The sequence below is a fragment of the Carlito syrichta genome, unplaced genomic scaffold, assembly GCF_000164805.1.
Source record: "Carlito syrichta isolate Samal-C Ts95f unplaced genomic scaffold, Tarsius_syrichta-2.0.1 Scaffold289529, whole genome shotgun sequence".
NCBI classification, from domain to species: Eukaryota; Metazoa; Chordata; class Mammalia; order Primates; family Tarsiidae; genus Carlito; species Carlito syrichta.
In genome coordinates, this window is record NW_007233625.1 from 268,014 (window position 1) to 338,949 (window position 70,936).

The 70,936-nt window shown below is 48.9% G+C and overlaps 1 protein-coding gene and 1 pseudogene across 2 annotated transcripts; both read right to left on the reverse strand.

Annotated features, from left to right (window-relative positions):
- Nucleotides 1-24,749: 24,749 nt before the first annotated feature.
- Nucleotides 24,750-25,222, reverse strand: LOC103256453 (annotated as a pseudogene).
- A 20,761-nt stretch (nt 25,223-45,983) lies between these two features.
- CRABP1 (cellular retinoic acid binding protein 1) lies at nt 45,984-53,746 on the reverse strand. 2 transcript variants are annotated; one of them, XM_008054317.1, is made up of 4 exons: nt 53,570-53,746; nt 52,893-53,071; nt 50,790-50,903; nt 45,984-46,278 (listed from the first exon to the last, which is right to left on the reverse strand). In XM_008054317.1, the coding sequence occupies exons 1-4, from the start codon at nt 53,637-53,639 to the stop codon at nt 46,228-46,230; spliced, it is 414 nt and encodes a 137-aa protein (XP_008052508.1). In that variant the 5' UTR covers nt 53,640-53,746; the 3' UTR covers nt 45,984-46,227. The 2 variants fall into 2 exon arrangements, 1 of the variants encoding a protein (XP_008052508.1); XR_002481754.1 differs by having other exon boundaries at nt 45,989-46,278; nt 52,777-53,071; nt 53,570-53,720.
- Nucleotides 53,747-70,936: the final 17,190 nt, after the last annotated feature.

Sequence of the window (70,936 nt, forward strand, 5' to 3'; positions counted from 1 at the left end):
GGTCTCGAACCCGCGGGCTCAGGCAATCCACTCACCTCAGCCTCCCAAAGGCGCGGGATTACAGGCTGAGCCACCGAGCCTAGCTCTATCTCTATTTTTTAAAGAAAAAGCTTATTTTAAAAAAAGGGAGGAGGACAGAAAGGCGAATCTGGTAGAATCACAAGCACTAGGAAGCTGGCAGGGAGATGGGGAAGGAATGAATTCTTTCTGGTGTCACGAGGGTAAAACCATTCTTGTTTTACCTTAGAGCTACGACAGCACACTCTCCCTGGCATTCATCAATGCTGGTTTCCTTGGAAAGTACAAGAACCCTGGGTTCTGGGCAGCGATGACAGGTCTAGCCCCCTGCCTTAGCACCTTTGTCTTCTCAGGAGTGTCTCTATGGGTTTTGCACTTGCTCACAGCCTCGCTCGGCTGCTGCTTCTTAAATCATCTCTACCTCATGGAGGGCTGGGAGCCTGCCTGCAGCGCCGGGGCTCCAGCTGTCTCCCGAGGAATATGAATAGCACTCGTTGGGCCGTTTGTCTTGTTGCCTTTGCAATCTGCTTGCTGCACAATGTTGAGGTTGCGCACGTGTGCAGGCTCGGTGAAGCCATTATTTTCTCGGTGACATTCTCTGGGAGCCGTCTGGATTCAGGAAGAGCGGAGGACAGCCCTTGCCTACGTCTGGGACTGTGCGGCCTACTTCCTCACTGTCATCTGTGTCTGTTTGTCCCTGGTTTTAGACACAGACCCATTCACATTCAGACCAGAGAATCCCAGGCCACTGGCACTCAGGCGTGGGAACCCCCAGGGATCTCATTAAACCACAGACTCAATCGGTCTGGATCAGGCCTGAGATGCTGCATTTCTAACAAGCTCTCCGGTGATCTGATGGTGCTGGTCCATGGACAAACCACACGTTGAATAGCCAAGTGGCTCCTAAACTTCATCCTGCATCAGAATTACTGGCTTGTAGACCAAACACGGAATACCACATGTTCTCACTCATAAGCGGGCCCTGAACACTGGGCATGAGAACACAAAGGCGGAAACTGATGTGGACACTGGTAATGGGAGGGGGGAAGGTGAAGGGAAAAGGATCCCATAACCACCCACTGGGTACCCTGTCCACTACCAGGGGAAGATAGGGCTCGCTGGAAGCTCAAATTTCACCTACATGCAATTTACTGATGCAGGAAATTCTCACAGGCACCCCACAACACTAAAATGAAAACAAAACAACAGCAATAACAACACATTGCTGGGCTACACTCCTAGAATTTGGCTTGATCCTTTGCGTTTCTAAGAAGTTCTCGGGTGATACTAATGCTCCTGACCCAAGGACCACACTTTGGGAAGGATTGTTCCGGTTTCTCGATCTTTCTGTGACCTTTATTTATTCCTTGAGTTCTGTGACTTTTCCTTGAGGAGTTCTCCAGTTCTCACCACTTGCCACACGTCAGCGCTGCTGAGGACCCCTAGTCTGTCATACCTATACCTGGCAGTGCTCCAGCTTGGCCACTGACATCTTTGTGTTCCTCACAGCCTCTGATTTGAACTGATCGCTTTGACTTGCCTCGCGCTCTGCAAGCTGCCAACCTCTCCTGGTACTTTCGGCCTGAGCCCTAACAGGGCACCTCCAGCCTTGGTCTCTCTAGCACAGCTCTGCCAGCCCCAGATTCCCTGCCTGGCTGTCCTGAGCGAGTGGTTCACTCCTGTCTGCACCCTGTCCCACTGCCCTGCCACATTCCCCTTTTCCTGGCTCCTATAGGGGCATGAGGCAGCTGCCAGGGCCCTGGCATGTGAGGCCAGGCCCAAGGGAAGTTGAAATCATGGAGTTAATTAAATCAACATGGACACAAGGCCCCGGAATTCAGGGGTCTGCCCTCTCCCAGCCCCTCCAACAGAGTCTCACGGAGGCTGGAATGAGTTAGCTTGACCTTCTGGATTGATGCAGTTAACGAGATGGTTGTGTAATGCTTTGTTTAGTAGGACTGGTTTCTGGGCCCAGCCCAAGGCCAGGCTGGACTCTGGCAGCCTTCCATGACCCCAGCCCTGCCTGCTCCCTGGAGCCTCACCCTGGCCTGTGCCCTGGAGATACCCAGGGTTGGTATGTTGTTGCCAACTACCCTGTACTCCTCTGCTTCCCCTGAGGAACCCGGGGGCAATCCCTCTGACCTTTTCTTGCTAGGCCTGTCTCTGTGAAGCTTTCTGTCTCACAAACTGGCATTTCTTGTCTGGGGAGTCTGTGTCTGTAGTCAGAGCAGAAAAGAGCAAGCTATTAAAGACCTTGCCTGTGGTCATTAAATGACTGCCTGAGGGTCTAGTAGACACGCCTCTGTGACAAGAATCTTTAGCTTCAAAGATGCAGTCTTAACTCTTCCTTGCTATCATTCTCAGAGTATTTTCTCACCTTATGACAGCTGCTGCTTCAACTATTCCAAACTGTCTTCCCGGAGTCTAGCAGCCTGGAAGAGAAACAGCTGGGTACCAGACTGGCCTGAATTTGAATCACAATCCCATCACTTCCTGGCGGTGTGAGCTTGGACAAGTGACTTAACCTCTCTGAACCACAGTTGTCTCATCTGTAAAATAGGAAACACAGTCCCCTCCTCTACATCTCTTAGGCCAGGAGAGGGAATAAGTGAGAGGATGTGGTAAGGTCCTCAGCACAGTGACCAGTATACAGGGGTCTCGTTGGTTACCCCAACCCAATCCCAGCACCCACCAGGGGCTGGGCTTCAGGTGGCTCAACTCTCCCAGCAACAAGTGAGTGCTGGGTTTCCAGCCTGGCTTCCTGGCTCTGACTTGAGTGAGAATGGCAGGGTGGGCTAACGCCAGGGGCAGGGGACCAGAGACTAGGCCTGGCTGAGCCCCTCCCTGCCTGTGTGACCCCAGGCAACTCACTGTACCTCTCTGTGCCTTGTGGCTGCTCAATTGTGAAACCCAAGTTCCCTCTTGCTTCATGACTTTAAAATAGGTACTAATACAAGCAATACACATGTCTAGTTAGGGACAGTTTTTTCAGTGAAAAATAAATAAACAAACATGTCCTGGCTGGGTGTAGTGGCTCATGCCTGTAATCCCAGCACTTTGGGAGGCCGAGGCGAGAGGGTTGTCTGAGTCCAGGGGTTCGAGACCAGCCGGGGCAGTTTGGTGAGACCAAAAAATTAGCCAGGCATGGTGGCACACACCTGTGGTTCCAGTTACATAGAAGGCTAAGATGGAAGGATCTCCTGAGCCCAGCAGGTTGAGGCTGAGGTGGCCATGAACATGCCACTGTACTCCAACCTGGGCAACAAAGTGAGACTCCTATTCAAAAAAAGCCCCCAAAACATGTCCTGGCTGGTGGATGGAACTTGTAGGAGGATACGGAGTTGCTAGGGTGGGTTCTGGACTCTCCCCAATCTCCTCCGCTAGGTGAATGCTAAAAACCAAGATGATTCCTCAACCTGGGTCACCCTTCCGTACTCCTCACAGAATCCCTAAGGCTCCTAAGCTGTGCTGTTATGGAATCTGTGTTTTTCCTTTTTCTCAGCCAAGAGCTGCTCCCTGATGAGCTGGACATGTTGCGCCACATGTGGTAGAGCAGTGGAAGTTTCCAGAACCTGTAGGTGGTCCCTCCCCAGTGGGCTTGTAATCACTTCGCAGATTCCAGAGACTCATTATGTGAAATCCAAGCTGGGAGCTTCATCCCAGGTTTGCCTCTCCTATCTCGGCTGTCAGCAGGTGCTTGAATTGTTTAGAATTGTGTTGGAGGGAGATGGGACAGGAGGAGGGCAGGAAGCTCTGTTTGCAACCTGCCCCCGCCCCCATTAACTCCAGGTTGGCCCTGGAGGAGTCTCCTCTGACTCCTCACCTTTAGGAGTACCTGCTGTGGGCCCACCCGCCTTGTGGGCTCTGGGTGCAGGCATTTGACTTGGGCCTAACCTTCCCTTTGGGGAGCAGGAGCTGTGAGGTAAAGGGGGGACTCAATAGGGAACAACTATTTTCCAACTCGTTCCCAATATCAGAATTGAACTTGAAATGAGTCCAGATGTCTTATTGTACCGTTCCTTTCCGACTTCCTTCCATAAAGAGGGACCAAACACTTCCTAAAACCCAGGGTGGGTACTGTGGGGCGCTTCAAAGAACTATCACATCCTCATCCTGCCTTAAGGAGTGACAGTGTGGAGAGAGGGGGGCGATAGTCCTCTCTCCATTCGTTCTTTTATGTATTGGGTCCATCATCGGTCACTGAGTCCCTCCTTGCTCTCTCAGGTATACATGGATGTTTTTGGGGGGACAGGGAGGACTGAGGCTGAAGGGATTCTGTTTTCAGACTTTCACTCCCTTCTTGGGGGCTGCTGCAAACAGGCTATCAAGATAGGGGAATGTAGCCACTGCCCTGGCTTGAGTACTGCTCAAGTCCTAGTGCACAGAGCGCTGTCTACGAGGCAGACTCTGGTATATGTTTTTATCAGGCAGAGAAAGTAAACTGGAAGTTTACAGGAGGCAAGGTTCACTGCCAGCTAGGGGCACCCAAGAGGGCTTCCTGGAGAAGGCTATGAGCTGTGCCTGGAGGGATGAGGGTAGAATCCCTGTATTTGAAGATGGAAGGAGATAATTACAGGTACTGGCAATATGTGAGAAGACCCATGGAAAGGCTGGTAAAGCAGGATGTATTCAGGGAACAAGTTCATTAGAAATTAACCAGAGGAGGCTGGGCATAGTGGTTCACGCCTGTAATCCCAGCACCTTGGGAGGCCAAGGCAGGAGGATTGCTTTAGCCCAGGAGTTTAAGACCAACCTGGGCAACATTGCAAAACCTCGTCCCTACAAAAAAAATTTTAAAAAATTTGCTGGGTGTGGTGGTGCATGCTTGCATTCCCAGCTACTCGGGAGACTGAGGCAGGAGAATCGCTTGAGTTCAGGAATTTGAGGCTGCAGTGAGCCATGATCATGCCACTGCGCTCCAGCCTGGGTGAGAGAGTGAGACCCCCAATTCAAAAAAAGAAAAAAAGAAGGCCAGGCGCAGAGGTTTACACCCGTAATCCCAGCATTTTGGAAGGGTGAAGCAAGAGCATTTTCTGAGCCCAGGGGTTTGAGACCAGCCTGGGTAACTTGGAGAGACCTTGTCACTACAATAAAAATTAAAAAAAAAAAAAAAAGCCGGCTATGGTGACATGCACCTATAGTTCCAGCTACTTGGAAGGCTGAGGTGGAAGGAGTGCCTGAACCTAGCAGGTCAAGCCTGCAGTGGCCATGAGTATGCCACATTGCACTCCAACCTGGGCAACAGAGACTTCAACTAAAAAAAAAAAAAAGAAAGAAAGAAAGAAAAGAAAAGAAAAGAAAAAAAAGAAGAGATTACCCTCCTCTATTGAATAGCTGTGTGGTCTTGGCTAAGTCACATAACCTCTCTGGGCTTTATTGCTTTGTATATATGATGAGGACAAGACAGACAGCACCTATGAAGTCGCTTTTATTCCTTCTTTCCTTCATAAAGTCATGAATAAGACAAAGTCCCTGTCCTCATGGGATAGGGAAGAAGACAATAAACAATAAAGAGGACAGATGGTGCTAAATGCCTTGGAGAAAAATAAACTAGGGAACGGAGTGGAGAACGGGGAGGGGTGGCATAGCATTTAAAATGGGACATCAGGGAAGATCTCGCTGATAAAATGGCAATTGATCAACAACCCAAAGGAGGCGAGAAAGGCAGCTGTGTGGATATCTGGGGAAGAGCTATCTTCTGGACAGAGGGAACAGTGAGTGCAAGGCCCCAGATTGCACGCTTGATGTGTTCAGGGCCCAGCAAGGAGGAAAGCATGGCTGGGATGGAGAGGGGTAGATCTCCATGGAAACTGGCTCTAGAAGGACATATAAAGTTGGCCCTCTTCTTGTCAGGGTAAGTTTCATGGTGCAATCAGAAACGGCTTGATGGCTAGTTGACAGGAAGCACTCTCAATGCTAGCGTCAGCAGCTGGCAGAGTGCCCGAGGTGCCTGGTGCACCTGGGGGTAATGGTTGACTGTGCCATTTGCCTGACAGCAGGGATGCCAGGGAGTTCCCACCTCTGACCCAGAGGGCTTTGTAGCTCTCTTTGAAGCACGGTACTGGCCCCACGCTGCTGCTAACACCACTATTCTCACCACTGGACAGTAACCCTGTGCTGAAACTTCAGTAAGGTGATAGTACAGAGTGGGGAGAATGCATTGAACGCATTGCAACCTGCCCCCGCCCCCATTAACTCTGAATGCATTGCAACCTGCCCCCGCCCCCGTTAATGCTGGCCCTGGAGGAGTCTCCTCTGACACCCATGGCCTCACCCTCTGGGAGCACCTGCTGTGGGCCTGCCAGCCTTGTGGGCTCCAGGTGCAGGCATTTGACTTGGGCCTAACCTTTCCTTTGGGGAGCAGGGATTGTGAGGTAAAGGGAGGACTCAATAGGGAACAACTATTTTCCAACTTGTTCCCAATATCAGAATTGAACTTGAAATGAGTCCAGATGTCTTATTGTACCATTCCTTTCTGACTTCCTTCCATAAAGAGGGACCAAACACTTTTTTGGTGTCTTTTTTGGCATCTTTTTTTCAGATAGAGTCTTGCGATGTTGTCCAGACTGGAGAGCAGTCTCATGATCATGGCTTACTGCAACCTTAAACTCCTGGCCTCATGTGATCCTTCTGCCTCAGCCTCCCAGGTAGCTGGGATTACAGGTGTGTGCCACTACATCTGGCTAATGTTTTATTTATTTTTAAATAAAACATGTAGAGACTGGGTCTCACTATGCTGCCCAGGCTGCATTTGACATCTTTTTTTTTTTTTTTTGAGTTGGAGTCTCACTCTTGTCACCCAGGCTGGAGTGCAGCGGCAAGCTCACGGCCACCACAGCCTCGACCCGCTGGGCTTAGGTGGTACTTCTGCCTCAGCCTTTCAAGTAACTGGAACTACAGATGCATGCCACCACGCCTGACTAGAAAGGCACTCACGGGTGATATTTAGTTCAGTTGTAGATGAATGCAGATTGTGTGGACTAAGATTTGTGCCCATCATGATGCCCACTGGTCCCTGGCCAAGGGTCTTGGATTACTGGGCCGAGCCATTCTAAGCAGGTGAGGTTGGGGTACTTCTCACTGTCTCCAGTACAAGGCTCCCTCAACTGACAGCAGGCATCAGTCACCCACTCGTTCATCTGATTACACCAGCAGCTCTGCCCTCATCTGGAAAGAATGAAGCCAGGAAGTCACCACGGTTCCCTAATGCAAACCATTTGTGTAGTCGGAGAGCAACTGGATGTGATGTAATGTTCCAACGTCTCTCTCAAGAGGCCAGTGGCCAGTGTGGATGGGGCAGGGCATTCTGCAGAAAAGGGACATTTCTGGTCACATTGGATGTATTCTCCCATAACCATTCCTGACACCCTTGGGAAGCTGGGTCTGATCCCCTCATGGTTCCCTGCAGATGGACTGTGTGTGTGTGTAGGAGGTCAGTGTTTTAGAAATTCCAATTGGACACGTTTGACGCCGTCTGAATTTCTTACAGGTCATGGCCCAAATGCGGCAAAAGATCTGGTATACCAAAGAATATTGAAAGGAAATTTCCAGTTATTATCCTGCTTCAGTGAACTGTCAGTTTCTTGAGGTCAGAGGTGTTTACAATGGGTTTGACCTCTACGACCTGACACAGTGTGAGGCCCCTAGGAGGTAGATATACAGTTTTATCTCAGTTCTCTTCCCAGTTTCTCTTCCCTCTGTGTGTCTCCTGACTCTCTGCCATCTAGCCACACCAGTCCTCTGTCTGTCCCTCGTAGACTGCTAAGCACTTCCCTGCCACAGGCTCTTGGCACATGCTGTTCCCTAAGACCAGAATGGTCTTCCCTCTTTTCTTTACCTAGTTAACCTCTATCACATCTGACTTCTGAGCTCAGTCATCACATGCTCAGGGAAGTTGGTTGCCGTGACTAGGTCAGTTCCCCTTTACAAATTCTCATTACATTTTGTAACTCTGTTTTATCTGACACAGTTGTCATTTTACACTTTTCCTTTTCTTTAAAAAAAATTATACATTGAAATAGAGACAAAGTCTTGCTATGTTGCCCAGTCTGGTCTTGAATTCCTGGGCTCAAGCGATCTTCCCACCTCGACCTCCCAAAATGCTAGGATTACAGGCAGGAGCCACCACACCTGGTTGATTTTACACTTTTTCATGTGAATCTTTGATTGGTGTCTGTCTCCCTCTCCACACAGTCATCTTCATGAGGCACTGGCTAGGGATAGAATGATTACATCAACTGTATACCAAATGTTGAACAACCCTGAAAAATAGATATTATCCTCCTTTTACAGATCAGTAAACTGAGGCCTAGAGATGAAATGAGACTTGCTCAAAGACACACGGTGGTAAGGGCCAGAGGCAGGCTTTGATTCCAGTTTTTCCGACTTACCCTCCAGCATTCTTTCCACTTGTGTTGCCAGCTACATGTGTCCTGGTTGACTGCAGCATTAACCCGAGTATGTGGGATGGACAGTATCAGCCTTGCGTGTAAATTTATAGACAGAGGGGTTGTTGTTCTCATGTGAATTAGCAGAGTCTTTGCCCAAGACAGGAGGCTGCTGAGGTTCAGCTCCCGGCCAGCCACTCACTGCTGTAGCTGGGGGCAACATTTTCCCTGTGAGATAACAAGCCATCCCAGTCCTTGGGCTTCTCCCAGCCCTGCCGGGCCATGAACCCTGGGGGTGACGAAGCAGGCATTTCCTGGGCTCCCCAGTTATACGACTCTCTGTGATGTGATTTCTAGAGCTGGCCACATGCACACCAACTGCACTTCGGGAAGTTGCCCCAGGTCCTGGTTCACAGAATTGCCGGGAAAATGACAGCATTGGGTCCACATGAAAGGCATTCTTGGAAAACGTCTCTCCACCCACCCTCTCTCCCCAGCTGGAGAACCCCGTGCTGTGAATTGCTGAAGCGAGTGCTGGGATCAGTCGGAGAGGAGGGAGCTGGGTCTCGTTTCCTTATTGCTCCAATGTGTGCAGAATTAACTCCATTCTCTAGTAATTTCCCTTCTCCCCCCGCCCCTTTGTGGAATGAAGATGCTCGGGGAAGTGGAAGCAGCAGACGTGGGGCCTCAGGTTCCCTGGACTTTCCCCTGCAAAGCTCCCCTGTCACATTCCAGACCCCTTAACAAGGATGGGGTAGGGGGAAGGGACTGTGGGTCCGGGTTGTAAATGTTCCCCCTGCACTGAGTCTCCAGGAAATAGACAAGCAACAAAGAAGTGGTTGCTCCTTGTCTCTTGCACGTCCCAGAAATTATGGTCATGGTTGATATTATTTTTTAGTTGGAGCCTCACTCTATCCCCCAGACTGGAGGGTAGTGGCACCATCATGGCTCATCACAGCCTCAGCCTCCTGGGCTCAGGTAGTCCTTCTGCCTCAGCCTCCTGAGTAGCTGGAACTGCAGATGCTTTTCACCATGTCTGGCTAACTTCTTTATTTTTTGTAGAGAAGAGGTCTCGCTATGTTGCTCAGGCTGGTATTGAACTCCTAGACTCAAGCAATTCTCTTGCTTTGGCCTCCCAAAGCACTGGGAATACAGGCGTGAGCCACCATGCCCAGCCTTGTTTAATTTTAATTAATTTTAAGTTAAATAGCCACACGGGGCTGGTTAGTGACTGTCATATTGGACACTGCGGTGCTAGAGTTTTGCTACTGAAAGTGTGGTCCAGACTAGCGACATCAGCATCGCCTGAGAGCTTATTAGAACCAAGTTCCACCCCAGACCCTTAGACCCTTAGACTCATTTTAACAAGATCCCCAGGTGACTCCTATGCACATTAACATGTGAGAAGTGTTGTTCTGGCACACAGTCAGGAACAAAGGAGCAGAAGGTAAAAAATAATAACAACAAAAAAGAAGAAAAAAAGGTTTAGGGACAGAGAGAACAGCTATTGCCAAGCCTCTGTACCTTTCTCATAGAATGAATTCCCTCCGCAGTCATTTGGGGCACACTCATGCTTAGCTGGGGCACTGTTCTGACAGCTTTGACTCTGGGATTTTATCTAAAAGCAGCAATAGATTGAAATCAGCTAGAAGTACAATCAGAGCATCTTTATCACCACTGCAAAGTGTTCTATGAAGTCCAAATGACGATCACCCAGGCCATCTTGGGAGGCAAGTTCTGAGTGTCCCTCAAGGCCGCACTAGAATCTCTTTACTTGAGTTCTGCAAGCCAGGGCAGCATTCCAGAACTTCATTTTTAAATACATGTTAGTGTCTGGTGCGTGTAATGAAACACATGCTACAGACCGATGAAATTTAATGTTGAAGCTAAATAATAAAAGGTTTTATTTATGGGCAAATTTTACATCTCCCTATAGGGAGGTTAGTTAGCACGCAAGCCCTTTCCACATCTCCTGGGTCTGATGTGAAGCCAGCTTGTCTACCCTTGATGCCACAGGGGAAATATAGGGGGAAAGGAGGGGGGAATGGGGGAAGAGGAGGGTTTCTACTTACTAGCCTGTGGTATAGCATAGTGGAATGGCAATTTTACTGGGATTTTGAGTGTGAGGACAATGGAAGGTGTTAAACAGGATGTTCTTTCTGACCTCTGCCAAGTCTCACGTGAGTGATGTGGGAAAGATGGGGAGGATTGTGTTTGAGAACCTTTTTTTTTTTTTTGAGTTGGGTCTCATTCTGTCATCCAGACTGGAGTGCAGTGGCACGATCATAGCTCACCACAGCCTTGACCTCCTGGGGTCAGGTGATCCTTCTACCTTAGCCTCCCAAGTAGCTGGCACTACAGGTGCAGGCCACCAGGCCTGGCTAATCTTTGTTTTGATTTTTTGTAGAGACAAGATCTCAGTATGTTGCGCAAGCTGGTTTTCAACTTCTGGGTTCAACCAATCCTCCAGCTCCTCCACAAGTGCTGAGATTACAGGCATGAGTCACTGTGTCCGACTTTAGAACTTTTTCTTTCCTTCTTCCTTTCTTTCTTTTTTTTGACTCTAAAGAGGCCACAAGCCGGGCTCAGTGGCTCAGCCTGTAATCCTGCGCCTTTGGGAGGCTGAGGTGAGTGGATTGCCTGAGCCCGCGGGTTTGAGACCCGCCTGGGCAGCGAGACCTCATCTCTACAATAAATCAAAAAATCAGCCGGGCATGGTAGCACATGCCTGTAATTCCGGCTACTTGGAAGGCTGAGGCGGAAGGATCGTCAGAGCCCAGCAGGTGGAGGCTGCGGTGGCCGGGAGCGGCCACTGCACTCCAGTCTGGGCGACAGAGTGAGACTCCAACTCAAAAAAAAAAAAGAGACCACAGATAATTATGATTAAGTTTGAAAGGGTCCCCAATCCTTACAGACTTTACTCTTATAAGCTTGCTCTTTCATTTCAGGAGTCAGTCAACATTGATTGAGCTCCTACTGTGAACTAGCTACTATTTCAGGTGCAGGGATTAAAAGTATGAAACATAGCCAGGTGTGGTAGCGTGCGCCTGTAGTTCCATCTACTTGGAAGGCTGAGGTGGAAGGATCCCCGGAGCCCAGTAGGTCGAGGCTGCAGTGGCCAGGAGCGTGCCACTGCACTCCAGTCTGGGTGACAGAGTGAGAGGCTTCAACTCAAAGTAATAATAATAACAATAATTTTATATTAAGTATTGAAGTAATATTTTTATAATTGGGTTTTTTTTGGTTTGTTTTTGTTTGTTTTGTTTTGTTTTTGAGGTGGAGTCTCACTCTGTCGTCCAGACTGGCGTGCAGTGGCCGCTCCCAGCCACCGCAGCCTCGCCTGCTGGGCTCCGGCGATCCTTCCGTCTCAGCCTTCCAAGTAGCTGGAATTACAGGCACGCGCTACCACGCCCGGCTGATTTTTGGATTTATTGTAGAGATGAGGTCTTGCTGCCCTGGCAGGTCTCGAACCTGCGGGCTCAGGCAATCCACTCACCTCAGCCTCCCAAAGGCATGGGATTACAGGTTGAGCCACCGAGCTGGCCGAGAAAAAAAAGTTTTTCTAAAGAATCAGTGTTCCCAGTGGGGAGGACAGTGTGCTTTTCTTTTTTTTTGAGTTGGAATCTCACTCTGTCGCCCAGACTGGAGTGCAGTGGCCGCTCCCGGCCACCGCAGCCTTGACCTGCTGGGCTCTGGTGATCCTTCTGCCTCATCCTTCCAAGTAGCTGGAACTACAGGTGCGCGTTGCCACACCCAGCTAGTTTTTGATTTATTGTAGAGATGAGGTCTCGCCAAGTTGCCCAGGCGGGTCTCGAACCCGTGGGCTCAGGCAATCCACTCACCTCAGCCTCCCAAAGGCGCGGGATTACAGGCTGAGCCACCGAGCCCGGCTTATAATTGGGTTTATAAAATATTTTATTCAAATTAATGAGATTCCAACTCAAAAAAAAAAAGTAAAAGTATGAAACAAATCAGAGACCTTGTCCTCAAGGAGTTTGCATTCCAGTGGGGCATAAACATGTTTGCAAGTAATTTCAGGAACTAAGAAGGGCTTGACAGACCATAAAACTGGAGGTGAGGCCTGGCGGTAGCCAGAGGGGGCTTCTTAGAGGGAAGTCCTGAGAGGAGGCAGCAGGCAGCCACTGCGGGTCTGGGAGAAGGGCATGCTCAGGAGAAGGGCCTAAGAGCATGTGTCACCGAATCATAAGGACGGGGTGTGTGTGTGTGTGTTGGGGGGGGTGGTGGTGGTGGTGATGTGAGATGAGGTGGAAAAGCAGAGAGAGAAAGACCTTGTGCAGGGTCATTGTAAGGATTTATTCTGAGCAAAGTGGGAAACCACCGGGAAGACTTGTGTCTCAAGCAGGAGTCATATTGTCAAAGCTCACGCTGGCCGCCCTGTGGAGAAAGAACCGTGGCAATCCAGGGAAGAGGCTGTTGTATCCAGGTGAGAGGTGATGGGGAGTGGGAGGTGGGAAGGGGGAGTTGTGGAAGTGTCAGACCAGGCTGGATGGTGTAAGACGAGGCTGGATTTAGCGTATATCCTGAAACGGGGCTAAAGCGTTTTTCTGATGGATTGGATGTCTGCGTAAGTAACACAGAGACCTGCTAAAGTCCATCCATATTGCCACAGCCCCTAGAGAAGGGCATGGCAAAGGTTCAAGCGCTCCTGCACATTCCAGAACACATTACTGAGAGTCCTCGTGTCTTCTATGTACTCCCAGTAAGTAGCTTCAGGGAATCCTTGACTACCCTGCAGACTGCACCCAAAGATATAAATCCCTATTTACTCCCTTTCTTTTCTTTTCTTTCTTTCTTTTTTTTTTTTTTTTTTGAGTTGGAGTCTTACTCTGTCGCCCAGACTGGAGTGCAGTGGCACGCTCCCTGCCACCACACCCTCAACCTGCTGGGCTCCGGTGATCCTTCCACCTCAGCCTTCCGAGTAGCCGGAACTACAGGTGTGCACTACCATGCCCAGCTAATTTTTTGATTTATTGTAGAGATGAAGTCTCGCCAAGTTGCCCAGGTGGGTCTCGAACCCACAGGCTCAGGCAATTCACTCACCTCAGCCTCCCAAAGGCGCAGGATTACAGGCTGAGCCACCAAGCCAGCTTACTCCCTTTCTTAACAGTCATAGGTTTGAACAATATAGTGTCAAAGTAATCGTAATTCCTGTGATTTGTATAACTTTTGTCATGCAGGATGTCTTGGGCCTTGTAAACTTCTTAATGCTAAATGTCATTATCTAAATGTAAAATGCAACTGTAACTTGAGCTCTATACAATGCTCTGCTGGTCACATGGCTAATGTAGAGGTACTGATAACTCTGGACTATGAAAGTGGACTGCAAGGCCTGAAGGGTGGGCAGAAACATTCTAGAAAGACCTGGAGTCCAGCTCTGCTCCCTGGATTCAAATTCAGAAGTAAATTTCTTTCTACCAGTTCCCTGCCCCTTTGAATGTATTGATATCAAGGGAGAGCAGCCAAGTGTCACTTAGACCATAACACAAGGGGTGAGCTCAGTTGTCTGAGCAAATGGGTGAATGGTGATATCAAATGGGTGAACAGTTGCATCATCTGGAGACCAGCACTTCTATAAATTTGAGATGCCATTTAGATAACCAAATGGAATAACATTTAGGAATTTGGATGAGAGTTTGGAGCTCTTGGAAAAAGATGGAGGTGGAAGATTTTTGAAATGGGATTGTTGGCACATAGAAAGTACTTGAAGCTACAGGACTGGGAACAGAGAACACCTAGGGAGGGGTAAGAACCTGGGTCTGGACTCGCACTTCAGAGAACTGATGGGGAAGGAGGAGCCAGCAAAGGAGACTAGGGAATGACCAGAGGGGAGGAGGAGAAGCTGCTGGGAATGTGTGGCTCTGGACTGGTTTAGGTCACTGGAGACCTTGGGAAGGGGCTTTTCAGAGTCAGGGTAGAGATAAGAGCCCAATTAGAGGGGGTAGAGGTATTATATTTGGAAGAATACCAAAAAATGAGTAATAGCAATTGCCTCCAGAGAGGGAAACATTACTTTTCTTTTCTTTTTTGGAGTTGGATCATACTTTGTTGCCCAGGCTGGAGTGCAGTGGCATGATCATGGTTCACCGTAGTGTCAACCTCCTGGGCTCAGGCAACCCTTCTGCTTCAGAAGGATTGTCCCATTGCCAACAACTCTTCCAAGAACTAGCTGGTCTACTTCTACCAGCTGCTCTTCTGGATGCTCTCATTCTCTTTTTTTTTTTCAGTCAGGGTCTCTGTCACCACAGTCTCAACCTCCTGGGTTCAGGTGATCCTTCTGCCTCAGCCTCCCAAGTAGTTGGGACTACTGGCATGTGCCATCATGTCCAGCTAATTTTTATTTTTAGTAGAGACAGGGTCTCCTATGCTGTCCAGGCTGGTCTCAAGTTCTTGCACTCAAGCAATCCTCCTGTCTCAGCCTCCCAAAGTGCTGGGATTACAGGCGTGAGCCACCACGCATAGTGCCTTTCGTGAAGTTTTGCTGGGAAAAGGATCAGAGAAGTGGGTTGATGTGGGACAAAGGAAAGGTTTCTTAAAAGGATGTTTATATGTTGATGAGAGTGGTCCTGAAGAGAGGGGGAGATGGACGCTGGGGGAAGAAGAGGAGATGACTGCAGGAGTGAGATCCTTAAAAAGGCCCGAGTAAACTGACCTTAGGAGCGAGCACAGACAGCTCATCTCATGTAGCAGAAAGGAAGATAGGGCTGATAGGGCTGTAGGTTTAAATACAGTAGAAGAGGGGAATAGGCATGATGAGGTCATCAGTTAAAGGCGACATCAGTTATGGGAGAAGGTATTTGAGATTCAGGAAGAAAGGAGGTATGGAGTGGTCATTCTGGGGGCAGAAGAGTAGATTTCCTAGGGTCGTGTAATAGGATTGTTTGGCAGAATTCAGTACCTATTTGAATACCTATTTGAGACTCAGGGTCATAAACTTGAAGTGTAATTGTTGGGGGTGGGATGTCTCTCAGAAAAGAAGGTGGAGACACTTCTCTTCTAGTTCAGTCCCTGTGCATTGGACAGCTATCTCGATTCTTCTTTGGCTGAGAAGACTTTCAGCTGTGGTCCTTGGATACTCCTTGGATACTTTTCGGTGATGAGGGTCCATCAGGGAGTACGGTGGAATGGAGACACAAGAATGGAGCAAGGTTGGCTGCAGTGGTTCATACCTGTAATCCCGCCAGTTTGGGAGGCCAAGGCGAAAGGATTGCTTGAGCCCAGGAATTCGGGCCCAGCCTGCTGGACAACATAGCAAGACCTTGCCTATACGAAAAATTTTTAAAAAATTAGCCAGATATGGTGGTACATACCTACATTCCCAGAAATTTGGGAGACTGAAATGAAAGGATCATCTGAGCCCAGAAGGTCAAGGCTGTGGTGAGCCATGGTCGTGCCACTGCACTCCAGTTTAGATGACAGAGTGAGACACCAATTGAAAAAAAGAAAAAAAGAATGAGACACAACATTCAGAAGAGCAGCGAGTGGCAGTAGACCAGATAGTTCTTGGGAGAGTTGTTGGTGATGGGACAATTGGACGGTTGTCCATCATGGGATGGACAAGTGGATTTGGAGTGCGGCCTTGGATATTGCCACTAGGTTGGTGATGATGGCGTGTGGGCAGTGGGGTATGGGCAACGGGATGTTGGTATTGAGCTGTTGGAGTGTTTAAAGGGCCAGGGATTGTCATGAATGCTTAGAGCATGGGGCGGCCCTGAGGGACCCTAAGAAGGGCTGCCGCTGTGAAGTACAACTAAAATTGGGCAGTTGGAGAGATCTGTCAGAATGAAGATTAGCCAGATCTATAGAGAAGGAGAGACTCCTGGTTGCCTGGGCTAATTGTGGGAATAGAGATAGGACTGTAAATGGGCGTGAGAGGTCTTACGAGAGTGACCAAACTCTTCTGAAACTGGATTATTGTGCTAGTTGTAAAACTCAATGCATTTACTAAAAACATCATTGAGTCACACACTTGAAGTGGATACATTTTATGATTTATAAACTATACCTCAGTAAAGTTAGAAAAAAATGATGACAGCACCATGCCTAGCACATAGTAAACAATCTCTTTGCCAGTCAGGAGAGATGCCAAAAACCTGGGCACTTTTTTTTTTTTTTGCAATGAGCATGTATTACTCTTACAATCAGAAGAAAACAAAACAAGTTTTTAAGGGGTAGTGACTCTTTGAGTTCTGCCTCAGTCCTCTGTTTTTCTCATTCAAAATGGAGGACCCCTTCTTACCTATAGCTGCACTCCCAGCTGTCTGCAACTCAACTCCCCGCCCCTCTTCAAGTCCAGATAGCCAGCTGTCTGTGGGCCTCTCTTCCTGAGATCCTCTGTTCCAAATACCTCTCATCTGGTACAGTGACTTAGGCCTAAAATCTAGCACTTTGGGAGGCTGAAGTGGGAGGATCACTTGAGTCTAGGAGTCTGAGACCCCTCATCCCCAGGCCCTACCCCAACCTGCTCCTCTTCTTCTTCCCCACCTCAGTGACCAGTCCCACCATCCACCCTGTGCTCTAGCCAGCATCCTGGAGGCTTCCTGGACTCCCCTGGCCCCATCCGACCCAACACCAAGCCCTGGACTTCTACCTCACATGATCCCTCCCCCATCCCTACTGCCCCCTCTCCTGTTTCCTGTGTGAATCTCAGCCACCCCTGCCTTTATTCCTGACTCAGCTGACCTGTCCTCCACACTTCAGCTGGACCTACCATCCTCAAGTGTAAATATGGTCATCTGACACTCCTTAAATATCTCTGTCCTCATAGTCTGCAGGAAAAGCTCCAAATTCCACAGCACGGGCCATTCAAGGTTCCCTGTCTACCTCTCCACTTACTGCTCTCCAGGTTCTCCTGTGGGGGGAACGTCTTTGGGTCTGCAGTTACCTCTGCCTGGAATGCCTTTTCCCTCTTCTACTGGAAGACTACCCATTCTTCGTGGCTAGTTCTGTGAAGCCTTTCCTTGTCCATAGGAACAGAGGTATGGGTCTCTCCCCCATATTCCCACACCACTGTGGACCCCTGTCCCCGCCCCTGACTGCATGCCATCCTGAGGACAGGGCCCTGTGCAGCCTCAGTCCCTGGTACTGGCCCTGGCACAGAGTTGAGCACTCATTCCCTGAGCACCTGTGGCTAGACCTGCTCAGTGGCTCTGAAAAAGAGACATAGTGGGACCTAGAAGATGACCTTGGCTGGACCCTTGCAAGTAATAATCATGTCCTCTTGTTCTTGACGGTGAGCAGGGGCTCAGTAAACTCTCACTGAAGGGTAGAGGGATGCAGGCATGAATGAAATGAACTCTAGGAGAGACCCAGAGATTGTCTGGCCAACCACTCGTCCCATTTTCCCTGTGGCAGCGGCCCCAGCCTCTACAGTAAGTACCCTACATATGAATGAGTTTCGTTCTGAGAGCATGTTCATAAGTTTGATTTGTTCATAAGTCCAACAAAGTTAGCTTAGGTACCCAACTAACACAATCATAGTGTACCAGCTGCATCACCGCTGCTTTTATGCTTGCTTCTGGACATCCTGGGTTTGAAATAAAGATATTATACTACTGTACTATTTACCATCCCGTACAGTAAAGTACACAAAAGCACAACCACTTGTAGAGGATGCACACACATGACAATGTACACCAGACATGTGAACTAATTTATGTAATTGGAAATGCAAATGTACATTTGTATCTTTGAAAGCTTGCAACTTAAAGGTTCATATGTAGGGGACTTGCTGTATCCTTTCCTCAACCAACATATCCTCCGTGCCTTAACATTTCGCAAAGGAGAGAGTTAAGTCCCTCATGGGTCAGGACTTACCCAAGGTGAAAAAATGACTTCCTTCCCCCCAAAAAGTCTAAAACCTGGTTTCCTCCTTTCTATCTAAGATTGTGTCCTCTCTAAAATCTACAAAGGCAAAGAAAATTTCCAGGATCAGGTGGGCTCATTGTTAACACCCACACCCCATGCCCAGCACATACTGTGTCCCAGGCTTGGTATTGGGGGTTTTCGTCATCTCACACAATCCCGTGTTGAGCTGATAGGGAGGAACTATTATGACCCCCATTTTACAACTGAGAAAATAGAGACACAGATTGTTGAAGTTACATGGCAAGAAAGTGCTAGAGATAGGATTTGAACTCTGGTTTATGTGGTCCTAAGATAGCCGTTCTCAGATGCCAGGCCCCATACCAGGATGGTTTGGCAAGTAGTTCCTGAGGGGCAGGGCTGACAGAGCAGTATGTCCCACATCAGAGTGATGATCCTACAGGATGGTGGCCCCTCAGGGACCTGGCCCTGAGCCTCCAGCTCCTGGGGACAGAGTGAAGAACAGGTAGCACTTGGACGTCCAAGAGGAAAGGGCCTCCCTTCCCAGACGTCCCATTGCAACGCAGGCCCTTTCTCACTCCTGCCTCTGCTGGTCTCAAAACTGGGGATGAATTTCAAAGGGGTTAAACCCGAAGGGCTTCCATTTGAGTGAAGGAAAGATAGAACCCTAATGAGGAGTCAGGTCATACCCAGAGCTGTCTGTTCCCAAAAATCTTGTGGTGGGCATGGGCACCCTCCCTTCCATGTCCTGTGTTCCCGTCCTGTCCCTTCTCTACAAGCTAAATGTACTCACCTCTGTCCTCAAAACAGCAATCGTTAGGTCGGACGTGGTGGCTCATGCTTATAATCCCAGCACTTTGGGAGGCGGAGACAAAAAGATTCCAGGAGTTCAGGGGTTCGAGACCAGCCTGAGCAACATGGCAAGACCTCGTCTCTACAATAAACCAAAAAAAAAATGACTGGGCATGGTGGTGCATACCCATAGTTCCAGCTACTTGGAAGACTGAGGTGGAAGAATGGCCTGAATCCACCAGGTCAAGGCTGCGGTGACCTTGAGCAGCTATCCACTGCACTCCAGCCTGGGTGACAGAGTGAGAATCCAACTCAAAAAAAAAAAAAAAACCCAAAAAACAAACAGCGATCGTTGGTTTTCAACTGGATAAAGTCCAGATCCCTTAATTGACATTCAAGCTGCTCTGAGATCCCGGCTCTGACTGCTTGTCCTACCTTATGTCTCCTCTCATTAATCTCCCAAGCAAGTGCTTTGTATTGTTAAATTGGACTGCTTGCCAGTCCTCTGAACATGTCTGTGCTTTCCTGCCTCTGAGGCTTCTCCCATGCTGTTCCCTCTCCCTGGAGTGCTTCTCTGTTTTGTTTATTTTATTTTATTATTTTTTTGAGGTGGAGTCTCACTCTGTTACCCAGACTGGAGTGCAGTGGCACACTCATGGCCATCCCAGCTTCAACCTGCTGGGCTCTGGCAATCCTTCCGCCTCAGCCTTCCAAATAGCTGGAACCACAGGCATGTGCCACCATGCCAGGCTGATTTTTGGATTTATTGTGGAGACGGGGTCTCGCCATGTTGTTCAGGCTGGTCTTGAACCCCTGAGCTCAGGTAATCCTCTCACTTCTACCTCCCAAAGTGCTGGGATTACAGGCGTGAGCCACCGTGCCTGGATTATTTTATTAATTTTAATGAAATAGAGATGGGATCTCACTATGTTGCCTCAGGCTGGTCTCGAACTCCTGGACTCAAGGAATTCTCCCACTTCAACCTCCCAAAGTGCTGAGATGACAGGTGTGAGTCGTCGTGCCTGGAGTGCTTTCCATTCCCATAGACATCTTGCCATCCTTTGATGCCCAGGTTCACTGGTACCTCCTCCTTCCATAGGTGTTTTCCTCTGTCAGATCCCAGGTCAATTCCCTTTATACAGACCTTCGGGCCTTAACTTGCTTCCGAGTGTACCAATTGTCTGTGTACGTGCTCTTCCCCAGGATGCTGTATGTATGAGGGTTAGCAACAGTGTCCTATTCATCTTCATACCTCTCATAGGGTCATGCACTCAGCAAGTGCTCATTGAATGCATATTGGACTGACCAAGCCATGAATGGACTCCAATCAGTGGGAAGAATTTCTGGTCCTGGGCACTTGCATTTTAACAGAGACCACCACTTGCCCTAATGCAGAGAAGTCATTCAAAACTTAGAAATAAGGCAAAAGGAGTACTATGTGCCTTTAAAAATTCTTCTTAGAGTTTGTCTGACTTACTACTTGATTAGGGATTGTACAAACTGAAGCTAACTATAATAAGTCCCCTACATACAAACCTTCAAGCTGCAAATGTTCAAAGATGCAAACGTGTGTTCACATGTCCAATCGTGTAAATTAGTTCACATGTCTGGTATACATTGTCACATGCATACATCCTCTACAAGTGGTTGTGTTTTTGTGTACTTTACTGTTCAGTACTGTATAGAGTACAGTAGTAATATATCTTTATTTTAAGCCCAAGATGTCCAGAAGCAAGTATAAAAGCAGCAGTGATGTAGCTGGTACTGTATAGCCAATTGTGTTAGCTGGGTACCTAGGCTAACTTTGTTGGACTTAGGGACAAACTGGACTTAGAAACGTACTCTCGGAATGGAACTCGTTCCTATGTAGGGGTCTTGCTGTATAGAAAATCGTTCAATTGCAAATGATTTCTATACACTTCAAAAAGAAGAGTTTCGTTGCCCTGTAGGACATTAACCAGTTTTGTATCTTATTTAACAACCTTATTGCAGCATTCTTTCTTTCACTGACTATGTATACTTCAGTGTCTACTCTTGTGAACCAGCGTTGCCATCCTGCTGGATTTCTTTGTTCATAAGTTAAGCAAATCATTGTTTGTGTTGACTATATGCTTATTAAGAATTATGTATTTTAAGTTGTTGAAATTTATACTTCCACATAACCTTTGGAGCACATTAGAATCATCTGTGGGCACTTATAAGATACAGAGATTCAGGTTCCATTTCTGGTATTCTGATTCAGAAAGTTTTGAGTGAGGCCTTGAGGCCTTCTCTGTATAATACTCAAAGAGATTTCTAATTAATATTTAAAGTTAAGGATGTTCCTACTACAGGGAGACAGGCTTTATGGTAATACACTTACCACAAACCTGGCACATGGCAAGCATTCATTACATGATAGCCATTATTGCTGGGCACGGTGGCACATACCTGTAATCCCAGCTACTCTGGAGGCTGAGGTGGGAGGATCACTTGAGTCCAGGAGTTGGAATCAGTATTGCAATATGATTATGTTTGAAGTAATCACTGCACTCCAGCCTAGGTAACATGGTGAGACTCCATCTCTTAATAAAAAAAAAAAGTTAGCCATTGTTATTGTTAGCTCTGACAATGGAATTTGAGAAACAGAATAGAGATTTAGTATAGTGGCACTCTGGGAAATCATACCCGCTTCAAGCTGGGCCTTTTAGATGATGTGGTGCAATGGCATACAGTACCAGGCTTATCACTGTATTAGTTTCTTCTGGCTGCTATCACAAATAATCACCCACTTAGTGGCTTGAGACAAACACAGTTTTGTTCTCTCACAGTTCTGGAGTTCAGAAGTCTGCAAAAAGTCTTATGAGGCTAAAATCCAAGTATCAGTAGAGTTGTTTCTTCTGGAGACTCCAGGGCAGAATCTGTTTTCTGCCTCTTCCTGCTTCTGGTGACTGCCAGCATTCTTTGGCTCATGGTTGCATCACTGTAGTCTGCTTCTGTGATCATGTGGTCTCCTCCTACCATCCACTATGATATCCTGCCTCCTCCTCCCCTTTTTTCTGAGTCAGAATCTCACTCTATCTCCTAGACTGGAGTGCAGAGGCATGCTCAAGGCCACCACAGCCTCGACCTGCTGGGCTCAGACAGTCCTTCCTCAGATTTCCAAGTAGCTAGAACCACAGGTGTGTACCACTATGTCTGGCTAATTTTTTGATTTATTGTAGATACGCGGTCTCACCAAGTTGCCCTGGTTGGTCTTGATCCCCTGGACTCACAATCCTCTTGCCTCTATCTCCCAAGTGCTGGGATTACAGGCATTAGCCACCACACCCAGCCTGCCTCTCCCTTTTATAAGGACACTTGTAACTACGTTGGGTCCACCCAGATAATTCAGATCCTTAATGTAATCACATCTTTAGAGACTCTTTTGCCATATAAGGTAATAGTCGCATGTTCTGGAAATTAGAGCGGAACATTTTGAAAGACATTATTTCGTCTACTAGAGTCACCTTTGCCACAGCCTCTGGGATTCCAACCATCCTTTGCTGACAGTTGACCTTACCCTCACCCCACGTCCGTTGTACACATGGGGGACTCATGGTGTTCTCAGTGTAGGGGATCAGAGAAAGCAAGCAGAAATTTTGCAAACTTCTAAAGTGAGGGGGTTTTTTATGGAGTCACAGTCTCACTGTTGCCTAGATTGGAGTGAAGTGACACAACCATGGCTCACTGCAGCCTAGAACTCCTGGGCTCAAGTGATTCTCCCTCTTTAACCTTCTGATAGCTGGGACTACAGGTGCATGCCACCACGCCTGGCTAATTTTTTCAGGTTTTTCTGTAGAGACAAGGTTTTGCTATGTTGCTCAGGTTGGCCTCAAACAATCCTCCTGCCTCGGCCTCCCAAAGTGCTGGGGTTAGCGATGTAAGCCACCACACCTGGCCCCAAAACAAAGGTTTGTATACTGAAAACAGTAATATTGTTGGGATTCTATAAGTTGGGAGGGAGAACTTAGAGGCAGCTCTGGACTCTCTGGCTGTCTGTGGGGGATCCACAAAGTCCACAGGGACATCCCCTTGCTGTGTCATCAGGTCACCGTCACCTCTCTCCAGCAGCAGTCTCTCCTCGGGGCTGCAGCTTCATTTACTGTTGTATTAAGTTATTAGAAAGAAAAACATACCCTTCTACTTTTATTGTTTTTATAGACAATGGACACTAGTTAAGATTGTTACAGTTATGCCTCCGTGAAGTAATTATGATCTAAGAACTCCCCCAAAGCCTGTTAGAGGACAGATGGAGGGTTCATTTTCCTCCATCTGAATGTGGCCTGAGTTTGTGAGGGTAAGTAGGGACACTGTGTGCTCTATAAAAAGGCATGCCCTCCATAGCCCTGTGCCAGGGAGAATAGCTTGGCAAGTAGGGTAGGGCTGGATATCTGGCAAGCAGAATAGGACAGCCAGCCTGGGCAACATAGAGAGACTCCATCTCTTTTTTTTTTTTTTGAGTTGGAGTCTCACTGTGTCACCTAGACTGGAGTGCAGTGGTCACTGGAGTGCAGTGGCCACTCCTGGTCACTGCAGCCTCGACCTGCTGAGCTCTGGGGATCCTTCCACCTCAGCCTTCCAAGTAGCTGGAACTACAGGTACGCACTACCACGCCCGGCTAATTTTTGATTTATTGTAGAGATGAGGTCTCACCAAGTTGCCCATGCAGGTCTCGAACCTGTGGACTCAGGCAATCCACTCACCTCAGCCTCCCAAAGCACTGGAATTACAGGCTGAACCACTGAGCTCAGCCTGAGACTCCATCTCTTAAAAAAAAGTTAGCCATTGTTATTGTTAGCTCTGATAAAAGAATTTGAAATACAGAGTAGAGATTCAGTGTAGTGGCACTCTGGGAGTTCCTGAAATCATAGCAGCTTCAAGCTGGGCCTTATAGATGATGTGGTGCAATGGCATACAGTACCAGGCTTATCCCTGTGTTAATTTCCCTTAGTAGAATCTCTTGCACAGTGAACAACCTGCATATCTGAACATGGCAGCCCTCATATCCCAGCTGCATCCACATCCTCCCTTCTCTGTGTGAACTTGTTGACCAGGTCTCAGTGTTTCCAAACCCTCAAAGCATCCCACACATGCTCTCTCTCTCTCTCTTTCTCTCTCTCTCTCTCTTTTTTTTTTTTTTACAGATGAATACACTTCTTTTATTGAGGGTGACAATCCAAAACAAAAAGAAAAAAGACCAAACATATAAAAATCCAGGGTGCTAGAAATACAAATTCAATTCATTCAAATTCAAGCTCATTCTAGACCCTGTTCACAAACCCTAGTGAGGTGCATGTGACCACCAAGTCAGGGAGAAGGGAGCAGGAGTGACTCTGAGGCCAAGAGAAAGGGTAGGTAGGGGATCCCCTAGGTCTCCTGGTGATCACTCCTCCAAAGTGGTATCTCCATCTTCCCAATGCCTGTGAAGACATACCAGGCCCTGTCCTTCTGGCCCTAGCCCACCCCTGGCCAGGTCTTCAAAGGCCAGTCCCAAATGGTTCTACCCTCCCTTGCACCATCCTCACTTGTTCAGGCTTCTAGTCTTGCTCTCCTCCTCCTCCTCCTCCTCTTCTCTGTGATTAGTAGCAGATTAGGGTACTGTATAAGCCGCAGTGAGGCTAGGAGCCAGGGGAAGCAGGGTGGAGACAGGGTGAAGAGAGGAGAAGAGCTGTCCCAGGACCCCTCTCTTCATGGGATCCCAAACTGTGCAACCAGCTCCTCTTTTGCGTCCACACGGATCTGAGAGAGTGCACTGCAGGCGTAAGCAGCTATCCTGGAGACCTGCTGCAAGTCGGAGAAGGCAATGGGCTTGCTGGCCAGCACTTGGTGGCAGCTTCTTCCAATGGGTCGGGCTGCTGCTCAGCAGAGCCAGGTGGGTGCCGTACTGCCTTGCCTGGTCCATGTACTCATGCTGTTCCATGCCCTGAGAGTCTGCAGAAGACACATCGACGATGTTGCTGGCTGTCTTGGCGAGGATGGAGGAGAGCAGGGCCTGCTCATCTGTGCGAGCGGAAGGCAGGCTGTGGTAGTTGGGTTCAGCTCCATTGAGGGCTTTGGTTGGAGGGTTGCTAGGGTCCAGCAGCAGCTTCCGCTCCTCTCGGTCCTGGTCCGAGTCCTCGTTCTCGCTGCTGTAGCAGCACCCCATGGCCGGGGTCAGGCCGGGTGCTTGGGCTGCGCCGAGGAGGGACAGTGTCTGTCCCCCACATGTGCTTTCATTCACCCCCACACATGCTCTTATTCAGTCCTTACAATAACCTTGTGAGACGGGCCAAGTTGCTATGATTGTCCCATTTTAGAGATGAGAAAACAGAAGCTACAAGACATGAATCATTTGCTAATGTCACCTGGCCAGTAGTTGATGCGCACGTAAGTGTCCCTTTCTTGACATTGCTCAGAGCAAGGTGGCCCTGGGGTGGGGAACGGGGCATGCATTTCAGTGCACATCATTTTGTCACCTGCTGTCAGCAGCCCAGACTTTAGGAAGCGTCTCTTGCTTTCTTCTCTTCTTCTAATCCTGCCTCTGAGACACTCAGCAAACACCACATACCCTCAGTGTTTAACATCAGCAGCCACACTCCAGGCTTCAGGACAAAGTGCAATTGCTTATTCAAAGGACTGAGGGAGTTAACACACCCTGAATACATTTTATCGTGAGTTTAACTGGTGAGTCGGCCGACTGTGGGTGCAGACTGAGAGCTGTCCCACCAGGATGGGAGCCGGCTGGCATTTCATGAAGCATCAGGGTCGAAGGCAGAAGCTCAACCCCCACTGACAGGAGGGACAGGCAGTCTCACTGGAGGACTTGGAAAACAATTTGGTGCCTTGTTTCGGTGTAACTGGAAACCTGCTCTAATTGGGAGCCAGACTTGGCCAGGGCAGGCGTAGGTTCTGCTGTATTGCTCAGCGACGCCCTAGTCTCAGCCATCGCTGCCTGCTCTGACCCAAGGGCAGAGGTTAGAGAAGCCCCAGACACCCCACTCATCCTTTGTTTGAAAACCCTCTGCCTTCAGGCTGGCAATAGAGCCCACCTGGAGATTTGCGGTGAAAACAACCCCTCAACCAAGGAACCCACTAGAGCAGGGCACCATGGAACAGGGGTCCACAGATGCAATTCAGGGGTCTGTGGATTGGGATGGGTCACAATCAAAAAGGACATCTTGCTGGGCATGGTAGCCCACGCCTGTAACCCTAGCACATAGGGAGGCTGAGATGGGAGGATTGCTTGAGCCCAGGGGTTTGAGACCAACCTATGCAACACAGCGAGACCTCGTCTCTACAAAAAAATAAAATAAAATAATTAGCTGAGCATGGTGGTGTGCGCTTGTAGTCCTAGCTACTCGGGAGGCTGAGGCAGAAGGATTGCCTGAGCCCAGGGGGTCAAGGTTATGGTGAGCTGTAATGGTGTCACTGCACTCCAGCCTGGGTGACAGAGTGAGACATAGACTCAAAAAAAAAAAAAAGACTTCTTTATTTTCCCTACCTTCTAACTGAAACTCAGCATTCCTTTCATTATGAATGTAGGCAACAAACCCCAATATTTCTAGCAGCACTTGGGATTCTGTCCCAACAGAAATCACCAATATTTTCATTCTACATTACAATTGTTACAGGTGTTTTAAGATATGGTTTACTCTCCTTACTGCTTCAAAATTATGTAGTTATTAGACACATGGCTGGGTCTTACTTGATGGGTTAATTAAAAAGCATATATTACTATTTCACAATTCAAAAAATCTCTTGATAACCATATCTCAATATAATTGGATTCCTTGGTAATACTACATATTTTATTTTATTTTTATTTTTTGAGTTGGAGTCTCACTCTGTTGCACAGGCTCAATCAGCACGATCGGGGCTCACTGCAATCTCAACTTCCTGGGCTCAGGTGATCCTTCTGCCTCAGCCTCCCAAATAGCTGGGACTAGAGGTGTGTGCCACCAGGCCCGGCTAATCTTTTTATTTTTTGTAGACATGAAGTCTCACTATGGTGCCTAGGCTGGCCTTGAACTACTGGGCTCAAGCAATCCTCCCACCTTGGTCTCTTAAAGTGCTGGGATTATAGGTATGAGCCACTGTTCTCGGTTTGTATTTCACTTTATGTACTTAAAAACATTATTCTGAGAAGGGGGTCCATGGCACCAGGAAAGTAAAAATGTGAAGATCTCCTGCATCCAAAGTAACCTTCCCAAAAGGGAGGAGGCTACAGTCTTTATCACCTAGGAAGGGGATGTCTTGCTGAAAACACGAGTTCTAGGAACCTGTCACAGGGCAGGCTCTCTGGAAAGCAGACTTCGAGATGAAGTTTGGCGTTTGAAGGGTTTATCAGTTAGTGCTTCGGAGATCTACCCTCGTGGAAGGGTGGAGTAAGGAGTAGGACTGGGCATCAGAAGAAGACACAGTCTCCGCAGAGGTCTCAGCTGACCCACTATGTTCTCAAGATGGGATGACTCTTCAGAGTTGCTCTGAGTTGGGGGTGGGGGACCCATGCTGATCAGCTGTTAGATACAGTCATCCTGGAGAGAGAGTCTGATCTTGGGCAAAGCAGCTCTCTCTGAGTGAGGCACTTCTCAGACAGCAGCTGGGGGAGAAAGTCACTCATTCCTAGGCCGGGCACGGTGGCTCATGTCTGTAATCCCAGCACTTTGGGAGACAGAGGTGAGAGGATTGCCTGCCTGAGTCCATGGGTTCAATACCAGCCTGGGCAACTTGGTGAGATCTCATATTTACAATTAAAAACAAAACAAAACAAAAACAACTGGACATGGTGGCACATGCCTGTGGTTCCAGCTACTTGGAAGGCTGAGACAGAAGAATCAACTGAGCCTGCTGTGGCCGTGAGCTCACCACTATACCCCAGCCTGGGTGACAAAGTGAGACTCCGACTCCAAAAAAAGAAGAAAGTCACTCATTCTTGAAAGGGAGTCTGGATGGTGACTCAGAGCCCACTACAGGCTCCTACTACATACCTGCTACAGCTAAACCCCCAGATGGAGTCCAGCATCTGTCAACCTTTTAAGTTCCCCCATGACTCAGATGCTCTGCCTGGTTTAGAAGTCCTTGATCCTAAGTAGTCAGAGCTGCAGGAGGCTCTGAGGTCATGGAGTCCGAGGAACTTGTTCAAGGCTATTCAGCCGGTCAGTGGCAGAGCCAGGAAACTGCTGACCTTGCCTTGGCCATGGTCCCCCTCCATTTATAAATTTCATTCAACAAATATCTATTGAGAATCTTTCCCCACACTTGGCACTGGGGGAGCAAAAGACACACCATTCTTGTACTCAGGAAACCTACAGTCCTTCCTCCCACAATTCTCTCAGCTGGATCTGCTTATGCTCACACGTTGCTCACGGAACTGTGAGTTGGCAATATCTGTCAAAATTGAAAATATACCTACTCAGCATTTCCGCTTCTAGATATGTATCCTGCATATAGACTTCTATATGGGTGACGTGACATACGTACATGGATAGTCATCAAGAAATTATTTGTAGTAGCAAAAATCTGGACACAACCCAGATGGTCATCAATGGAGACTGGGTGAATAAACTATAGTACATACAAAGGAATCCTGTGCAGCCATTTAAAAAAACAAGAGTTGCTGGGCGTGGTGACTCATGTCTGTAATCCCAGTACTTTGGGAGGCAGAGGCCAGAGGATTGCCTGAGCCCAGGGGTTCGAGACCATCCTGGGAAACTTGGTGAGAACTCGCTTCTACAATAAGTCAAAAAATTAGCTGGACATAGTAGTATACACCTATAGTTCCAGCTACTCAGAAGGCTGAGGCAGAATGATCACCTGAGTATAACAGGTCGAGGCTAAGGTGGTTGTGAGTGTGCCACTGCACTCCTGCCTGGGCGACAGAGACTCTGACTCAAAAAGCAAAACAAAACAAAACAAAGTAAGCAAACAAACAGAAACAAGAGTCAGCTCTCAATTGATATAAAATAATAATTTTAAAAATCTTCCAAGGCATATTGGTAAACAACAACAACAACAACAAAAATGGAAGATAAAGAACCATGTAAAACATGCCACAATTTGAGTGGAAAAAAAAAGAGATATGTATGAATCCATTAAAGTTTTCAGCTAACCAAGAGCTTTAAAAAAGAGGGAATCAAGACTGGGAGTGGTGACTTACATCTGTAATCCCAGCGTTTTGGGAGGCCAAGGTGGTAGGATTGCTTGAGGCCAGGAGTTCAAGACCAGCCTAGGCAACATGGCAAGATCCCGCCTCTCCAAAGAAAACAAAAATTAGCCAGGAATGGTGGTGCTTCTAGTCTCAGCTATCCGGTAGGCTGAGGTGGGAGGATAACTTGAGCCCAGGGTTTCAAGGCTACAGTGAACCATGATTGCAGCACGGCTCTCCAGCCTGCTGACTCATAAAAAGGGGGCAGGGGAGGAATCAGTCAGTCCAAGTAGGAAAAAAAAACCACTCAAGGTTTATCAGACAGAGAATTTAATTCAGGAAATTGGTTAATCAAGGAATGTAAGACCTGAGAAGCTGGATAGACCCATCAGCTGACCCAGGACCTTGAGAAACAGAGGCCTGGAAGGGCTTGGTCTCCCAGGAGGAAGAGGATAAGGAGTGAATCTCAGGCTAGCATATGAATGACTCGCCTAATAAGTATATGCTTATAAAATACATAGACTATCCCCTGGAGGCCACTAAGGAATATGGTGCTTGTCTCTAGGAGTTGAGGACTGGGGAGGAGACCCAACTGATACTGGATACCCTTTGGTACTTTTACATTTTGTGCCATGAGCACATATTGCTTATCGGAAACAAGACACTTACCTGGCATTCATATTTAGTACACTGGTAAGCGCAGAGCTGTTATATTTTTTTCATTGGAAAACATTCTCCTGGAAACAAAATGCCAGCAACATCTCCCTAAACGACTCCTGTCATTACACCCTCAAAGACAGCACAGCATTTTTTTCCTGTGTGTGCTTCTCACAAGTGTCCTCTTCAAGCCCTCCTTTGCCTGCCTTGTTCAGGAGAGGAGGAAGCACAGCCCAGGGGGATGGCAGAGGGCCAGAGGAGGTTTTCCTCTCCTCAGCAGCTGGCTCGGTGGTTGATCACACCACATCTGTGGCTACTTAGAAAGCTGCCAGCCGGAAGGCCTCAGCTCACAGCCCAGAGCTGCGGGGCCTGCCAGAGAACCCGGCTTACCACCTCCTTGAGGGAGCTACCACTCCAATTGATTGCCCTTGCCCGTCCCCTGGGAAGCCTCACACACTGGCTGCCACTGGCCAAAGTCCCAGATGCCCATAAGGGAGGAAGACAAGGTTGCCTGAGCCCTGCCCTTGACTGACAGTTCTATAACTCCATAAAGAGCATGGGCAGAGGAAGAAGTCAAAGGGCTGCCTCTTTTAGTTGAAAATGAAGCCTGTTGAAGTTCACGAAGAGGGAGCTGAGGTAGCACAGGAAGTATGGCTGACTTACCCAAGATCACCCTGCTAGTGAATGACAGAGACGGGATTCAACCCAGATCTGGTTGAGATCATGTGTCCAGCCCTCTCACAGGGTAGACAAGGACACCAGGCTGCTGAGGGTCACAGAAGCATCAGCCCAAAGGACTCTGCCTTTCCATGCTGCCTCCCTTGCTTCTTAGGGGGTCTCAGATCAGACTGCAGCAATTCTTCACCACAACGCTCAGCATCTTCTCAGTTATAAAGAAGGAATTTATTATGTATCAAAGGTTGTTATGTTTATATTTGTCAAAGACTATAAAGCACCCAGCACATAGAGGGCTCAACAAATATGAGTCCGCTTCTTTCTTCTCTCTCTCTTTTTTTTTTTGAGACAGGTTCTTGCTCTGTCGCCCAGGTTGGGTGCAGTGGCAAGGTCACAGCTAACTGCAGCCTCGAAATCCTGAGCTCAAGCGATCCTCCTGCCTCAGGCTCCCAAGTAGTGAGGGCTACAGGAGCACACCACCACGCCTGGCTGATTTTTTAAAAATTCTTTTTGTAGAGATGGAGTCTCAGGCAGTCCTTTCGCTTCAGTTTCCCAAGTAACTGGGACTATAGGTGTGTGCCACTACGCCCAGCTGTTTATTTATTTATTGTTTGTACAGAGGTGGTCTCACGTTGCTGCCTAGGCTGGTCTCAAACTCTTGGGCTCAAGCAATCATCCTGCCTTAGCCTTCCAAGTTGCTGGGATTATAGGTGTGAGCCACAGCACCCAGTCCATCCTTCTCTTTAAGTATCTTAATTCCTACTCCTCATCTTGAAACCACACAGGCTCACTTGAGGATCAGACAAGAATACTGACTTCTACAAAAGCCTCAGGCTGTACCAGAGTCACACTGGCAGGCCTGGGAGCTGGACTCTGCATCCGTGGACACTTCTGCCCTAAAATCCAGATCCAAATTTGCTTGGCATGCTGTCTTCCCTTCTAACTCAAGACAGTGAATTCAAGTTGGACTAACTTTCCCTGCTATTAACATTTCCATGAATGCTTCCCCAGCTATTTTCATCAATTTTGAACAATTTTCCCAGAAAAATGCCCTCTCAGCTTCAGGACCATCCAGGTTCTCTAGCAGATGAACTTCTGTTTGCACATCTGGGGCACTGCTCAGATGTCCCCTATACCTGATGTCTCCTGATACCTGTCCCCTATAACACAATGGTCTAAGTACATGGCCAGATCCACTGTCCATTGAGGTAGGTTGTGCCTTTGTTTCTAAGATGAGTCTCCCAGGCAAGTGTCCCAGGCCTGTCTCCTGGCCCCAGAGCTCTTGTCTCTGCATGGTGGAGGCCATTTGACCCTGTGTGGGCTCAGTCCCTCTCCAGACTATGGGCTGATGTTATCCATGATTGGTACCAGTGGAAGTAGCCTGAGACTGACATTGACTTCTGTGGCTTAACTTCAGGTCATCCTTTCTGTGGGCTTCCCTTGACCTCCACCCTAGAATGGCCTGTCTGTCTGGTGCCAGTTCACATGGGATCCTGCAGCACTCACCTGGCTTTTCTCTTGTTACCTGTAACAGCTGAGCCTGCCAAGAGCTTCCCCACCCATTCTCATTCTCATTCTTGTTCTCCATCTGCCTCTCTATTGCTCTCTTGTCTGCTAATAGCTGTTAAGTGCCAGCTCCTATCCTGGAAATACAGAAATGAAGGAGCTAGGCGTGGTGGCTCACATCTGCAATTCCAGCACTTTGGGAGACTGAGACAGGAAGATTGATGGAGCCTAGGTGTTCAAGACCAGCCTGGGCAACAAAGCAAGACCTCATCTCTACAGAAAAAAAAAAAAAAGAAAGCAAGAAAGAAAAGAAAAAAATAACTGGGCATGGTGGCACATGCCCGTAGGCCCAGCTACTTGGGAGGCTGAGGTGGAAGGATTGCCTGAGCCCAGCAGTGTGTCTTCCCTGCTCTGTGATACCTGGAGTCTCAGCTGTGGTGATTCTGATGGCTAGAGTTGACTTGAAGACTTGGGCATCTGGGCTGAGCTAACCAAAGAATGGGCTCAACTGAGATTGTCAACCCAAGTACCTACTGTGACTTCCCCAGCCTGGTGGCCTCAGGGTAGTTGGACTTTTTGTTTTGAGTCAGAGGCTTTTTGTTTTGAGTCTGTCACGCAGGCTGGAGTGGCACAATCATGGCTCACCGCAGCCTTGATCTCCTGGGCGCAGGTGATCCTTCTGCCTCAGCCTCTGGTAGCTGGGACTATACCCCATACCCAGCTAATTTTCTGTAGAGACGGGGTCTTGCTATGTTGCTTAGGCTGGTCTCGAACTCCAGGGCTCAAGCGATCCTCCTGCTTCAGCCTCCCAAAGTGCTAGGATTATTGGTGTGAGTCACCACGTCTGTCCTAGTTGGACTTTTTACTTGGTGTCTGAGGGGTGCGAGGGTGAGTATTCACAGTGAACAAGGCAGACATTGCATGGTCTTTTATGACATGGCCTCAGAGGACACATAGCATCACTTCTGACGTGTGCTATTGGTCCCAGCAGTCATAAGACCAACTAGATTCAAAGGATGGATGAGGACATAGAATTAATCTCTTGAGACAAAAACCTTGCAATCATGTTTTAAAACTTCCACAGAAGGTTCCCCAGAAGAAGTAACCCCTGAGCTGAATTTTGAAGGCAGAGTAGAAGTTTGCCAGATAGATAAGGTGGGGAGGGCGCCCTGGGCTGAGGGATCAGCAGATGCAAAGGCCCAGGGGCATGAGAGTGGGTAGCGTTTCATGTAATAAGTCCCACTTGAGTTCCTGGGAGCTCAGCAAACACATCCTTCCTGCCATCTCACCAGACAGCCATCCTTATCTTGTCCTTCCCAGAGTGTCAGGACCCTACTGAACCCCAGAACTTGGAAACCAGGGCTCCTCCAGATCCGAGATTGAATGGCACATCCACGTTCCAGTGGCCTGGCCCCACCTGACTCCTGAGGCTGCGGTGAGCTCACAGGGAGATGCCACCTGAGAATGGCTTTGAATGAAGTCTAGCCAGACCCCATCTCCGGCTCTTGATTTAGAAACCCCTGCAGCACTGCCAAAGCTTTCTTGGTTTGGTTTTTCAAAGCACTCTGTGTCCATTGGCATGAATCCTGGCAATTCTTTCCATAATGGTGAGGCCTCTGATTGCAGGCATAAAAATTCAGACTAGATTAAACAGAAAAGAGAAATGATTGATTCTTGTAACTGGGATATTCCAGAAGCAAATCCTGGCATCTAAGCAATATCAGAATTCTCTTTCAGTTTCTCATCTTTACATTTGTCTGTGTTGGCTTCATTTTCAGGCATAGTTTACCCGATTTTACTAAGGATGGCCCCACAGCTCTAGGCATAACTTAGCCTCACAGTCAGCAAACCCAGCCCAAAGGGAGCACCTTCTGCCTGAACACAGAGAGGGTTCTACCTGGCCCAGTTTGAATCACATGCCCATCCTGGCACTGATCACCCTGGCGGGAAGCTGTAATACTCTAATTGGCTATGACTGAATCAAAGGCCAACCTCTGGTAGGGTTATGGGCTAGGCCCACAGTAACCTCATGGAATCAGCTCATTTCAAGAAATAGGAGGGCCGGGCATGATGGCTCATATCTCAGCACTTTGGGAGGCTGAGATGAAAGGATTGCTTGAGCCCAGGAAGTAGAGACCAGCCTGGGCAATGTAGCCAGACCTCATCGCTACAAAAACAAATTTTTAAAAATTAGCCAGGTGTGGTGGCTTGTGCCTGTAGTCCCAGCTATTCAGGAGGCTGAGGTGGAAGGGTCATCTGAACCCAGGAGGTTGAGGCTGTGATGAACTTGATCACACCACTGCACTCCAGCCTGGATGACAAAGTTAGACAGAAAGGAAGAAAGGTAGGAAGGAAGGGAGGGAGGAGGGGGGAGGGAGGGAGGGAAAAAAAGAAGGAAAGAAAGAAAGAGGGAGGTAGGAAGGAAGGAAGGAGGGAGGGAAGGAAAGTCCAGAAGGGGAAAGGAAGATGTGAAAGGCAGATTAAATTTAGCTGCCACAGTCCACAGGCCACTTGTATAGTTGCACAATTTGTGCACAGCACAAAGGGAGGATAGGGTGCCTTCTGTGTCTGTCCAGATGAGTCCCTTTTTCTAACTCACACAAAGACAACCATATGGACACATGCTGAGCTTTGCAAGGTCTCCCATGCTTTCCTTTCCCTAGCTCTGTGGTCCTGGCTGGGAGATAACTCCTGCATCCTTTAAGTCCTAGTTCAAAGGCCTATTCCTCCACCAATCGGCCAGGATAAACCTCAAGTTCTCCATGACCCACAGAATTATGACTTCTGCCTCGGTTACGGGTGTCCAGCGGTGATTCCTTGTCTGTTGCCCTTGTCTGGCCTAGGACAGGTTCCAGAAAGACAGGGCATGTATCCAAGCTGCCCTCCTGGCCAGGTGGATGCACAGGTAGGCTCTGTTCTGTGGGTGGGAAGAGAACAGAATCATCCTCCTGACCGTCCAGCCTCTCTCCCCACTGTGCTTGCAGAAGCCAATTAAGGAGGAATGTGAGCCCTGCGCATCAGCAGTGAGAGGCTATTGGCCTCCTCCGTGCATTTTCTGACTTACCTCTACCAGCCGCTGGAGGCATTGTGTCATTTAAGAGCCCTTGAATGATGCACTCACAGGGCCACCACCCAAGTCTGGGCTCCAGAGATGGAGAGCCCCTCCCCAGGGGACCTGGGGGGAAGAGAAGGTGGCTGGGCTCCATCTGGGCCTCACTGAGGCTGCCAGGCAATTGCTCTTGGGCTCAGCTCTAGCTCCTGATTAAAACCAGATCTGGGAGCTAGGAGCCTTTGGTGAAATTGGATACCTGTCAACGTAGGCAAAGGAAATATACTGTGGGCGGGATGCTGGCCGGCAGCCCAGCAGTGCTGGGCTGGGCAGTAAGTTTGAGCTTTCCTGCTGAAAGGCCCCCAGAGCCCTTGCCATGTGGGGTGATGACAGTACTAAGAAACAGGAGTCCCATGGAGACCAGGGGAGCACACCCATCTCTCTGTCGTTTTCTTCCCTCTTCCCTTCTCTTTGTTTCTTTTCTTCAGATAGAAGACTTGATTCAATTCCAGTACTTTTATTCAGAGGTAAATTATTGAACCTCTCCGAGCCTCAGTTTTATCACCTGTAAAGTGGGAGTGAAAACAGTGCCCACCTACTTATATTACTGTGTGATTAAAAGTGATAATGGATAGACTGGGCACAGTGGCTCACACCTGTAATCCCAGCACTTTGGGAGGCTGAGGTGGGAGGGGTGCTTGAGTCCAGGAATTCAAGACCAGATTGGGCAACATAGCAAGACTTTGTCTCTACAAAAAATTTAAGCATTAGCCAGGTGTGGTGGCATGCACCTTAGTTACAGCTACTTGGGAGGCTGAGGCAGAAGCATAGCCTGAGGGAGACTGAGGTTGTGGTGAACTGTGATTGTCATGATCATGGCACTGCACTCCAGCCTAGGCGACAGATTGAGACCCTGACTAGGAACAAAAAATGTGATAATGTATGAAAAGTGCTCAGAACAGAGTAAGCCCTTATATGTTTTCTCTCTCTCCTTTCCTATGAAAAGTTATGTGATACAATTACACCATAAGTACAATCCTTGATGATTGTAGGAAGGAAAACACTTGATGTCCCTAGCGGCTGATGCAGTGGCAAGAACATTGGCTTCAGAGTTGCTGTCATCCCAGTTCTGCCATTTACAAACTGGGTGACTTACTCAAGGGACGTAACCTCTTTGAACCTCAATGATCTCATCTGCAAAATGGGGATGCTGATAATTCCTTCCCTGCCCATGCCCTAGACTTGCTGTTTATCTCACAGGGGATACATATGAAGGGGTGCTGGAAGCTGTCTGGAGCCACGCACCTTGGCAGCCAGGATTTACACTTCCAATGTTGTACTCTCCTTCTTGCTATCTGCTTGTCTCTTGTTTGGTCTTTGTCTTCCTTTTTCCAAAGTCATGAGTCAAATAAACTTCATGGAGTCACAGAACATTAGGACTTTGTGACTGTTGGTTCAGTGGTTCTATCAAAAATCACCTAGGGAATGCAAACTTGGACTCCAGCCAAAACCCAGAGAATCAGAATCTCTTACTTTTTAAATTAATATTTGTTTTAAGTTACTAAAGTAATACACTCCCATTATAAATGAATTTCAACAATACAGAAATGAGAAGAGTGAAATGGTAACCACTAGTAATGGTCTGGTGTGTGTCCTCTAGTGTTTTGGGGCTTTTTTCCCCCCCTTTGGAAAGAGCTAAGCATATAGTTTCTATTTCCACCATTAAATGAGATAATCACTCACTTTTGAAAAAAACTTGACATAGCTTAGACATCCTTCCACATCAGGACACATATGTCTACCTCATTCTGTTCAACAGCTGCGAAGAATTCCATGATGTGGCTTGCTGTGGTTGACTTAACCTTTTCCCTGTTGGTCGATATGTGGGCTGTCCCCCTTGACTCCTCTCCAGCCAGCCCAGCCTCTGCCCAGGTGTGCAACCTCCACTTTGCACAGATAAGTAATTGGAGGTCCAGGGAAGGGCCATGAGCAGGCAGGTCACAGAGCAAGTTAGTGGCAGAGCCAGGATTCACAATCCTGGTCTCCTGGCACACTCTTTGCATCAAACTATCCCACCACATTAATAAACAAACAAACAAAACAACAACGAAAACAACAAAGGTGGTAAGGGGAACTTAATAACATTTTTCCCAAACCCATTCCTGATAGCAGGAAAGAGAAAAAACCCACAATTTTATTCCATGTATGTGTAAGGACTGGATTTTTTTCTCCCAAACTTCCTCAGTTTTCACTTTTCATTATGTCTTTGTAAGAGTTCATAACTCAATAACCTTTTCCTGCACATTGTTTCTGAAGCCAATTTTTTTTTAATGCTAGAATCCCCAAATCCCACTTCCCCTGAGTATGGCTAGTCTGAGAGGTTTTGCTTGGTCAAATTCCACTCTCCAGACCCAACCCCCCTCTTCACTCACCATAATTGATGAGTTTTCCTCTCTTGTGAAAACAAATGGAATTACAAAATTGTGATTGTCATCTATTATTTTTTATTAAGTAAATTCCTCCAAGTCCTGTAGGTAACTTTCCCAGAAAGATAAATTACCCAGTTATAACAAATATAACATGTAATGTTTGCAGAACCCTTGAGAGAATTTTCTCTTTGCCCAGAAATTATGCTTAATCTTCCTACTACAGAATGGAATGTTAATCCTGCCTCCAAAGAGGGAATAGAGATTTGATTGGAAGGGACCACTGCTCATCAAGTCCCATCCTCTTTTAAGCCTTTGTTTTCAGAACTTAGTGCTGAATTGCAGACAAATGCTTCCACGTCTACTGCCCCTACCTCCATAACCTGACACAAAGGGATTGGTCAAAAAACGTTCAAATTTCTGGGAAGAAATGTCATCCTCACATAGCCAAATACAGTGCTGGCAACACTTGAATTTTGCTTATCATCGTTTTGGGCAGAAGGTAACAGGAAAAAGGGAGTACAGAGTAACGTTTTTGTCTGTGGCCTGTTCCTTAGATCCTATAACTCTGGCTTCTATCTTAAAATCAAAAGTAGGGGCAACCCCTTTGGGTCCCCTCCCACTGTAGGAGCTTTTCTGTCCTCTCAATAAATCCTGCTTTCTCACTTAAAAAAAAAAATCACGGAAGGATCGCCGGAGCCCAGCAGGTCGAGGCTGCAGTGGCCAGGAGCGGCCACTGCACTCCAGTCTGGGTGACAGAGTGAGACTCCAACTCAAAAAAAAAAAAAAAAAAATCAAAAGTAAGGTGAGCACGGTGGCTCATGCCTGTAATCCTAGCGCTTTGGGAGGCCACGGTGGGAGGATCACTTGAGCCAAGGAGTTCAACACCCAGCTTGGGCAGCATGGTAAGACTTCTACAAAAAAAATCAAAAGAATTAACTGGGCATGGTGTCGTGTGCATGTAGTCCCAGCTACTTGGAGGCTGAGGTGGAAGGATCGCCTGAGCCCAGGAAGTCAAGGCTGCGGTGAGCCACGATTGTGCCACTTCCCTTCAGCCTGGGTGACAGAATGAAACTCTGACTCAAAACAGAAACAAAAACAAACACCAGAATCAAAAGCAGGCCCCTCTCCAGGCCCCAGGTGTGTGGTTTCTAAATGCCATTGTCTCCTGGAAGGACTGGGCTCCTTGGAGAAATGGCTGATTCCAGGTCTGGGGCAGGAAATGTACAAAACTAGCCTGGAGCATCTTGGAATAACAAATGATGACTAGGGCCCTACCCAAAGACTCAAGAGCCAAAATGAAGTGGCCAAAGATGAGTCGCTTTTAGCATCAATACGGACAATATCTACAATGCATTAAAACATATCAAATATGTTTCAATCCATAAATTCGTAGTGACATTCAAAAAGGAAAAAAATGAAAAACAAAATAAAACACAAAATGCATTGGTCACCTTTGAAAGATGCCAGGAGAACCAATTCATTGCTCTGAAAACTAATAAGTACGAGGAAACAATTAAGGGTTTTTGTTTTTGTTTTGCTTTTTTTTTTTTGAGTTGAGGTCTCACTCTGTCGCCCAGACTAGAGTGCAGTGGCACGATTGATCACGTCTCACCATGGCCTTGATCTACTGGGCTCAAGTGATCTTTCCATCTCAGCCTCCTGAATAGCTAGAACTACACAAGTGCGCACCACCAAGCCCAGCTAATATTTTTTATTTTTTGTAGCAAAGAGGGCTCACTATGTTACCTCAGCCTGTCTCAAACTCCCGGGCTCAAGTGATCTTCCCACCTTGGCCTCCCAATGTGCTGGGATTACAAGTGTGAGCCACCACACCCAACCAGAATTAAGTATTTATTCTGTCTTTTCTATGCAAACTGTACCTCAGGATAACCACAGTGTAGATGAAGGGAAGTATCTTTTTATGGAACTATTTCAGCTCATAAAGAAGGAGACAGCATTAGAATAGTCTCATGTTTCAACCTCTAATGAAAACCATTAATCCAACCAAAGATCACCAATGGCTGCTAACGTCATTGGAAAGGCAAACAGATATATTAAGTCCTCCTACGGGGAACATAAAATACCACCTGTGGATTATTCTTGTCAAAAAAATCAGCCTTGAATCTGGTTGAGCTTCTATATCTAACCCCCAATTAACAAGAAAATACACGAGACTCTGGCCAGGCACGGTAGCTCATGCCTATAATCCCAGCACTTTGGGAGGCCAAGGTGAGAGGATTGCCTGAGCCCAGGGGTTCAAGATCAGCCTGGGCAACTTGGCGAGAACTTGTCCCTACAATAAATAAAAAAATTACCTGGGCGTGGTGGCGCGTGCCTATAGTTCCAACTACTTGGAAGGCTGAGGTGAAAGATCACCTGAGCCCAGCAGGTCAAGGCTGCAATGGCCATGAGGGTGCTACTGCACTCCAACCTGGGTGACAGAGTGACACTCTGACTCAAAAAAAAAAAAAGAAAATGCAGGAGGCAGAGAACCAGATAGATACCACCACGGACATGTCATCATCAAAAATCAGGCTATGGGAAGCTCTACAGGACAGACCAGTTTCTCCCATGAATACACAACAAAAAAAACCAAAATGAGGCAGAGGGGAATTTATAGATTAAAAGAAATTTATGGGACACAGTAACTGATCATAAAGTATGGTTATTTCAATCCTGGTTTAAATAAACAGATTAAAAAATATGAAACAACAGGAGAATTTGAATACTGGAAGAATATTTGGTGATGCTAAAAATTATAGATATTTTTAGAGGTGTGATCATGGTATTGTCGTTATTTTTAAGGAATTTTTTTTTTTTTGAGTCAGAGTCTCACTCTGTCACACAGGCTGGAGTACAGTGGCACACTCATGGCCACCGCAGCCTTGATCTGTTGGGCTCAGGTGATCCTTCTGCCTCAGTCTTCCAAGTAGGTGGATCGGTGTATGCCACCACACCCAGCTACTTTTTTGATTTATTGTTGAGACAAGATCTTGCCAAGCTGCCCAGGCTGGTCTCGAACCCCTGGACTCAGACAATCCTCCGACCTCTGCCTCCCAAATTGCTGGGATTAAATGTGTGAGTCACAGCACCTGGTTATTTTTAAGGGAAGATGAACTTTTAGGGACACATGCTGAAATATTATAGGTGAAATCTTTAAAAGTCTGGAATTTGCTTCAAAATAATCCGGTAGGAGGGAGAGCAGATAAAAAGAAGACTGGCCACGCGGTTGTTGAAGCTTGTGCTGGGTATGTGGAGAATCCTTAGACAATTCTCTCTACTTTTGTGTATGCTTGGACTTTGCTATAATAAAGAGTTTTTTTTTTAAAGTAGCTTAGGCCAAAGAAGGAAATCCTCTTGATCTTGACAAGCACTTGACCTTGGGCAAGTAACTTCCTCTTTCTGGGTTCTCTCTCCTTGTGGTTGGGGATGCTTAAAGAAGGCAGGGGCTCTGACCATTTTGTGTTTTGTTTTGTTTTGTGTAAAAGTCTCACTCTGTTGCCCAGGCTGGAGCATGGTGGAATGCAGTGGCACGCTCATGGCTCCCGCATCCTCAACTTGCTGGGCTCAGGTGATCTATCTGCCTCAGCTTTCCAAGTAGCTGGAACCACAGGTGTGCACCGCCATACCCAGTTTTGATCAAAAAAATCAAAATTTTTTTGATTTACTTTGGAGAGAGTTCTCATCAGGTTTCCCAGGCTGGTCTCCAACTCCTGGGCTCAGGCAATCCTCTTGCCTCCTTCTCCCAAAGTGCTGAGATTACAGGCGTGAGCCACCATACCCAGCTGATGGCTTAGTTTAAGCACACAACTGCCCATCCAACTTTAGGGTAATTTCAAATCCATTCTGACTTGCATTTATCTGGCTCTTTGGGGACTTGATGAAGATTAATTTTTCACCCAATGACATTCCACATTTATTTCACAGTACAGTTGGCTGAACATTTGGGAGGGCAGGTGTAGATGCAAGTGGTATTTTTGACAAGATCTGAGAACTTTCCTGACACTAATGGATAGGGTGCCTCTGAGAAGCACGGGTGGGTTAGGTCAAGGCATGAAGGTTGCATTAGTTGGCTTACTGCCCACGTTTCCAAGGATAACATCCTTGTTGAATGCTTTGAAATGTTGGCTGCCGTGGTGATGAGAAGGCACTGAAGTAAGAGGGGATTGAGAGAGCTATTACAATATAGATGGGTCTTAACACCCATAAAATATTTTAACATTAGTGTTTCCTTTGGGTGAGATGACACATTGTCCAGTTCCATGGCACTGGTTGCCAGCATCAAGAAAAGCTTTCCTAGAAATCTGTAAGCCAGACAGGTCTCTGTCCTGCATGTTACCTTGGCATATCAGTAGGAAGGTTTTCAGTGGCAAGTATGGAAGCCACTGAATAACTGACCTTAAAAAAACAGGAGTCCTATTTTTCATCCTCCTCCTCCTCCTCCTTTTCTCTTCCTCCTCCTCCTCCTTCTTTCAATCACATGGCCGTACATCCAGAGAGAGATAGGGCTGCATTGTCTCAATGACTCTCTGATCTGGCATCTCTGAGATTCCCATGGCCTTTTCCTCATGGTCATATGATGGCTGCTCCAGCTCTAGGCATCACAATCTCATGCCATATTCAGAGGCATTAAGCAGAAGTTAGCTTCTTAAACTCTCTTATCAGGGAGAAAAAGGTCTTTTCCAGAAGTCCCTTAGCAGACTTCTTGTATCTAGTTGGCTAGAACTTGATTATGTAGTCAATTCTAATTGCAATGCATATTGGGAAAATAAGCATTGACTTTCCCAGCCTCTACTGTGGGAGGTAGGCAAGGGGAAGACTGAGAAAGACATCACGTCAGGTCATCAGTAAATTTACCATTTCCATATCCTTCTGCTCCTGAGCAGGGTTTCCTGTACCATTCACAACTTCATTTTTTCAAATGGGATCCTACTATGTTTCCCAGGCTATTCTCGAACTCCTGGGCTCAAGTGATCCTCCCACCTCAGCCTCCCATGTATCTGGGACTAAAGGTGTGCACAGCTTTGCCTGGTTCACACTTTTCTTTTAAGTGAGATTCAGACTCTGTCTGGTAAATATATGATATGTGTTTATATGTATATATCATAAGCTATGTCCACTTGATGGGCCACTCCTGCTGTTGGGTAGTGCTTGAATCAGGTCTGCTGTTTGGTCCTGTACATGTGTTTTTACATAGCAAGAGGTGAAGGCTCAAAGCAGTGAAATAATTTACCTAAGGTCTTCCAGACAACCTGATGGATCATGGTAATCACAGTTCACACTACCCTGCTTGTTGTTCCTCTATTCTGCTTCATCTGTTGATGGAGAGGCTTCTCCCTGTCTGGAGGAGAGGGCCCATGACTCATGCCTGGCCAATCATTGTCCCCTTTTCCTCCCTAATTGTGATTGGTCCAGGGATGGTCATGTGACCCAGGCCAGCTGCTTAAGGAGATCAACATGGCATAAGAAACTGATGCAGAGTGGGATTTCAGGGGTTCTGATCAGATTTTAAGCCCTGAAGCCCAGTTTCTGCTGCTCTTCTTTCCATCCTGAGCGCTTCCCCGGCATTCCTTACAATTAAGGAATTCAGTACATTCCTTAAAAAATGCAATAGCTATATTAAGATATAATTCACATAGCTAACAATTCTTTGAATTAAAGTATGGGTTTAAAGTCAGAGGTTTTTCGTGTGTTCACAGAGTTGTTCAACTATTACCACATAGGTCTTGGAACCTTTTTATCACCCCCAAAAAAGGCTGTATACCAGTCACTCCCCATGTCCCCCCAACACCCCTATCCTCAGGCAATCACCAGCCTTTCTGTCTCTGTGGATATGCATATCTAGACATTTCACATAAATGGAATCATGCAGTATGTGTTTCTTTGAGACTAGCTTCTTTCACTTGGAGTAATGTTTTTTTGTTTTTGCTGTTGTCTCACTCTGTCGCCCAGGCTGGAGAGCAGTGGCACGATAACAGCTCACCACATACTTGACTTCCTGGGCTCAGGTGATCCTTCTGCCTCAGTCACCTGAGTAGCTAGGACTACAGGTATGTGTCACCACACCTGTATTTATTTATTATTTTTTTGCAGATACTATTGGAGGGCACAGCTCTAGATGTGGATGTCTTTTGCAGACACAATCTGCTTATGAAAACCAGGTTCTTGGCATCTCGAACAAAGAATTGGACGAGACACACAAACAGTAGAAGTAGAGAGATTTATTAACTAGGAGAGGCAGTACACACCAGAGAATCTGCAGCGGGTTTGAGCATGAGAGCAGCTCAAGAGCTACTAGAGTTACATTCTGGGGATTCTGTATCTTTCAATGGGGTCGCCAGGACATTCATTAGATGGGCCCAGTACACGTCAGATGAGTCAGTATGTGTTTGGATGTTCATTGGATGGGCCCAGCACGTGGCTCTGTTTCATTGGCCCATTTCAAATGTGGCCCTCGTGGAAAGTTCACACCCAAAAGCTTCCCACCGGTGGGAAAAGGCTTCCTGCTGCAAAAGGCTGCTTTGGACATGCGTGTGCCCTACCCCGCCCGCTTCCCGCCAAGGATAGATTCCTGCCCCTTTCTCCCACTCTTGTTCCTGTCTCTCTTCCTGCCTCAAGACAAGATCTCACTGCGTCACCTAGGTTGTTCTCTAACTCCTGGGTTCAAGCAATCCTCCTGTCTCGGTCTCCCAAAGTGCTGGGATTACAGGCGTGACCCACCTTGCCTGGCTGGTATATTTTCAAGGTTCATCCATGTTGTAGCAGAGTACATTCCTTTTTGCTGGGATGGGTTGTGGTTGGGTTTCTAGCACTTGCAAACTAAAAGTGTGGTCAAGATTTGAAGCCAGGTCTGACAGGAATCAAAGCCATTATTCTTTCTGTTTTACTTGATGAGGCCAAATCATGGAGGGCTTGGAATGCCAGGCTAAAGAGTTTGACCTTTCGGTTATAGACTATGGGAATTGCTGAGCAAGGGAGTGACAAGTTTAGAGCAGTGTTTAAGTGAGACTATTCTGATGACAGTGATGTTTTGTGTAGGTTTTCAACCTGTATGACTGTGTATATTGTATAGCATATGCAGTTGTTTAAACACACAGATATCTTAGGGCAGAAGATTATGGCAGTAATTCTCAAACTAGGTTCCACAGAACACTAATACCTAATGAGAGGTGGTCCACGAGAGAATAGAAACAATGTGCCTTTTCTCTGGAAAATGCAGAAGGAACAAGTTTCAAGACAACCAGGGGGCTGCCAGTGTTCTAAGTGAACTACTGGTGCTGTCATCTCATCTCATCCTCCAGATGTCCTCACCCATACCTTGTGGCTGTCAGGCAGGGTGGGGGTTACAGCTAGGAGCCTCCTTCACTCTGCTCTGTTCTTCATCCTCTGTGATGGCTGATCTGAAGAAAACACCTGTCCCAGGTAAGCTGTCATATATAAAATAGCCTAATTCCCAGTGTCAGGAAAAGGGAGGAGCCTTCCTCCTTCCTTTTACTGGGCCGGGTCTTTCGTCCAGGACCACACAGTGTGGCAGGGCAGTGCCTTTATGGAGCAAATCTAAATGTGGAGAAGACAGTGCAGCGGCAGGAACTGCCCAAGATGCCTGAGGTGTCATGCAGCCCGTCCACAGTGGCCATGAGGACCCAGTACCCATGAGACAGAGGCCAGACCTCCCAGCCTCATCTGTCTGGCAGGACCTCTCTCGCCCACTTTCTCTTGTTGCATCCTCGAACTTCCTCCCCAATGCATACTGATCCGGGTCTTTTCCCCATCCTCAGAGGCCCCGCTCTAATGCCCTCCTCCAAGAAGCCACCGACCAACTCCGGCACTCCATTCTCTGCCACAAGAAACTCCAGGCTTTGTAGAATACTGAGTGTGGTTGTTTCTGGTGAGCAGTCCAGCCCCAGGGAGGAGAAAGCAGCATAAGGGAGGGATGGCCTGGTGCCAGCACCCACTGGCCCCAGAGGCCCTGGGCTAGGGTGAGTTGAAGTTGTTTTCATAAGGGGCTCTGAGCACAAGCAGAGGTGCCTCAAAGCCCCAGGGAGGAAGCATAGCCCAGTGTCAGGCCATCTCCTGACTAACCCAGGATGGGGTGGTCATGAAGCCCTCTGCGGCTGGTCTCTGGGGGCCTCTCCATCCTTTGTTGGCTCTATTCATCCTGCTCCTGTAAACAGTCGCTTCATTCTGGGCTCTCCCTAATTAACCCTTTTGAATGTGTCCTTTCTTTCCTGCCGGGAGCCATCAATACCAACTAATTCAGTTAAAAAACAATACCATGAGGTCTAATCACACCTGGATCTGCAGCCTGGATCCAGCCAGCCCATGGGAGCACGTTTGCAGATGATGGTGTATGCTCAAAGCACAACACGAGGCCAGCAGGTTGAAGCTGAGAAAACCATCCAGGCCAACACAGTGCTAGGGACAGCAAGCACACAAGGATGCCCATGTGAGACTGAAGAGGCAGTCCAGAAAAGGAAAGAGCCTTGAGATGTGTCCAACCAGTTTAATATCCGACGAAACCGTGCAAATGCTAAACTACAGAGCACCAGGGTTACAAGAGGCATGAAGGCCTGGGGGTGGGGGAGGGGGACACTACAACGTTGTCATGGGGAAAATGGGATCACCTAACATTGATGGGGTGGGGCGGTCCCCTGGCAGTTCGGACTATGACATTTTCCTTAGGGGAACCTGCATGCCTTCCCGAAAGTAGGAGAAAGCCGGCCGCCTTCACTCGCGAACATAAATTCTCGTGCAGACCACGTCATCGGCGCCAAACGTCTGCAGAGAAGAAAAGGAAAACCAATCAGTGCAGATGCCTGTGCAAAAATGTTTGAAGCATATCACTAATAAGGCTACTTATGACCCTGGTAAAAACTCTTTGTAACAGACATTCAATTTCCTGTGCCATGTGCTCATGCTAAGGGTTCCCCCCCGCCCTTAAGCTCCCTGTTGGCAGACAGGCAACCAGGGTATAGAATTATGTTATATAAAGTTTTCCTTTGCTTCTGAAACCTGAAAATGCTGACATAAGAAATGCCAGAAGCTTTGGTTTTAAAGTTAAAACTGCAAGGGGAAGAATATATTGAACCTTTCTGAAGTGGTTTTGTCTCTTTTCAAATGACTTCAAGAGAGAAAGAGGCTTGGGCAGCTGGAGACATGGGGTCCAGCTCAACAGCCAGACGGGACTGCTTGGGAGAAGGAATCATAGAACTGCTTTCCAGGAAGCAGCCATCTAGCCAGGAAGGGTGCATAAGTAATACTCAGGCCAAATGCAAGCTAGAAAATCAGTGTAGCCAGGAGCCATGGCTCACGCCTGTAATCCCAGCACTTTGGGAGGCAGAGGCGAGAGGATTGCCTGAACCCAAGGTTTCGAGACCAGTCTGGGCAACTTGGCGAGACCTCATCTCTACAATAAATAAAAAAATTAGCTAGGCATGGTGGTGCTTGCCTGTGTTTCCAGCAATTTGGAAGGCTGAAGTGGGAGGATCACCTGGGCCCAGCAGGTTAAGGTTACTGTGGCCACGAGCGTTCCATTGCACTCCAGCTTGGTGACACTGAGACTCCAACTCAAAAAAAAGAAAATTGGTGTCAGCTGCAAAAGCATATTGTTGGCATCCAGACCTGGCTCTGCAGCTCACAGCTGGCCAAGCTTGGGCAAGTGTCTTTCTCTTTTGGCCTGTTCAGGCAAAGGGGCGGGCTGGGGGTGCTGCTGAGAAGAGGGGTGGAATTGAACAAGATGATCCCAAAGTCTCTTTCCAGCTAAAAGTCTACAATTCTTTGTTTGTTTGCTGTAGGGAGAACACGAATCATTCCACAGATGGAGAAGGCCATTTTTTTTTTGGCCCCTGAAATGATATTGGTCTAAGTAAACTGTCTCAACTTTTCCAAAAACTAGCAATTACTCACAGGCCTGCTTTTGTGGGCTTCTCACAGGCAGTAAGAGCAGAGAAAGTAATATGTATGTCAAAAAACAAAAAACAAAAATTCCCCAGTCTGTAAACCTGACATGGGTATGTTTACAGATGTATGTTTATTTGCCAGAGGATCCTTCTCATTCAGATTCTCAAAGTGGCCTGAGATTCAAGGTTTAAAGTCACTGAACTCAGAGCTCAACTATCCTCAGATCTTCATATTCTTACTCCTCTGCAGCCCTTAGTTGGTCATCAGATGCTCTCAGAGATCATTTGCTAAAACATTATCCCAACACCTGTGTTTCAGGGAAATACTTCTAGTCCTTAGTGATTATGGAAGCAAATGCTCATCACTAGCTGCCTTTCTTTTATTTATGTATTTATTTTGGAAACAGGGTCTCATTCTGTTGCTCAGGCTGGAGTGCAGTGGCATGACCCTGCCCCACTGCAGCCTTGACCTCCTGGACTTAGGTGATCCTCCCACTTCAGCCTCCTGAGTAGCTGGGACTGACTACAGGTATGCACCATCACACCAGTCTAATTTTTGTTCTTTGTTGTAGAGACAAGGTCTCACCATGTTACCCAGCCTGGTCTCAAACTCCTGGGCTCAAGCAATCCTCCCACTTTGGCCTTTCAAGGTGTTGGGATTTATAGGCGTGAGCCACCACGCCCAGCCTGCTTTGCCCTCCTTCCTTCCCTCCCTCCCACCCATCTCTGTCTCTTTCTTCCCCCTTTCCTCTCTTTTTTAAAATTTAAATTAAATTAAATTAACTGATTTGAGTTGAAGTCTCACCGTCACCCTGACTGGAGTGCAGTGGTACTAATACAACCACTGCAGCTTCAATCTGCTGAGTTCACGTGATCCTTCTGCTTCAGCCTTCCAAGTAGCTGGAACTTTTTTTTTTTTTAGATACAGTCTCCTTCTGTTGTCCAGACTGGAGTGCAGTGGCACAATCAGAGTTTACCACAGCCTCGACCATCGGGGCCCAAGTGATCATCATCCCACTTCAACCTCTTAAGTAGCTGGGAATAAAGGCACGTGCCACCACATCTGACTAATTTTTAAAAAATTTTCATAGAAACAGGGTCTCATATGTTTCCCAGGCTGATCTTGGACTCCTGACTTCAAGCAATCCTCCTGCCTCGGTTTCCCAAAGTACTGGGATTACAGGTATTAGTCACCGCACTTGGCCACTAGCTTCTTTTCATACTAGTGACCTCTGGACCAGGTTGGCACAGTTATACCTACACATTCGTTGCTCTACCCTCTTTCCCTATGAATGAGAAATGCAAGTTATCCTGTGTGCTGGGGGTATGTGGTGTGGCTTTCCCACCATAAATCGACCTCTCAGATATCTGGAACCCTCGGAGCCATGTTAGTTTTCTGGAACTCTTTGAGTTCTACAGCCATAGACTGTCAAATGGAATACCAGCATTTGGGGATTTGACTCTACCCTGCAGTAACTATTCTAGCCATCTGACAGCACTCTCGGACTAACAAATGGCTTCATGACATGAAAAGAAATCTCCACATTTCCAGTCACTTTTGAAGTGACCTTCTCAGCCTACAAACTATGCTTAGAGGTTCCTGAAACAAACTCTCTGTAGAATATTCCTGAGTGGTTTGAGGGAGTATACTCAGTTTTCAAAGGCAGGCAACTTCCAGCCTGGGGGCAATTTACTGTTGGCGCTGGGAGAGCTTATTCCAACTTAACAAGGATCATTTGCCTCTTGTTATATGGAGACTGCATCGCCCTCCGTTTTAGATTTATTAACAATAATAACCCTTGAAACAAAAGTCTACATTTCAGATCCCAAATGCCAAGGATTAATGCACCCTCTGAGGCTTGTATATATGTTTGCTGAGCCAACCCGGGAAGGATATGGGGGGAAGGTGGGGGGGGTTGGAGGTGGTAGCGTCCATCTAGTAGGATTGGCTGCTCTTATGCTACAGAGGTTCATAAAATCACACCTTCTCAGAGCACAGCCATTCTGCATAACCCTCAGCTACACTCAGGAACTCTAAAATCATCTTCTTTGCTGCCTCTGGTAGCAGGAAACCATATGTGCCTTTTCTCCCAGATTTCCATGTCACAGCCTCAAATTGCTCCCCTAACCCCAGCAAGTATTACTTCCCTGGAAACAACATTAACCAGGTTGCAAATTAAGCTCATCTTTTCTCCGTGAAAGGAGAAAGCATGTTAAATCATCCTAGGAAAAGACAGAGGAGGATGGAGGAGAGAGAAACAGCGAGGATCAAGCAGCCTTAGTTCAAGTAACAGACAGCTCAATTTAGGGTCTTCTTGTAGAATAAACATGTAATTTCAGGGCTGAGAGGGACTTTAGGGATCAGACTTCAGCTCAAACTCTTATTTTATAGAAGGGGATGGAGCTTGGGAAGGGAAGGGCCATGCCCAGGTCACACTGCAAGTCCTTTCCTTGCACTCATCGCTGTCTTCTGGTCCCAACATTTCAGGGAAACAGGGCTAAGATGGGGTAGATGTTATCAAAATGTCTAATGGAGAACAAAGAATGGAATTTCCTGGAATTACCCAAAACAGCTTTTCCCTTTGCTAGCCTGGGGGGGAAAGGTGGTTGCCAAGAAAGGTTGGTTAGTTCTGAAACACAAAGTGAGAGTGACATGGGGTGGTCCTGTCCTCCCAGGCTTCCCTGCTCCTCTGCCCCCAAAAGGGGAGGAAGAGTATGATTCAACTACAGGGATTTCTAACTTGGCCACATCAGGTACATTTTATTTGGCTGGGAGGGAGTGCTTAAAAAAGTTTCCATCTGAATCCTTCCAGGGAAGAGCCCACCTTTTCCAATTCTGAAGGGGTTTCTCCCTCTACTTGGTGTCACACTCAGATACTTCCCAAACTAATATTGGTTGCCTGGCTTCCAAAGGCTACTGGAGTTTGTAAATTGGGGTAAAAATGTTCTCTAAGTCTCTGAGTGCTTGATGTGATAAAAATTTCTGAAACCTTTCCTGGCCAGAAAAATGGGGAATGAGAAGGGGAAAAAAAAGTCCTTTCTGCTGTGTGAGCCTGGGGACCTCACAGAGCCCAGGCATTTGAGCTTGCCGGGGGGAGGCTAGCTTAAAAGTATGTCACCGCCACTGGGATGTATCCAAGTGGACAGTGGCAGGCACTCAGGTCTGTCTCTAGCCCCTAGCCTGCCCTGTGAGCCACTCCACTTTCCTGCCAACCATTTAACAATGATCTCCTCTGACCTAAACTGTCATCTCTGGTTTTCTGCTCTAATTTTAATCCAGGGCACATGGTGTTGTTCTCTGAATGGCAAGTGAGGACTACATGTCTGTGGGCCCACATTGGGCATCATCTGGGGAACTCCAGGACCATTTCAGGGTCAAAGGGCCCTCACCAGGATAAGTTCGTCATTGGCCAGCTCACGGGTCCAGTAGGTTTTGGGGCCGTCCCCTTCTAGAAGAGTTTGCGTGCAGTGGATCTTGTTCTCATTCTCCCAAGTGGCTAAACTCTGCGGGCGGGAAAACCATTAGTGACATTAATTACAGTCTCAGCAGCGGGAGCGGAGACAACAATGAGCACCGGAAAATAATTGCTGTGCAGAGAAGCAACACATGGTCCCTCTCAGCAGGTCACAGAATCTTCTCGGCTGAGCCTATAAACCCAAATTCAGAGCATTGGTCACAGTTTTTATAAACTTATACACCTTGTATCACACACACACCCCTCAAAGCAGTAAAGCTTCAGGCAAGTGTTAACATGTTTAGGAATAAAATTTAGAGTATGCAATGATTCATTTATATAAAAATGAACTACTTCAAACAATTAGGATTTTAAAGGCAAGAACCGTCACATCAGAATCATAACATTTTAAAACAGTTAAGACACCATGTTTGTAACCACATCTGTTGTCAACACATCAGAAACGCATTCCCTGCATGGGTTTGGGATTAAGAATGTCCTTTCTGTTTGTTCTCCTCATCAGATGTAGTAATCCCTATTCTGATAAACCTGGGTGTCTCTGGCTCTGAGGCTAAAAATGCTTTCCAGGTTAGGTCCCTCTAGAAAAACAAACAGCTCTGAAGGATCTTCGTGCTGTTGGAGCAGAGAGGCGAAAAGAGGGATTCCCTGCAATTCTCCCCAGTGTCTGCACAAAGCAAACCATGGAACAGCTGGGATGGGGGTGTGGGGGAGTAGGCCAGGGTTGAATGTGCACATAATCACTTTTTAACTAACACATGGGACACATTCATTAGGCAAGGTGGGGCGGGGGAGGGGGTTAATAAAGCCCCACTCTCCAGACTGTTGTGTGAACCTTTGATTTTTTTTTCTTTTAACTCAGAATGTCCCTCCCTGGCAGTAGCCACAGTTGGATGTTCCCAAATTGAGCCCTGCCTAGTGCCAAGCCCTCTCCCTTGTACCCCCAGCCCTTCACTCTAGGCTGTCCTGCCCTTTTGTTTAGGGGAACAATGTGGTGACTTGGGCCTCAGATGTCACCAGCTCCAAGCATGAACAAGCTCCGACAATTCTGGGGGCCAAAGACTGCCTCCTGGGTCAACCTGCTCCTGAAGAGCTGTTTCTCCCTCCTTCCCCCAAGCCCATTGCCCAGAGAGTCCTGCTCTGAGATCAGCCCTGGCACCGCTCAGGAAAGGTGACAAAAACAATTTCTCACTCTCTGGAATGTTATGACTTTTTTCTTTTTTTAAACATTAGGGAAAGGGAGGCAGACATTCTGTCACTTTTTAAATAAGTGATAGAAGAGCAATGACTTTTCCATCTGGTTAATCAAACGCAATGTTTGCCCTTGCAAAAAAGAAATGTACATCCCCTAGCTTCTGTCCACTCGTTCACTCCCGAGGCCGAAGTATGGAGGAAAAAAAAAAAAACTCTTCCCCTTGAGCACTAAGAGAGGACACTTAGTCTAATTTCCCAGCCAGAATCCGCGTTGCTTTCGGAAAGATTTCGCCGTTCCTTTAAGGAACCAGGCTGAGGGCGGCGAAGAGAGATGCCCGGGCCATCGGGAGTGCTGAACTGGATCCAGAGAGTTCCCAGGCGGTCCACAGACCCAGGGGATGGGGGGGAGGGGTCGCAGGAGCTACTGCTCCACCTGGGACAGGAAACGTGACGACCGCGCGGCCCAAGAACCCGGTGGCCCCTGCAGCCTTCTCCTCCCACGCCGCCCGCGGTAGGCGCCGCAGACCGCTGCAAAAGCCACAGCCGGGAACGCGCCGCAACCGGAGCCCGCGCTTAATTTAAGCGCTGCTGTTAGCACCCTGCGAGGCGGCTTAGGGACGGGTTTGAGATGGAATGAGGGTAGTACTTTCTCCCGAGCCCAGGGCAAGCAGGTTGCACAAACCGTCTCTGCAAACAGCCCGTGCACACACCCTGCAAGCAAGGCGCGCCCCAGGCTGCAAAGAGAGACATGGGTTGCTCCGGCTGCGGTGGGCCACGGGCACGGAGCAGGGCCCCGGGGACGCTGCACGGGCTCTGGGGGCCTCACCCTGCACTTGCGTCCGTCCACTGTCTCCTCCTCGAAGCCTTCTCCAACCTTGAAGTTGATCTCCGTGGTGCGCACAGTGGTGGACGTCTTGATGTAGAACTGATCCCCGTCCTGGCGGATCTCCACGTGAGGCTTGGACGCAGCCGCCACAGCCACTTTTCTCAGCATGGCGTTCACACCTGCGCAGGGCGTATCACAGGCTCGGGTCACAGGAACTCGCCGCCGGTCGGGACCGGTCGGGCACGTCCCGTGCCCTCTGACTTCAGACAGGGGCCTTAAAATTGATCCACTCGTCTCCCTGGCCTCGCCCTCCTTTTCGAGATGAGAAACTGAGGCTCAGAGACGGTAAGTGGCTTTCCCCGGGCTGCACAGTGAATTCGTGGTCTGAAATTGAGTCCCCAAATTTAAAGTCCCTGACCCTCCTTGCACTCCAGGAATCTCTCCTCGCTATGATCTGGCACGAGATACAGACCGAGCCGTCGGGGAAGGCGCCAAACATCCAGCCGACGTTCGCTGAACGCGTGGGTCCCGGGCTCTACTCACTGCTCCGGGACGGGATGATCTATCGCCATGGGGACTCCCTCCTGCCTGGGGCTCCCCAGCGTCCACCCCCTCCGGAAACCGGGCACCCCGGGGACCCTTCTCCCTGTCAGGGCGCGCCCTCCTCACCAGCTTACCCAGCGCCTTAAGCAGCTCGTCGAAATTCTCGCTGCTGCGCATCTTCCAGGTACCAGCGAAGTTGGGCATGGTGGCGGAGGTGGCGGAGGTGGCGGCGGCAGGCGCGGACAGCGGCGGCGCAGCGGGCACCCTCTGAGCCTGCAAGGCGGAGACTGGAGCTCTGCGCCCTGCGCGGCGCGCCTGGAGTCACCCGGAGAGCGCCCCCACCCGCCGGGCTCCGGGCCCCGCCCTCGGCCCCGCCCTCCGCGGCCCCTACCCAGTGTGAGCTCAACTCTCCGCCCAACTGTGCCCCCACCCCACACCCCTCGGCGTTCCAGCCTCCAGAGGGCCTGGCACCCGCCTTCCAACTCGGGGCGCCTCCGCCACCTTCAGACCGCCCACATCCTGCTTTAAAACGGGTGGTGGGAGAGGGTTAGATGAAACAAGATTGACCAGGAGGGCATAACTGTTGAAGCGGTGGGGGGGGCGGGGAGGAGGTGGTTGAGGACTCATTATACCCTCCTCTCTACTTTTGTATATGTCTGAAAATATCCATAACATCAAGTGGGTAGTGGGACCATCGGGAGCCACTCACCCTCCCTCTCCCTCCCCCTCCCCCCGTCGGCCTTCTGGGTGTCCCCTCCCCTACCATCCGAGATCCTATTTCGCGTCACCCCCCTTCGGTCCCCCTACCACACACACACCCCCACTGGACGATTGGGAGCCAGCGGCGGGAAAGCCCCAGTCTCCATCCACACCAGCCTGGGCACGGCGACGTGAAATCTAGGCTCGCGCGAGATTATGGGTTATCCACGTCTGGAAGGCAGGAGGGAGCCCAGGCCACTGCCCCTTTGTCGGCGACTCTGGACCGGCTGCGGGGTGGGAGGGGTGGACTGAACGAACTCCAGAACCTGGAGTAGGTGCGGCCTATTTTGCAGAGTAGTGAGACTTTGCTCCTAAATACTCATTATACCTAAAGTCCCCTCAAGTGTCCCCATGAGGAGAGCTCCCCGCGGAGCTGTTGTGTCTACAGCATGGGGGGCAAGATAGGGGTGCCATCCAGCACCACACTTCAACACTTCACTTCTTACATCTCTTCACTGCAGACCCCACGTTTTCCTTGCAGCCTTTTCCACTATTTCGCCATCTGGGCACCTCGGCTCAACTCAACATTCTAAAACCTGCCATGCATCATCCTGTATCTCAGCCTTTGCCCATGCTGTGTGCTCTTTCTTCAATGCTCTTTTCTTCGTCACGTTCATAAAATCTTGCCCATTCACCAAAACCTATCTTTATGCTGTCTCTTTTGTGAAATTCAGTTTCCTAATCAAATGTCATTATTTTTCTCTGAATTTGCAGAATCCTTCATTGTTTGGTCTTGCTCTTGTTCAAGCCTTTTTTTTTTTTTTTTTTTTTTGAGTCAATCTTACTTGTTCCCACAGACTGTGATCATGCAGTGGCATGATCACAGTTCACTGCAGTCTCAACCTCCTGGCTTAGGGAATCTTCCTGCCTCAGCCTCCCAAGTAGCTGGGACTACAGGTACACACTATCACACATGACTTTTTGTTTTGTTTTGTTTTGTTTTAAGAGACGAGGACTCACTATTTTGCCCAGGCTGATCTCAAATTCCTGGCTCAAGCGATCCTCCTGCCTCTACTTCCCAAAGTGCTGGGATTACAGGTGTTAGCCACTGCACCTGGCCTTAATCTAGTGTTAACTTTGCTACGAACTGAACTCCTAGAGGGCAGTGATTGTTTATCAACTTGTCCTCCCTTTCTAAGGCTCAGTAAGGTAGGACTCAATAATGATGCCTTGCTTTGAGGAGGATGTAAGTGTAGGTGTGGGGGTGAAGATTCCCTGAGGGCCTGGGGGAGTCTGTACTGAGTGCCTACTGAGCAGGGGGCTGGACTCGAAGTGGCTGGGACTGGAAACCTGCTGGAGGCCCCAGGAGCTGTCTAAGAAAGCAACTGAGGATGGGGGAGGGGAGAGAGGCCACCACCAGCTGAAAAGGAGCATGGGCAAGGCCGGATGTGCCTTGCAGTCACACAGGGCCATGCACTCAGAAGGGCCTGGTAGTTGGGATGGAAAATGGAGAAGCAGGAATGCCCTGCTGTCACCAGCTTGAACGTCTTAATACTCTTTGAACAAGGGGTCCTGCGTTTTCGTTTTCATTTCACTCAGATCTGCAGATTAAGGCGCTGGTCCCAGGTGTGGGAGGCAGAGGCTGGAGCTGCTGTGGAGTAACACCCACTTTACTGAGGGTCTGTTGCGTCTACAGCAAGGGGGCAAGATAGGGGTGCCATCCAGCTAATGCAGGCCTCTGCCCCCATCCAACACTCCTCCCCAGCCAGGCTTCAGCCATCCTAAGGGCAGGCCTGGGGAGGGCCAGCGAGCCTGGAAGCAGCACTGCAGTTTCTAGCCCAGGGCAAGCCCGTGAAGATGGTCAAAGGGCTGTGGACAAGGCCAGAGGTGCCCAGCGGGACCCACAGCAAGGCACTGCATGGACGAAGATGGAAGGCAGGAAAAAAGGAAGGAGGAGGAGGGAGTCATAGAGAGGATGGGACATGAGGGCCCAGGCGAAGGGGCCCAACCCCCAGGTCAGGGCTGCCATGGCAGGAGGACAGGATGCTGTTGTCCAGGCGCAAAGCAAGGGCAGAGGAGAAGCCAGGAAGCCCCATATCTCACCAGGAGACACGTGGAAGGGGGTGGAAAGGCTACAATCACCAGCCTGGGGATCCCCAGGGGAACCCTGGAGCCAAGAGGGCAGCAAAAACACCACCACCATCAGATGTCTGTGGACCTAGCTCAGGATCAAAGCAAGGACCTCTGTTGGGTAGAGACTTGGGCCTCCGAACAGATGGGCAGAATCCTCTGAACCTCCCTGCCTTTTCTCCTTCTCTCCTTGTACCTTTCCATTCACCAGCCCTTGCCAGCCATGTCTGTGAGTAAGGAACTGCATGCAGTTCTAGAGATGGTGACCAGTCAAGATCCAGATGCTGTCTCAAAGATTCACTGTTTATATAGGGGGTACCTAGGAACGCTGTGATCTCCATCTGGGCTAATAGTGCCTGAACGGCAGGTATGTAGCCTAGCCTGGGCTGAGCCTTAAGAGTGGCTCCACACTTGAGGCTAGGAGTTTGAGAACAGCCTGGACAATATAGCAAACCCCCATCTCTACCAAAAGTTTTTAAAAATTAGCCAGACATGGTGGCACATGTCTGTAGTCTCAGCTACTTGGGAGGCTGAGGCAGGAGGGTTGCTTGAGCCTAGAAATCCAAGGATGCAGTGAGCTATGATAGCCCCACTGCACTCAGACTGGACAACAGAGCAAGGGGGAATAAAAGTGGATTCAGAGAAGCTGAGGAGTTGTAAAACAGAGATATGTATCTGGGGGCCACGTGTCTCTTGGCCTGGCTGGATTTTATAGCCTGAAGGAGGCAAGGTAGGAGGTGAGCCCTAAGAGATGAATCAAAGTCACTCCCCTAAGGGATCAAGGGCTACGAATGCGGTGTTCCCGGTGGACACACAGAAGGGATGTCAGCAGAGGTGAGCCATGGCCCTATCACACATTTAGGAAAGTTGCCACTGCCGCAGTGTGGGGAAAGGGTCAGAGGGGACATGCACATGTCCAGGGCCCAGGGAGGAGGCCGCTTCCCTGAAGTAGGCAGCCGGCAGGAATGTCAGCAGTGGACAGGAGCCCGGGATGGGCCAGAGAGCAACGGTTCCCTAAGGCCAGTCTGTGATTGGTGCCTGCCATCACAGCAGCCTGAGGAGTTTTCCAGGAATTCTGATTCCTAGGTCCCAGCCCTGGAGATTTGGATTCTATAAATCATAGAGAGGACCCAGAAAACTGTGTTTTCCAGGCGATTCTCCCTGTACAGCCAGGCTGACCCTACAATACAACATGTCTGGTGGGTTGGGGAGGAGGGAGCAAGAGACTAGAGTGACTCTCGGATGTCTGCGTGGCATACCCAGTGGTCTCATTGGCTACTCTAGGGAGCACATGGATGGGAGACTGTTTGCGAGGTGTTGGGTTCGAGTTGTTTGGGGTGTCCAGGCTCCAGTGGGCAGTGGGACGTGTGGTCCCGGAGATCAGGAAGGAAGTCTGAGTTGGAGACAGGAGACTGTCTGTGTCCATAGAACAGTTGAAGATATGAGTATGGGTGAGATATGCAGGGACAGGCCACAGAAAGAGAGGTACAGAAGGCCAAGGGTAGAGCTTGGAGAGTCTCAATGTCTGGGGGGCAGACGGAACAGGTGACATCCAAAGGAGGCAGGAGGGAAGGAATCGGAGAACCAGAAGATGACATCTTCCCAGACAAGGGACACAGGAGGTGTGAACCTACAGCAACAGTGCTTCAGAGGGACAGCAAGTGTCCCTTGGACGGGCAGCAAGATGGTCTTGGCGGCAGTGGCTGGAGGAGTTTCAGGAGGTGGTGGAGCCTGAAGGCAGGCTGCAGTGGGTTGAGTTTGGAAAGAAAAGAATAAAATTGGAATCAGGAAATGTACATGACTCTTTCGCAAAGCATGACCATGTAGGGGAGGAGACAGATCAGTTGGAAGTTATAAGAGGAGCGCAAAAGACCATTCGAACTTTTGTGTGCATTTCGGATGGAAGCATTTGAACATCTTGATAGGCTGAACACAGGTGGGAGAGGAGAGGACCCAGAGCACAGTTGGAGGGGTCTGTCTGCCTTCCAGGTGAGGAAGCCAGAAGTTGGGGCAGTTCCTGTCTGTGTCCTCTCCTGTTCCTGTGAAATGGGTCTTCTGCAAAGAATGAGGGTTGCAAGGCGGAGCTCTTGATGAAACCTTGGGAGAGCCCCTTCTGGAAACAGGAGAAGTGACTCAGGAGACACAGAAATGGTGCTGGGCACCAGGCTGGGCTTCAGGGAGGTGGGAGGGCAGGATGGGGCTGGTTCTAGTGGAATGTGCCTCCCTCTGGCAGCTCTGGGACACCTACCTAAAGGGGTCGAAATAGTGTGTGTGTGAACTGATGAAGAGACAGAGAAGGGCAGAGCAACTGGGAGTGGTGAGAGAAAGGGTTGAGACAAAGGCCCAGGGGGTCTGGGCAGAAAGGGGAGGGACGTGGAGCCAGGACCGGACTTAGTAGACAGGAAGAAAATGGAGGCGCTTGAAGGCCTGAACGTCCTGGGAGACTGAAGGACTGGCGTGCTGGGCCGGTAGGTGGGCATGGTCAGAGAGCAAGACAATGCAGCTGAGGATATTGATAAAGCCATCTTTAAGATGCTGGTGCACGTGATGAAACTTGAAGAGGAACACGTGGTATACATTCCTAAACTTATACCTGCCAAGGATTCTGGAGGACTGGTGTTTCATAGAACCCACTTTTGTCAGCTCCACTGAAAGACAGCAGGAACCATAGAAGGTTTTTAAGGAGGAGTGACTTGGACAGGTTGCATTTTAATTAATTAATTGACTTTTTGAGTTGGGGTCTCACTCTGTCGCCCAGACTGGAGTGCAGTGGCATGATCACAGCCTACTGCAGCCTCAAACTCCTGGGCTCAAATCAACCTCCTGCCTCAGCCTCTCAAGTAGCTGAGACTACAGACATACACTACCATGCCCGGCTAAAAATTTTTTTTTTTGTATAGACAAGACTGGTCTCGAACTCCTAGGCTAAGCCATTCTCCTACCTCAGACTCCCAAAGTGATGGGATTACAGGCATAAGCCACCATGCCCTACCAAGATTGCATTTTAATCAGATATCTCTGGTGGCCTGTATGGAGGATGGAGGAGACTGAGAGCTGACATGTGGAAACCAGTGAGGCATATTTGAAGGGAATGCTGTGTGCCACTGCAGTAGTCCAGGCAAGAGAGAAAGAAGGCTTAAGTCTGAGAAGGGATCAGATCTGAGAAATAGTTAGAAAGTAAAATTAATAGGAGAAGTATGACTGATTGGAGGTTGGAGGTGAAGGATAAGGAGACATAAGTACAGAGCCTCTAGCTTGGAGTTGGCCTGGGAGGTGAGATCACTTACCTAGACTGTGGCAGACAATGTCATAAGGAGGATGCTGGGTTCCATCTTGAATATAATGGCTCGGAAGTTCATGGGTTCAAACAGAATGAACTGTCTGGAGCGTGAACTTCAGTGCGGCGACAGGAGGGAGCATTCTAGAAGGTCTCAAGGATGAGGGAGTTGGTTTGCCACAGTATGGGGGACTCAGGCTAGAGAGAGTGCCTCGCATGGGAAGAAGGTATGTGGTGAGGAAACCCCTGTGGCATTTGAATTGAAGAAGGCATGCCAGGCATCAGAGTAGAGAACTGATGGGACAGTGAGAATCCTGGTGACAAGGGCTTGGGGCACCAAATACAATTCTGGTGATGCATGGTCTGGAAGCTTGGGGGGTGCCTGCCTGGACAGCTAAGGGCAGGGCTCTGACCTTGAGCCCTCACTACTCAGCCCAAGGAGAGTCCACTGGCACTGGCAGGTAGGCAAGTGTAACTTCTTGGCTGAACCCAACTACACGGCTGTCAGTTAAGTCTATGTCTGCGGAATTCTAGCACATTCCAGGGGGTCCTGGGTATAGGTTGCATGCTCAGGGTCTCCTTACTGTTTTAGTTGGAGAAGCTGAACTTTGAATCTCTAGAGCAGAAAGACTCTTGGAATATAAGATCCACGAGTAGATTTGCTCACTCACTCACCGTGTTTGAAGGGAATGCTGTGTGCCAGGCCTGGGGCATGGAGGTGAAGGGAAGTGACCTGAGAATGGTGACTCACAGGCTGCTAGAGAAGAGAGATATACCAAGGTAAAGTTTGGGACAATGTGGCAATTGCTATGAAGGGGCAGGGGGAGGTGCTTTGGGAGCTCAGGAGAGGAAATCTAACTTCTAGTAAGTCTGAACTCTCCAAAGAATATAACATTAGCCTGGGCACGGTGGCTCATGCCTGTAATCCCAGCACTCTAGGAGACCGAAGTGGGAGGATTGCTTGAGCCCAGGCGGTTGAGGCCAGCCTACCAAAAACATAGTGAGACCTCAACTCTACCAAAAAAAAAAAAAAAATCCATAAAACTAGCCAGGTGTGATGGTGCATGCCTATAACCCCAGCTACTTGGGAGGCTGAGGCGGAAGAATTGCCTGAGCCCAGGATTTCAAGGCTGTGATGAGCTGGTCAGGCTATTGCCCTCCAGCCTAGGCAACAGAGTGAGACCTTGTTTCAAAAAAAAAAAAAAAAAAAGACTTTGACATTTAGGCTTAAGCAGGGCTCTGAATGATGAACAGGAATTTAACAGGCAGACAAAGGGGAAAGGGCATTCATGGTGGAGGAAACAGCAGAGGCAAAGAAGGGATGCCTTGCAGGGCTCTGAGGCCTCTGAGCTTCAGTGGGGTGACAGTCTGCAAAGAGCTCTCAGTAGAAGGGACTCCCCTTCGAGTCAAGTGACCTCTCCTTAGGACCTAGGTATCCCCATATGGGCCACTCCTCCCCCGCTGCCAAAAAAGGGTCTCCTCAGCTGACTGCAGTTGCCCATTGGCGTGTGGCCAGTTTCTGGTGTTTTCTCTCCTGAAGTGGGTTTCTCAGGGGCAGGAGCTCAGGCCTGGGCCCTCTCTGCAAGACCCTTTGTTCTCTGGCTTGCCGCCTGGAGCAGGGCTCCCGCCTCTGCAGACCCCATGTGGCCAGCTCCCCACACCGACCTGTGTCCCTGTCGGGCCCATTTCTGCTGAGTTTGCTACTTCTGCCAGGAGGCACGCCAGAGCCTCAGACCCCAGGGGCCTGCTGGCCGGCCCCACGCCCTTACGCAGGCTGAATTCATGCTAGAAGAATGGGGGTCAGAAGAGGGTCCCGGTGGGGGTCTTCAGGGCAGCTCACTATGATGGAGGGGTGGGGTTATCGCACTGGGGACAGTCTGGGAGTCAGCAAAATAGGACAAAGAAAAGCCGGATTCCTGGGAAAGAATGGCATCCAGGCTACACTTGCCCTGCTTGGTGGGTTTCTTCTAGGCTAATGGAGTGGAAGGAGCACTGGACTGGGAGTCAGAGGGCAGACAGGATCAGGACTGGGGATCGTGGAGTTCCTTGGTAGAATAACAAGCAGCTAACATCGACTGAGTTTTCACTGTCTGCCAGACCCTGTAGCAAGCACTTCATGAGCGTTCATTCACTAATTCCTTACCATGGTCCCATGAGGTGGATACTCATTTGTAGATGAGGAAACTGAGGCACAGAGATGAAGTACCATATCCTAGGTCGCTCAGCTGGTAAGACTTAGGCTCTGACCACCCCACTCTGCATGTTTATTGTACAGATGGGGGCCCTGGAGGCCTAGCAGGGGTTGGGGGGAGCCTGGACCCTGGTCACACAGGGGAACGGGGGATCCCACATCCCCTACCTGCCAGTTCCAGAGATCTTGGGCCTATGGGAGGTCTCTGGGGTCTGGGATATCTGACCACCTGAATGCTAATGAGGGTGATTCTGCTTAAAACCAGGGTCAGGAGAGAGGGCTATGGAAGACCCATTTGTCTGTCGACCTGAATTGCCACCGAGTGGAGCCAGTCACAACCACTATGAACCTCGGTCTCCCCCCATGTAAATGAAAACAAAAACACCAACCATACCTGCTCAAAAGGTGAAACAGGTTAATACATGTGAAAACAAAGGCCATGCAGCTGCCAGCCACTAGAATCTATGTTCAACTCACTCCTAGTCTGCTCACCCGCCCACATGAGAGCTCTGCGTTCTCCTTTGAGTGAGTTTCACTTATTCATCAAGCATTCATTGAGCACCTACTATGTTCCAGGCCCTGTAACTGCCAAATAACTCTAGGGGTTTTGTTATTATATCTATTTTATAGATTTAGAAATCGAGGGTCAGAGGTGAATTGACCTGCCCAAAGTCACAGAGGAACAATAGAGACAGGATTTCAGTTCAGGATTGTCTCAATGCAGTGTCTGAGCCTCGTAAGAGCCGATAAATGAGGCTGGTTCCAACTTCCAAGATGCCACAGAATAGGGGGAAGGGGGAAGGCAGAGCCTTAAGCAGGCCCTGATCATCACCCCATAGCAGGAGGAGGGAGCTGAGAGGTTTAGGGATAGGAGAGAAGGGATAACTGTGCCAGGGCAATCCAGGAAGACTTCAGAGAAGGAGTGACCCTGGAGCCAAATCTTAAAGACTTACGGTTTGCCCGGTGAACATTTCAGATAGAGGGAACAGCAAGAGAACAGAGCTGGTAGCTGGAAAGTCAGGGAGACAAATGATGGCGGGAATCTGGGTCTTGGGGTGCAGTGGTGGCGGGGCAAGATGGGAGCTGACCTGTAGGGGCAGCAGGGAGGGACCTGGGGAGGCTGCCACACCCTCTGGAGGGTGCTGCATCCTGTCAAAAGGTGTCACTGCCACAGGGTGGGGAAGGTGAGAGGCCCAGGTACAGACGCTGGGTGCAGGCATACATATTGCACAAGGTCCACGCAGTGTTTCTGTAAAAGGGTTTATGTCCCCAACATTGAAAAATCAGATATTGGCTGGGCACAATGGCTCATGCCTGTAATCCCAGCACTTTGGGAGGCTGAGGCAGGAGGGTCATTGAGGCCAGGAATTCAAGAGAAGCCTGAACGACATAGCAAGACCCCACCTCTACAAAAAATAAAGAAAGAAAATAAAATAAAAATCAGATTTTATGTCAATGTGGATTCCTGGCTCCTCTTGAAAACTCAGATCTGTGAACTGGGCACTGACCTGTATGCCATCCTGTCATGGGTTGAATTGTGTCCCCCAAATTTACGTGTCAGAGTCCTAACCCCAGTACCCCAGAATGTGACTTTATTCAGAGATAGGGTCTTTACAAAGGGCATTAAGTTTAAGCAAGATCATTGGGGTGAGTCCTAACCCAATATGAGTGGTGTTCTTATATGAGGGAAAACGTGAACGCGGAGAAACTCAAAAGGAAGATGATGTGAGAAGACCCAGGGAAAAGTGGCCATCTGCAAGACAGGGAGAGAGTCCTGGGCCAAACTCTTCCTTCACAGCCCTCAGAAGGAGTCAGCCCCACCGACACCTTGATTTTAAACTTCTGGGCTCCAGAACTGCAGGACAATAATTTTCTGTTTTTGTTTGTTTCGGAGTTTTTATTTTTTGAGCCAGGGGTCTCACTCTGTCACCCAGGCTGGTGTGCAGCGTCACACTCAAGGCTCACCACAGCCTTGACCTCCTGGACTCAGGTGATCCTTCTGCCTCAGCCTCCCGAGTAACTAGGTCTACAGGCACACACCACTATGCCCCACTAATTTTTTGATCTTTTGTAGAGACGATGTCTCGCTATGTTGCCTAGGCTGGTCTTGAACTCCTGACCTCAAGTGATCCTCTTGCTTTGGCCTCCCTAAGTGTTGGGATTACAGGTGTGAGCCACCGCTCCCAGCTATTTCAGTTGTTTAAGCCACCCAGGTTGTGGTGATTTGTTACACACCAATACACAATCCTTGGCAAGCCAGGAGTGAATGCTGGTTGTGGGCACCCTCTAGGCTTTCTCCCCACTGCCCACCATGCTCCCCTTGTTCCTACCCCATTTACAGCCCTTGCCTGGCCCTCACGGCCATGGAGTTAGGGCCTCTGCGTTTCACCCTGCTCTCTGACCCACTGTGTGGCAGGGACTCTGGATACCCCCAGCATAACCTGGCTCACTCCCAGTGCAGAAGAAATGGGCTAACCCAAGAGGGTCTAGTTGGGGGACTGGCAGCAAGCCCTCCATCCTGCTAGTGAGACTTGTACCCAGGAGGACCATGGTCAGTCCTTGGAAGGAAGGGAATAAGCTCTGTAGGTGGACTGAGCTGGAAGGGACCTCCTGGTTGCCTGGGGCCTGGGGTCTGTATACCCACAGCATGAGAATCGCCTGGGAGCTTGTTAGAAATGGAGAACCCCAGGCCCCGCTTTGACTTCCTGTAGCAGAATCTGCAGTTTCACAAGATCCCCGGGTGATATATTTGTATCATATTCAAGTTTGAGAAGCGCTGTTTTTGTTTTGTTTTGTTTTTGAGTTGAGGTTCTCACTCTGTCACCCCGGCTGGAGTGCAGTGGCATGCTCAAGGCCAGTGCAGCCTCAACCTGCTGGGCTCAGGTGATCTCCCACCTTCGAGGTAGCTGGGACAACAGGTGTGCACCACCATGCCTATTTTTTTTTTTTTTTTTTTTTTGAGTAGGGGTATCACTCTGTCACCCAGGCTGGAGTTCAGTGGCACATTCGTGGCCACTGCAACCTTGACCTGTTGGGCTCAGGTGATCCTTCTGCCTCAGCTTCCAAGTAGCTGGAACCACAGGTGCGTACCACCATGCATAGCTAATTTTTTTGATTTATTGTAGAGGCTGGTCTCGAGCCCCAGGAGGCAAGTTGCCCAGGCTGGTCTCGAACCCCAGGGGACAATCCTCTCACCTCAGCCTCCCAAAGTGCTGGGATTACAGGCTGAGAGCACTGGTTCTTACACCTGACTGCACATTGGAATCATCTGAGAATTCCAAGTGACTACTCATGCCTGGATGCCTTCCCCAGAGACCCTGATGTAATTATTTTGGGTGTGGCTTGGACATCAGAGTTTGAAAAGCTTCCCAGGTGAGCGTAATACACATTTGGGACCTGCAAGTCTCCTGTGGGTATTTATATCAATTCCCTGTCCCATCAGAAGACTTTTATAGCAAACAGCAAACCTGGAGTGGTTGAGTCCAGCCTGAGCCTCATAAATGACGCAGGCTGTCGGGGAGGGGCATGCAGATGACCCCAAGCAGCAAAAGGCATGATCAGAGCCCTACTCCAGTGATCGAGATAGGTTCTAGTCCTCAGGCTGTGGCATTTACATTCTGGGAGAGAATTGGAAACTGTGCCTGATGCCCAAGGCTGCTAAGTGACTTACCCAAGACCCCATGACTATTCTTGGCAGAATTGTGACCTGTGAGGACATGTTTGGGTCCTCCTGGGGAGTACTTTTTTGCTTAAAGTCTGTAGTATGGTCTGTCCCCTGGGTTCTGGAAACCACTGTCACGTGTGTCGTCATGAAGAGGGTCATAGGCTGAAAGCATTGGGCTGACTTTGGGTTCCTATTGTGTAATTCACAATGGACCCAATTCTGATGAACTTCAGGAACAGCAAACAGGCCCAGCTAACTTGGAGGCCCAGATGGTTCTAATAAAGGCTGAAGGGAAACTATTCCTTCTTGAAAACCAGCAAGGGGCCAGCAGAGGAAAGAGAGGAAAGACCCTGCTCCCAAATGTATTTCTCCCCTCCCTGAGCTATGGTCGTTCGCCAGTGATTGTTCGCTGGAGCTCTCAGGGCTCGTGTTGGACTTGAGGTCGAAGTTACCTTCATGTGCTTCCATCGGTGTTTTCCACTAAGTAGTTGAGAGATTGGGCGGGGAGGGAGGGTAAGGGAAAGAATACCAGTTCTGGAATTCTGGCGTCCAAGGTTTGGGGCCCGTCTTCTCATTAACTAGCTGTGTGACCTTGAGCCAGACACTCATCCTCTCTGAGCCTTGGTTCACATCTGTGAATTGGGGGAAATATTGATACCCTTTGGTCTCCTATGGTTCTGAGGGGGATCACATGAAATAATGTAGGTAAAAGTAAACTGTGAAGGTCAGTGCCTTTGTTGGACAGCTGTTCCTGCTTTGTATACTATCAAGGGTGGTACCTGTTTTATACAGTCCATGCACAAAGGTGTCACTACATCCTGTCTCCCTGCAGGTGAATGTGTACATATGCACACAAGTCCACAGTTCCTTATTCGAATCCCTCAGAGCCAGATGTGTTTCAGAATTCTAAAGTTTGCAGATTTACAAAACTCATATGACATTCCATAATCAAATACCTTCATATTACTGCCGAGGAATGTGTGTGTGTGTGTATGTGTGTGTGTGTTTAGAGACGGGGTCTTACTCTAACACCCAGGCTGGAATGCAGTGGCATGATCATGGCTCACTGCAACCTTGAACTCCTGAACTCAGTGCGATCTTCTCACCTCAGCCTCCTGAGTAGCTAGGACTACAGGTGCACACCACCACACTCGCTAATTTTTTTTTAAGAGATAGGGTCTTGCTATATTGCCCAGGCTGGTCTCAAACTCTTGGCCTCAAGTGATCCTCCTGCCTTAGTCTCCCAAAACACATTGAGATTACAGTCGTGAGCCATCATGTTTGATCATACAGAGGAATATGTGAATATATGAAATTGGATTTAAAAAGTGGCCTCATGGTAGTTCTGGTCTGGTTTTATCTCCTAATGGGAAGAAACATTTTGTTTTTAGAATGTTTGGAATTTCAGAACTTTAGGAATAGGGTTGTTAGGCCTGCATCGTAAACAGCTCTGAAGTCTAGAGCACGATGTCCAGTGTGCCTGACGTTATGTCTGGTGCATCCCTCACTTCTGCTCACTTAACCCCCTCCGTGGCCCTGTGAGGATGGATGGTGTTGTCAGTTCCAGGGAAGTGAGTCAGGTTCAAGACATTACCCCTCCCCCCACCCTGTGCACTTGACTGTGAACAGTGACATTAACCAGTAGAGTTGGGCTGGAGAAGGTGTTCTTGCTGGGAGGACACCCCAGTTGTGGGCCCTTGCTAGCGTGCTCTGTGCCCAGCCGAGGTCCACTCCTCCTCCTCCACTTCCTTGAGTATTTTTCACATCTAAGCAGGGAACACATCTCATCAGCCCACCAATTCCATATGCTGCTGTTGTGCTTTCTACAAGTTGCTTTCCCTTTGTTGTTTCAGTGGTTTGAGTTTGGGAGTTCTTTTGCACTATCGATGTGTGTGTCAGCCTTTGTGTGTCTGTGTCTGGGTGTGTGTTTGTGTGAGCTTGCTCTCTAGGGGGGAACACAGCGGGTGTGCCTGCCTACCTTGTGTCTATATATCTGCTCTGTATATGTGTGACTCAGTGTGTCTCACCAGTGTGTCTACATCTTTGTGTGTGCAGCGGTCTGTGTGTTTGTGCTCTCTGTGTGGCTTTCTATCTCTTGGTTAGGGTGACCCAGTTTGCCTGAGATCAAGGGGTGTTCCCAGGACATGGGACTGTTCAGTGGTAAAATGGAAAACTGGGACGAGGTGGTTCCCCTCTTTCCCGTGTAATCTGACTATCTGGGTATATATGTTTTGTGAACACGTCCTCTGTGTTTGCTTGTATGTGTCTGCAAGCTGTGGGTGTGTGCTGTGACACATCCACTCAGGGTGTATTTCACGATGTGTCAGTCTGGAACATCCATCATGGGCCTCTCTCTTCTGTGTGTCTCTCTGCGTATCTGACCCTGCACACATGTGGTCTGTGTGTATATCAGTGTATGTCAGTCTCTACGTGTTTGCTCCCGCATGCCCTGGAATGAGCTCTCTGTGAGTGTCTCTGTCTAGATCTCTGTCTAGGTCTCTGTCCAGTGTCTCTGTCTAGGTCTGTGAATCTCTGCCTGTGAGCCTATATTTAAGGAGGCTTGTGTTCTTGAGGGCATACCCTGAACCTCTCGGAGTGGCCCTGGTTCACCTGGCCTGGTTCACCCCGAGGCCTGTGTGACCCTGTGTGGCTGAGCTGGGCCTCCAGCGGCTCAACCACTCTGTCCTCTCCATCCCCAGCATCCTCTGATGCCTCTCTGAATCCAGCCCCTCTGTCTCCTCAGACCCGGCCCCAGCCCTGAAACATTGAAAGAAGCCACAGTGTGACCCTGCTGCTCTCCCTCCGTGCTCTGCATTGCCAGCCCACCATGGTTGCTCCCCACTCCACAGCTTTTCCCTCTTAGCACCCTCCATCCTTCATGAGTTCTTTCTCAGTCTTTCTGGCATTCCTAGTATCCTTGTCCCTCTCCCATGGCCCCCACTTTCTGCTAAACCTTATTCTTTTTTTTTGAGTTGGGGTCTCACTCTGTCACCCAGGCTGGAGTGCTGTGGTACGATCACAGTTTCACTGTGGTCTTGATCTCCCAGGCTCAAGCGATCTTCTTGCCTCAGCCTCCTGAGTAGCTGGAACTACAGGCATGCCCCACCACACCCTAATTTTTTGAGTTTTTTAGAGATGGGGTCTTGCTATGTTGCCCAGGCTGCTCTTGAACTCTTGGGCTCAAGCAATCCTCTTGTCTCAGCCTCCCAAAGTGTTGGGATGCTAGGCATGAGCCACCATACCTGGCCTAAACCCTGTTCTTGAAGACTCATCTCGACATCACCTCCTCTGTGAAGCCTTCCCCCTCTTTGGCAGGCAGAGTGAGCATTTCTGCACTGCCCTCTCACAGCCCTAGCAGTCTGCCCTCACAGGCAGGTGGCAGCAGGGGAAGAGAGTACTTTCCATGCATTGAGCCACCCACATGCCAGGCACTGGGCTGAATTGTCATTTAGTTCTTACAAACATCCAGTGAGGTGGGTGTCCTCATGGCTGCTTTTCAGAGATGGAAACTAAATCTCAGAGAGGCTGAGGCACCAGCCTGAGGCCACACAGTCAGGAGGTAGTGCAGCTGGGTCTGAAGTCCAGACCCCTTGCACCAGGTCACCTCATGGCACCCATTTGTGGAGGTCTGTCTGGTGTGTACATCTGCCTACCCCCGCATCGTGCGTTCTTGCAGGCTGAGACTAGGTCCTATTTGTCTTTACATCCCAGGGCTCAGCATAGTCCTGGACACCTAGCGGACACTCCTTAAAGATTTACTGAATGAATGCCTCTCTCGAAAATGACAACCTCAGCTTTCATTAGCCTGATTTATACAAGTACTGGGATCCTCTGGGCTGCAAGGCTGGGGAACGGGTGACTATAATTTATCAGAAAACATGGCAACTGTTCCAGTTTCCCTTTCAGTGCAGAAGGAGAAGGTAAATTGATGGCCAACAGCCCTGCACCGGGAAGGGCCCATGATGGTGGATACCCTGATTCTTGCTAACGGCGCAGAGCACATGATAGGGAGGCCCTCCGCGTGTCGCCCGTGTGGGCTCTGCCTATCCACCTGCTGCCTGGAGGTGACCACAGGGGGGGTCAGCTGCCTCTCATCGATCGTCCAGCTCAGGATACCAAATGGTGCCTTTGAAGGTCCATAAAGAGAGAGACACGAGTTCATCCCTGATCAATCACCCTTCGCTGCCCCTCCTGCGGCACGTGCGGGGACCCAGCACAATGCCGGCCCGTCACGGGTGCTCAATCACCATTTCGGGATTAATGGCTTCTCAGATGGGAGCCACGCCCACTCCTTCCCTTTCCTCGGCAGGCCAGGCATCTTCAGGACAATGCTGCAGTGGCCGGAGCACCTCCTGGCTCCCTGAGGACCTCCTTAATCGAGATGGACTGATGAAGGGCGTGTGGTATGGAGCCCCCGGGCTTCTGCAGAAGCTGAGCGGCTCCTCCGGGGGCGGATGGGCAGACAGCTGCCTGAGCCTGCCCAGATGTCCGGGGGAATCCATTCCGTCTGTGGATCAATGCGGCAGCTGGTTGAGCCCTGAGAGGCCCACCTGAGGGCTCCAAGCCACGGGCCCAGACCAAATGACTTCAGCTCAGGAAGGCTTTCATGCAAAAGCTGGGGACACGGACTTGCCTCTCCCTCTCCCCTAGTGAAAAGCTCAGCACCCCCCTTCCTCCTGGGGCTGCCCCAGCCTGGGCTGTGAGTGATGAAGAGGGTTGTCCTGGCCTATGATGGTGATTGCATTACTGCTGATCACTTGGAAATTAATCATCGTAATAAGGCCTGCTGGGCCGCTGAGTGAGACGGATGGCTGCCCTGCATTCCGGCAGCACTGAGCTTCCTGCTGAGCTGCGATCATGTCCTCATCTTCATGGTTCCCTGAGGCGCACAGGTTGTGAATATTTAATTAGTGCCCCTTTCCTGCTCGCTGGAGTGTTTGTAAATATGATTCATGGGCTGTATTGTTACCTCAACTGAGCACTCCCCACCCCCTCCACCTGCCAGCATCTCTCGGGCAAGGCCAGCCGCCTGAAGCTTAACTCCCACCCCCCCCAACTCCTCATCCCGCCCAGCATGCCCACCCAGGAATCCACATCATCCAGGTGGTATTGGGCCTGGATATAGCCCGCCTTCTCTTCCACAGCACCCAGGAGGGAAATCAGAGGCCGTGTTTTCGCCTTGGGTTTGGACCACAGGCTTGGCTGCTTGTGAACGGGTCTTCAAGGAGGGTTCCCCCCAGGACAGAGGAGGCCCCACTCGGGCCAGTTGTCCACAGGAAGTAGGGAATTACCTCAAGGGAAGTCATGGCTCCTCCCTGAACCCTCCTCTCCAATTAGAAACAAGTACACACAAGGAAACTGGACAATTACTGAGCGCCTTCCCACCAGTGTGAACCAGGCACCTGCTTTGGCTCTGAGGAAAAGCCCAGGACCAGGAGCAGGAGCCTGGGGATCTCATCAGTTCTTCGTGGCCGGTGAGCTTCCTGACCTTGGGTGGGTCATTGGCCTCAGCTTTGACATCTACACATGGACACGATAGC

Excerpts from the sequence above, each read along its gene's own strand:
- CRABP1 (XM_008054317.1), bottom strand. The coding sequence starts at position 53,639 with ATGCCCAACTTCGCTGGTACCTGGAAGATGCGCAGCAGCGAGAATTTC. Across the intron at positions 53,072-53,569 it reads CGAGCTGCTTAAGGCGCTGG|GTGTGAACGCCATGCTGAGA; the intron begins GTAAGCTGGTGA and ends CGCCCTGCGCAG. Across the intron at positions 50,904-52,892 it reads TGGACGGACGCAAGTGCAGG|AGTTTAGCCACTTGGGAGAA; the intron begins GTGAGGCCCCCA and ends TCCCGCCCGCAG.